Consider the following 72,089-nt stretch of genomic DNA (forward strand, 5'->3'; position numbering starts at 1 on the left):
TCATTTCGAATGGGTAAAAACTCATAAAGATATATGGGTATAAATATTATACTGCTGTATTTTATTTTATTTTTATTAATGTTTATCAATCAGACCTTTATAACACATCGAGTATTCATGACCTGTCATATACACAAAAACCTCACATCAGGAATAAAAATAGACGTCTATAGAAGCTGTCACAGTATTCTTGAAAGTGACAGAATTGTTGGCAGGAACAACTCTCATCACTTTCCAAAGCAGCTAATTAAAGCTTAGCAGCTTTAACATTGATTTAGTCATCAAGACTTTGCTTAGGTATTGCAGTATAATGCACTTCAAAAAAGACATGACTTAAATGTGCAATGTTTCTATTACTAATGACTTTCTAATGGCTGCTGGTTCAGTGAAAACAGCTGCTCACCTTTGCGACCACGGTGACAAAATGTGTTGGTGTGGTCTCGTAGTCCAAAGTCTCGCCAGGCTTCACTCTGAGGATCCCGCTGTGTCCATCTATAGTGAACTTGGCAAATGGGGAACTCTAAAGATTTAAGAAATCAAACCATTACTGGGACAGAAACAACGAGAAGCAGTCAAGCTAAGGCTGACACATCATTTGCTCTCAGCAGTTTCAGCCATGGACAGTTTGATTTGACATTTAACACATGAATTATAACAAACACAGCACTGCCGGTATTTGGGCCTACACCAGATCTGAGCTCCCATTAAGCTCTCAGTGCTTTGCTGAAATGTAATTGAAATTTAATCCACTAAAGTAACGCTATTTCCAGACTGCTCTCTTTGGTATCAGATTAATCTTTCTCTTTGTCGCTGTCCCATCGCTCGGTTCCTCCGATCCACATGGCAGCACAGCTAACATGATGACAGCTTGACCTCCGTTCCTAACCCTGAATGTTGGACCAGCTGCTAGCGTCACCGTATGCGAAAAGACGATGCGTGCTGTTAAACTAAGTAAAAAAACAACAACAAAACAATAACAAACATAAAACTAAAATGTAAAATAAAAACATAAAAACAAAAACGTTATAATGTACTCCAAACAAGGTTTTGGAAACACAGATGTCAGGACAACTTTAACTGTTTGAGAATTTGGAGGTCGAAAGCCACAAAGAGCTCAGTTGTCGTCGATCAACATTAAATTCAGCTGGATTCCTCAGAAGAGGTGCTGAGAGAGGTGTGGCGACGTTGTCTTCTTGGGTTACTTCCTGCGCGAATAAAAGCTGCTGCAGTTTAAATACGAGAGCTTTTTCTAATTGATATGGCAGTGAAGATAATAGATTCAATGCTTTTAAAATAAAAAGGCTTGAAATCCTTTGGGAAACATTTGTTTGATTGTACTTTACAAACAGCAATCACTGTTTTCGCTATAGAAAGTACTCCTGGCTCAGTTCCTCTGTGTGTAGCTGTGTTTCAGGACAGAGTCAAGCCTTCCATTTAGTTTGTGTACTTTTTGTCTTTCCATCCATAAAGGTACTTCTGGGTCAGTTCTCCTAAATGCAGTTATTCCTCTTTTCTAATGAAGCTCCTGACAAGAGCAAGTGTTGCTACTATTTGTTTTTCCTACTCATACAAAACATTTCTGGCTTAGTGATTCCGTATTATTTGTGTCTCTTAGCCTCCCAACACACAACTGGTCAATTCAATCGGCTGCTCTTGCAGAGGCAGGTTTTTCAAGCGGTTCTCTCCGTTAAAACAGAGTGGTGTCTTCCCACTATTGCCATGTGCTTGATCAAGACGAGGGAGTTACATATAGAACCAAAGTAAAAACAGAAATAAAATTGAACAAACAGCATTCTGAAAATTTACCTGTAAATAATATGAAACGCTGCCTCCTGAACCCAAGTCCTTGTCTATAGCATGGACTCTGTAGATGCTGCTTCCCGGAACAGTGTCCTGGTAAAGAGACTCAACTTTATTGTCAGGTTTCAGACACAACAGTACAAACTGTGTATTAATTTAGCACGTTACCTCTGGAACATCAGTGATAAAAGGCAGACTTTGAAATTCTGGCGGCTCATCGTTGGCGTCTGTCACAAACACTCTCACAGTCTCAACAACCTGTCGGCAATAAAAATAACAAATGCTTGTCTGTAAGTCTGAAAATCATTAAAAGAAAAATACTTTTATGTTTTCAAACTTCAGTCGTTACAGATAGGATTCAGTTATGTATTATTTTCTAATCAGATTGGTTTCAATTGACATAAACAGCCAAAGTTATAGAGGGATAAACTTCAGAAAGCAAGAAAAACATAATTTAACCTTGCAGGGTTAAACTATTAGGCCAAATAGTCACAATCCAAACTACAACTATACTGGAGGGAAATTAAGTTGTTGACAGTCACTCACTTTGCATCAGAATTACACAAAAATATGAAGGAGTGAGCATAAATAAATAAAAGCATTCAGAAAATTGGTTTAAAAATTATGTTCTCCAATTAGATTTAAGAGGAAACAACACGTTACATAAATAAAACTCTCTGTTTTCTATTTTAAGTCGCCAATATTGTGCATAATATAAGAACACATGTACCTCTTCTAATTAATGCACGACATGTAAGTTGTTCAGCAACAATAATAATCGAGCCAACAAAATCTACACAGCAAACTTACTTTGTTGCGTCCATCTGTTATGCTGACAATCACTGAGATTTCACCTTGTTTCTGGAGAAAGAAGAGGATTACTGTTAAGTTCAGGTGAAAGATTCTAGCTTGCTTTAAAATCTAACGTGTTCATCAGCAGGCTCACCTCTCTGTCCAGCTCCTGAATTAGAGTCACATTTCCCGACTTGGGCTCCACCCTGAAATATTCAGTGGAGCCTTTTTCAAATGTGAGGCCGTATCGTACAGGATCCCCCTCTGGATCTGTCCCGTTCAGGATGTATATCTGTGTTCCTGTCAACCACCAAACGCGGGTGCAAATTTAAGGCTACATGCAGGAAAAGAATGACTTGAAGTTCATAGTCAGTTTATGAGTAGTTAAGTCAGATCAGCTACTGGATGAATAATTTTTATTTAGCTGCTTTCTGTTCCAATTAGCCCTGTCCCTGCAGAAGGAATAAATTCCCACAGCTTGATGCTACCACTGCCATGTTTCATGGCAGGGATGCATGTACATCTTGTATGTAGGCCAAAGATTTCAATACAAACGCTTGCCAGATGCATTTTTTTGCATTTTTATTTGCAGGATTGAAAATTGTGGCTTAGCTTCCTCAGCTCCATAATTATGCATTACTTTGTATTGGGGGTATGAATACTTTTGCAAGGCACTGTGTTGTTTTCTTCCTGCGATGCTTCGACATGCGTCACAATCCTAAAGGCATTATAACTGTGATAAGCCGCAGCGCCGGTACATATTCGAGAAATTTCAGGCTTAACAACCAAACAATGTGCAATGAATTGTTTTTCTCTGCCACACGTCATTATAAAATGTGTCACAAATTATTCAGATCTTAACATAAAAAGGTGGAAACATTCAAAAACACAGTGGACGTACCAACAGGTGTATCCTCAGAGATGCTGAACAAGGCCATGTTCCCACTTATGCTGCTAGGACCGTTGTCATAGAAATATGGAGCATAGTCTGATTGCCCTGCATGACAAGACAGATAAAAGAGATGAATAAAATCGTCTGAGAAGGAAAAAAAATAAGCAAAGAAAGGCATTCCATGCACTCCACAAGTAAGATAAATAACACAAATCATATAGATGTTATTCAAGATTATGTTCAAAACATCGATGAGTATTCTATATGAATAACTGCTATGTGTGTACGGACTAAGAACAGCTGCAGTCATTCGCTAAAAACAGCAGAAATCCTAGACAAGAGTGGGAATAATGGAGTCATATCCTGTGTGTGTTATGCTCTCTGTATAAATACACAGCTCTGGAAAAAAAATTAAGACACGACGAAATGATCAGTTTCTCTGATTTTACTTTTTATAGGTGTATATTTGATTAAAATGGACATAGTTCTTTTATTCTATGAACTACTGACAACATGTCTCTGAAATTCCAAGCAAATATTTTGTATTCATTTGCACAAAATGAGAAATGGTCACAACAACCAAAAACATGCAGTGCTTTCAGATTTCAAATAATGCAGAGAAAACACGTTCATGTTCATTTAGAAACAACAATACTAATGTTTTAACTCAGGGAAAGTTCAGAAATCAATACTTGGTGGAATAACCATCAGGTTTTCATTGGGATGCTCTTCATAGTGAGCTCTTCATTTTTCCCAGAGCTGAATATATATCCATATATATAAAGTTTTATTGGAGAGCCTATGTGCCAGAATCATAGTGCAACAGAATCAAAGAGCATTTTACCAGAATCAACATAAGAAATAATTTATCCATGCACAAATTTAAGTTTAATTATTGAAATTCAAATGTATATATCAAAATACGGTGAAGTAAATAACACACAAGCAGCCTGAACAGTTTACTGTAAGATGGACATGCCCTCTTTGTGCTAGAGGATTAAGCAGATAAGAGCAAGACAAGAAGTCTTAACCACACACACACACAATCACACACGCACACACACGCAAGCAAAAGAAAAACAACAGTCTCACCCAAACTGCAGTGAAGTAGCAGGAGGAACATGAACGCATGCGTTTTCTTGTATTTCTTCATCCTGGCGCGGAGCTAAGGCTTGGCTGGCTCATGTGGAAGGCTTGGTGGAGGGAAAGCGAGCGGTGAGTGTCGTGCCCTTCTGGAGATGTCTCAGCAGGCTCAGAGAGGAGAGGCTGGGGCAGATTCTCAGGCACTAATCCAGTGACGCATCCCTTCTCTTTACAGGCATCTTCTGCCTCGCTGCTTGTGCTCCAACCTACCCGGGGAGGCAACAGATGCAGAGCTGGGAGTTGGGGTTTCACACGTTGCGGTGTGAAAATTACACTTCTGCACACACGTGACAATCTGTACATAAGCTGCCTGCATCAGTGATTACTGCTACCTCAGTTTCTAGGGTGCTGTTCAGTTTTGCGACAGGGAGTCGCATCATCAGGTGCACTGGGTTTCACGTGTTGCGAGCCAGAGCCAAGAAACTCAAGTGACCTGTGTGTTTACTGAGGTTAAACATGTCACATTTATGCTTTTTGTCTTGCCACACCATACCACTGTCATGAATGAAGGACTTCAATAACAACAGAAAAACTAACCACAGGGCCGTCTAATAAAAACAGGACTAAAAAACAAACATATATATTCATTCAAGTTAATTTTATTTCATAACTTTATAAGTAATGACATCTCTAAAGTAGTGACTGTACATTTCCACATCTACAGCAAAAGTTAAAAGTAGAAGAAGCTGAAAGTGTGACAAATAAGACTGCGAAAATCCATGTTTCTTTACACAGTTAAGACGGTGTTGCATTTTGCTGTCCGATTTTTTTGTTATTTTTTATCTTGAATGGCACTTGTGTTTTATAGACAATAAGTCAAATGCATTTGTGTAAATGACCCAATTTCCATTTGTTCAATTAACAATGAAAAAAAAGTGGAATTGCTCAGTCATAATCTTAAGACATACTAAGAAAAAAAAAAAAAATTGTTGCATGCTGAAAATGATGCTTTTCATTATGCGTGGTTGATGACAGTTGTTAAACGTCACGCTTTTTATTTTTGAACACTGTTTTTCACCTTGGCCGGAAAGGAGAGAGAGAGAGAGAGAGAGAGAGAGAACTTTTGCACCTTGTCTGAAAGAAGGTGTTGAGCGAGTGAACAGTTGTGTGACGTCTCAGAGAAGTGTGTGAACTGCACTGACTCATGCTGAGGTGCAGAGTGTGTACCTCCTGTATTCACAGCTATAAAAATAGTCTCCAGCTGAATATTAGTCAGTAAGTAGAGAAAGCAGAAGAGGTGGAGAAACACGGTGAGGATAATAGGAAATATATCAGGAAAAAAAAATTACCCATTTTCTTTGAGAGTCCATGCATGCACCATCGCAGGAGATTATTACATGTTACACGGTATTGTTAAACCTTTGTTTCATGCAAGAAACCATTAAACTCTTGATCCAAAAGTATTTAACATTTAGATTTTTCTTGATCAAATACAAGATCATTTAAGGCCTGGTGTTACAAAGAGGAACGCACATTAAAGAGTTCAGTTTCGCGCAAGTCAACAAGAACGTAAGATGTGAAAAAGTAACTTAGTAAGACGAATCATTAAAATTTGTTTGCACAAATGAACAAATATGTGTGTAATAAATCACTTTGTCAGTGCTGTGGGGAATTATCAGTGTACTTTAGCGACTTATCTAAATATGTAAACAAGAAAATGTCTTGGCTTTGCTCAGATTTTTAAACTTGCTTTACTTCAAATAGACGCACGATAATCCTGAAGCCTCTAAGCTTGTAAAAAAAATAAAAAATAACCTTGGAACCACACCAAACATTATTCATCAATTTAAAAATTGACTGGCAGATGGACGTTTCCATCCCAGTTGATGGCACATCACCTCACACCAAAAGCCTGCTCCAATCTCATCCATCACGCCCCTCTTCATCCCTCCCATTAGGGTCGTTTTCCTGCCTGGTATTTGTACCAAATCGTTCACATGATCTGAGCGGGTTTAAAGCAAAGAGCTTGGCAGCTGCTCGCTCCACGTGCCCGCGCCTCTTCCCAACACCTGTATATTTACAGATGTTAGCATCTGCTGCAAGTGCCCTGGTTTGATGGTTTAATTTTAGAGGAGCAGCCAGATGGTGGACAAGAGGATTACTAGGCTAAGCCTGCTTCACACCGACTTGTTTATGGGGGAAACGGGCTACAGGGTGGACCCCTGATGGTCCATCAGTCTGGCACAAACAAGCGAAGAGCGTGGATGACAAAACGGTAAAACCAGCAAGTATTTATCTGTCAGATTACTCAGCAGGAAGTTAAAGAAGGAAGCCGCAGGAGATCAGAGATTTATTGTTTGGAAACCTGAAGTTAGCAGGTTGCTGGATGTCATCAGTGGCTTCAGACTTTAAAAATGTCCTACAACACTTTTAAGAACGTGAACACGTTACTGTAAATGCGTCTCTTTCCAAACAGGGATTTTTAGAATGACTGCAAGAAGAAAGTCAACTGTGTTTTTAAAATATAATGTACAAAACCCTTTTAACTTTCAGAATTTTGCAGGTAAATTGTGTATAAATTGATATGTTCTCATTTATTTGTATTACTTTAATTAGTAGGAAATGGAAAATTGATCAACATTTGATGTGTATTCATGAGTTTGATGATAGCATTTGATAAAATGTAATGTTTATTGGTTGCTCACAATTGGTGACTATGATGTCTTAACGATGAAGCAGTTTACTTTACAGTAAAGCAAACTGTTAAAATGTGACCAATTTCATTGTGTGATCTCGATTAAATAACTCATTGAGATTGAAATGTCGTTTTAGCAGAAAAGAAATGCAAGTGTTTACATGACTGAAATGTTAATTATAATACATTTTTATCATTCTATTACTATTTAACTAGATCAAGTAGAATCTATTAGAATAAGGCAAGAGAACAAGGGTAATGTGCCTTGGATATGCAAAATGTTAACTTATACATTATAAATATGAAATAAAATCACCCCAGAAAGAAAAAAAAAAGAAAAGAATCAGACAGAAACATCTCACAGAAGAGCTATTTCAAACTGTTTTAATTGGTGTTGAAGTAGTTTTGTGTCATTTATAAACATATGAACTAATGTCACCTATTCACCATGAAACTGAAGTGACATAACAGTGAATGCTTAATCAGAAGCGTACGCCGTTGTTCTAATGTGGAAGAGCTTTGGTCGACATGCAATACTTCTGCTTAAGTCTGTCAGCAAAAATAAATAGAAAACAAAGTATAATACAAAAACAGCTCCTCTATGTTAGACTGAGTGGTTTACCAGATCCCTGCACTCACAGAATAAACAATCCTTCAACATTCAATTAAGAGCTCCATCTCAGGGTGTAATCAAAATACATAAATTTGTCTTCTTGATTTGTAGTATCAACATGCAGCTCAGAATCCCATCCCCTTCTTCAACATTTTTCCAGAGCCTTTGTTATCATCTACCAGCCACATAAGATTTGTATTTAAAGGATAACACTTGTATGCTGACTTGAAACTTTGTTTAGTTCTGTGGAGGAAAAAAAAAAAAAAAAAAAAAAAAGTAAAACTCCAGTGGATGTCTACTTCCGTTTGCCGCCACCGCCGTTGGCCAGAATCATCACCAGCCTCATGAAAATGTTGAGCGTGTCCATGTAAATCCCCATACACCTGTGGGGTTAATCCACTCATGAGATGCACATACAACACATTACAAACTGAAATTGCAGAAAAATAAAACAAAACAAAGCAAAAAGATAAAATAATAATAATAATAAATAAAAAAAAAACTGAAATTACTCACGCATTTATGGGGTCATATTTCTGTGCGGCATACAGTGGGTGTGTCTCCGCTCTCTTAATGACCTTCTGTGTGTCGTAGAGGAGGAACATGCTGAAGAGAACGAGGCCTCCGTAGACAGCGACAGAATACAGGCCTGCTCCAATCGCTGAGGTGGGTGGCAGAAACATCGACCCTGAAAATTAAAAATAAAAAAATTAAAAAAAAACCCGTAAGGGTCGCTTTGCTTTGAACAAGCAGGAGAATCAGGTGCAAGGGTAACCCCAGAAATGAGACTTTTATGAAAGAATGTTTTGATTTTGTCACGACTCATGTGATGGAAGCAGGAGCTCTTGTTAGATCAAACCAAAATTTAACATTCTTGAACAATCAAAGCGCTGTGTGGTGGAAAACTAACATTGTACATAATCCTCAAAACACCATCCCTACAGTCACTCATGGTAGGAGTGGCAGTGTGAAGCTGCAGGAACTGTTTTAATATGTATAGCTACATTTCATTTTAAACTGTATTTTTAATTAGATATCACTTTTTTTTTTCTTTGGGCACATCACTGCTAAATGTTAATGTGTTTGTTTTCAGTATTATAACAAGAAGGATCATTAAAGCTACTAGAATTTAAAAAAAAAGGCTAACAAGACTAATCACTGCATCACTTTATGTATTGCATAATTTATAGCCTTCAGCCAACTTGTAGTTACCATTCTACTCATTATCACTGAGTGAGACATTTTAACTGTACTAACCAAGAGAGGAGGCGAAAACCACTCCAAAGCCGACAGCAAGCGGACCTCCCATGTTGAGGAACTTCTCACTTGGAGCGCACATAGCCACAGTGGACAGACCTCCCACGATGCCTGCAGTGTACCAGGCAGCCCTCATCATCAGAGGCCCACCCAGCAGAGTTAGCGGAGCGATGACAGCACCCATCACACCTTTTCAACAAATACAGGAACCAAATAAACATTACAAACAGCAGCAACAAAACAAATTCTCATAAAAAAAAAAAGGTAACTTGGATGTGTCTACATGAGCAGAGTCTGACTAATTAACCAGCTAAGAGTGTTTTGTTATACCCTTTTAACAAAGAATGGTTTTCATTTGTGCAGAACAGGACAAAGTGATAATATTCAGCTTAAATACTGGCTAGCATTATATGCTATAATTCTACTTAGAAACATGGTAAGAATACAAAATATAAGGTAAAATTACTGCAACAAATAATATGTTAAGTTTTTACTTCCTGTTTTTAAAAAAAAATAAAGTAGTACAATGAAACCATAGTACTTTTATTCAAAGTGATTAGAGCTATTAGAACTATTATTTTACCAGCTTATACCTACAACAAACTAAACTTCAAAAGTTTAAAAAAAAAATCACATTTATTGATTTTCCCTTTCCTTTACTGCCCTCCGGTGCTTAAATAAAGTAACTGCATACCAGAAATTACAACGCATGTGAAAAATCTTGTTTTTCACCAACTTTACTGCTTTTTTCCCCCCAACGATGGCAATTTTTATTGAGCATAGGTTGCTATGAAGAATGTTAAAATGAAATAGAAATAAATGCAAAGTTGTTTATCGCGAAAGAAAATGTATTTTGTCACAAAAAAAACAAAAAAAAAAAACAAAACAATATTTGCACCTTGTTTTAAGTCTGCCACAAAAATTGCATACCACCAACATTTTAAAGACAAGGCAGCTAATATTTTAACTCATTCTGAGGGAATTTGAAAATCAGACTACTCCTGTTCAAATAAAACATCAAAAACAGACTTAAATTGTGTGGGAAGCACCAGGATTGGACTGCAGGTATTCCCTTAAATGCCTATAGGCTCCCTGGGATGTGTGGAAAAACAACTGTCCAGATTTAAAAAGGTTAGAGCTACCTTGAGTCCTGTGGCCTCTTGTTTGTATTTATGGGTGGGTGTCTAATAACACCAAAGCAATGAAGTTTGTGAAAGACATTCTGTCATTTCTAAAACTTTTAGTCACAACTTTAAAAAAAACATGTTTTGTCTGCAAGCAAACCTGCATGCAGCATCCAAGCCAGATGCTTGGGCATCGGGCTGTGCTCATAGGAGATAGATCGAACCAGCATCCCCGCTCCAATCATTGCTGCAAAAGTTGCTCCGATTGCCTGGTAAATAAAGAACAGGCATTGCATTCAACAAGAAATAACAACTGATACCCAAATTAATTTAATATCCAAACAAAAAGGCTTCAAAGCGCAGCTACAAAACTCACCATCCAGGACCCCCTCATCATCAGACCCATCAGCGCCGGGTTCCTGCTAACAGCTACAGCCGACAGGGCCGTCAGCCCAATGCTGCCTGCAAAGTACATGTAGGTGGAGTGGATTCTGTCCTTCACATGCTGAGGCCAGATCCTAGACGAAGTGGAAAACGAGCCTTAGAAAGTACTGAACAGAACTGAAAATGTGCGATGCAATAAAGTGCAGCGTCTACTCGTAAGCATCCTCGTCACTCACATTGATTTCTCAATGGCGCCGATTTCATTGGACATGCCAAGACCGTAATAGCAAAGTGCTCCCAGGCCCACCACTGCACCTCCGGCAAGAACCATTCTTCCCATGCTGTCAACTGGCAAACAACACAAAAGACGATTTCATGTATAGTTTGTCAAAGCCACAATATCGTGTTGATTAGTAATACATATGTATATTTGTGTAAAGCAATCACTTTTGATGGCTGTGTCGGTTGCTGGTTCAAAAGCTGCTTCCTTCAGCTGCTCCCTGCTGGTTTTTGCTCGGCGGAATCCAAATCTGGCCTTTGAGGCATAACCCTTTGGATGGAGGAAGAAATTTGACAAAAACTTGTAAATGCCGTTTTCTAACTGAAGTTTCAGGATCAACTTTCAGCTCACATGTAAATCAATACAAGTCAACAGCAAAACATTCCATTTTATCATCTATGAAATCTATTAACCCAATTTTAACCAGTACACATAATCAATGTGTCATAGTCAATAAACTGCACTCAAACATATTGAGTGTCAAAATAAGCCAAAGAATATCCAAAGATTTAATCACTTAGACCTAACTTACTGTACTTGCTGTACCTATAAAGGTAATAAAGCTTATGTGTGAAGTTTATAGGGCTTTCAAATCCTTTAATATTTTGAGAAAGCTCACCATGACGACAGACTGAGAATGTTTACTACGCATTAGGCTGTTGAGTATATTTAAATTGGTCAATTAATGATGAATATTAAACACCAATATTGCAATGATGCTATATTTTCAATACACCGTGCAACCCTACGTAAGATGCACAAAAGATCACAAAGTCAACTGGGAACAGTGTTGTGCCACCTTATGCTTCCTTCAAATCGATAAAACTGAACATAGAGGAACATTAGAGAGATTATGGATGTTTGCTAACCAAGAGTTCAGAACCTATACGGTACCTGCTGCGGCCTGAGGAGGGGTGGGCAGGCCTTTAGGGTGGGCGCTCTCAGGGCTGAGGAGCCCTGTGACAGCACAGGACGGAGCCCGACTAGCGGGAGACTCCTCAGGCATGTTAGCCTCGCCACCAACATGTCTGCAATTTCCTTCTACTTTGTAGTGACCTGAAAACACACACACACACACACACACACACACACACACACACAGACAGACATGTACACAAGTGTCATAAATATTTATTTGTACTTTATATGTATTTGATTAATTTAGCAATGTTAACAAAGCTTATATTCTTATCTAGCTTTTTCATCTATTTTGCAATTTATTACATAGAATTTAAATTTTAAATGACTATTGCTTACTATTTATGTTTTGCATTTTTTTTTTTGGAAACTTATAGTTTCTATATTTAGGATGTTTTTTCCTATAACTGCTTAAATATAATAAAAAAATAATAATTACATTTCTACAACACTTTATGTTACAGATAACCAGATGAAAAGTGCTCTACATATAAGATGCAGTCATAACATGTTTTGTGTCAATCCCCAACAAAGGCCTGCTTGTTGTGTTTAAGAACCATTTGCTTTAAAATAAAACTCACAACAAATTAAAAAAAACACATATTTAAGGCCTTGCAGTAGTTTATTATTATTTATCAAAATGTTTTATGTTACAACCATTTTTTAAAAATAAAGACAAGAAAAGCTGCTTTCCGATGATAAATTGTTAACAAAATGAGAATTTAAAAGCTTGGTACATTTTGCAGGGCCAAAGACAAAAGCTAACGTATCTAATCAGTTGATTTGTGGTATATTTAAGAACTTGAAAACGCAAAACATTAGAACAGTAAGTTACTTAGAAAGAGTCCAAGAAAGGGAAACGTTTTCTCGAACCCTAAATTGATATAACTGTCACAGCAACATACCTATATAAGGGTATTGCCCGTTAAATAAAAAAAAAAACACAAAAAAAACAAGAAATGCAGAACCAGTAATTTAATTCAGTGAGGTAGCTAACGTTACGTAGCAATGTTTAACTGCGTAGAGGATGCCTGAAACATTTCTGAGATTAACCTGATTTGCAATGATGAAACTAAATAAGTCACTTAGCAAACAGAGGAAGATATTTTGCATAGACAAAAATTCTTAAACACAAACTGAAGGCTTCTTACCGAGAGAAACAGAAAAACGTCCGAGGTTCACCTTCCTCGTTAGAAATGCGCGAGTCTCTGACGTAACTATTTTGCAACGAGCTGATAGACCTTCCGGAAGATTCTGGATTCTACGTCATCACCGAGCGACGGAATATCAATTGTAGTTCCGAATTGTTAAGCATTTTAATCGTAGGATTATGATATAAAGAAGCATGTAAACACACTAAAACGCTTTAAAAGCACCTCGTGTCTATATATATATATATAAAATGTAAATGTAAAATAGTTTATATAATCCAAAGAAACGGAAATCAGATTGTTGCATCATGTAGTACCCCGAAATTTTACTAGCTGTAACACTGCTGTAGCATATTTTTACTGAAGTAAAAATAAAAAAGTAATCATCAAAGAAATTACTCAAGAATGAGTAAAAAGTATCAAAAACTGATCAGCTACTGATCAGAACATCTGATTTACTTAAAATTCTGTCAACACATTATGTGCAGATTCGGGTATTTTTTAAGACCAGCATGAAAAAACAATATAAATAATTGACATAGTAGAAAAGGGTAAACTACTTCAAGTGGCGGTATATTGTATTCACTGTATCTTCATAATTTACAAATGTCACAAAAGGCTCAGCAGATAGAAGAACATTAGAACAATTGCTGTGTTGACATATACCCCATAAAGCTCTCATTAGGCAACTAATAAAGCAATATAATGCAGGGTACACATTTCTCCACTAGATGGAGTCATTCTTCTTTAGCTGAGACAAAAAGATAACCGCTAAACCCTGAATTTTTAATTCCAAAACTACATGTTAAACACGTTATAAGCCACAAACCTACACTTTTTTTCCTCTAAATACTGATAAGAATGTGCGTGTAAAGTTTATTTGACGAGTAATCAATTTGTGGGTTCAATGCATGGGATCGTTGGTGGCGCGCCTCCTGCTTGAAGCTCCGCTCCTCTGTAGCCAAAGTTGATTCAGTGCGAATCAGTGAGTTGCAACTGCTGGAGTTCTCATTCACTTACAGAGGATGCTCTCCCCACCATCCTGATCAACATGGTTTTATTGAACTCCCGTGATTTGCTTAGCGGAACTCCACCAAACGCTTCTTCGTTGCGAATGGATCGTTTTCTGTCGCAGAATTAAAGGCGCATTTTGAAAGCAATGGAATCAGTTTCCCTGCCGAGCCGCACTTTGAGAAGAGGCTGAACAAGTGGAATGAAAGCGGGACGCCTTCCGACATCATAGCTCATCATAATGGTTGGTTCTTAACAAGTTTGAGTTTGACTTTACTGACAGCAACCTGCTGAAGAACAGGAACAAGTTCAAAGTTTACAATATATCTCAAACAGTAAAGTTACTCCAAATAAGACACTTGTGACTTTGCTCATGCGACTTTTATTAAGACGACATGGTTTAATTTGTCCTCATGACTTAGGGGGATGATTCAGTCAGATTTATTTATCTTGAGCTTGTTTCTCCTGTAGACTTTAGTTTTCTAAATAGTAATGTTGTTTATGCTTCTATAAATCAGTGCATGCAAGTGCTTTAAGTTTGCTGCGGGGTTTCTACAACTTTTTCTCACTAAAAACCACACGGTTTAATACACTCATGAAACTGTGGGTGGCATTTGTATTCAACTTTGTTTGCCACTGGATGAAATCGAGCGCTACCAATCGTTTTGTAATTCGTAAATGTGGCCAATCTTAATCACTGCAGAAATACAGATGCTTTATGGAGGGAGATCTGTGAACAAACTGCATCATGAAAAGCAGGGCTAGGATGTAAAGCAATAACCCAACTTTTAACACTTGACTCTAGAAATAAAATTAGGCAAAAACGAAAACCTACTGACACACGAACCCTTTATTAAGCTTACGCAAGTTATGCACGACGATCATTATTCGGAGAAGCTGCCAATAGGTCTAGAAGCTACAGAGATCCACAGAGCAGGTGGAAGAAGATGTTGTAATACTATTTGCCATGCTCTCCATAGAGATGACCTGTATTTTTTTTTTTATGGACAGGGAAGCTGCTCTGAGTTTGTGGAAAGATGATTGAGCTATAGAGCAATCCCAAAATAAAATCTGCAAAGACAGGGAAAGCCTTCCAGCAAGACAGCGACCCAAATCGACCAAATCAGCGACAGAAAAGTTTGAATATATCTTAGTCAATTTCAAACAGCTATCCCTAACTGAGAATCTGTGGACATGAAACAAGAACAAGAGTGTTTTCACATTCTCTTTATCCAGTCTGATGTCCAATCTTTTGAAAGCCATATGCAAATATTGTGCTAATCGTTTTAGTTTTGCCAATGGCTTTACCTGTTATCGGTTTTATTTAACAGCTAGGCTTTCCAGTTTTATTTATGTGGGGAAGGATTACATAAAATATGCCCTGTGCATATACAGAGAACTGGTGGTTTATCTTGGTGGCTACTGAGCACAAAAAATTTGTTAATACCAAAAGCTATGGAATATACTCAATATTCATCAAGATACTTAAATGTGGCAAAAAATAATAACCTTTTTCTAATAGCAGTTTTAAGCTGTAACTTTTCTAATTTTCTATATCAGCTAGCTGTACCACATCTCTGAAAAAAATTCATTTGCATGTTCTCTCATCAATAATAATAATAATAATAATAATAATAATAATAATAATAATAATAATAATAATAATAATAAAAATCTGTTATTAAATTAAGCTACTACGACTTTCCGCCACCAGAAAGTGGAGTTGTGAGTGATGACAATTTGTGTTCCAATACTGAAAATGTTATTTGAATAGAAAACAGTGAAACTGACAAAACATGTGCATCCAAACAACAACATAAACCCATGTGAAATCCTGATATTTTAAAGGCTAAAATGTAAAACGATGCATGAAAACACAATACGAAATTATTTCAGGAGATAATACTCTCCCACATCAAATTTGTTTAACATAAATATTTCAAAAGCAATACATAAAGAAGCTAATGTGTATTGGAGAGTAAATCTATTGCTGCCATTCACTGTTCACTATATATTCACCTGGTACAGCAGACTCAGTAGACAGTTTAGTGTTTAGTCAAAACATGTTTATTCTTCATTCACTGAAGCAAACAGAGCAACATACAATATTCAGAAATCTTACTCAAGTAAGAGAAGCGTTATTTCAAAAATATATAGAAAAAACATTAGAAGTATATTTTTTCCCAATAAGCGACTAATTTTTCAATGTTCTTTCAGAATTTAACATGTGAGAAGAAAGTGTAAATAAAAGATCATCCCTATTTATCCTTCAACTCATATGTCCTTCAGTCTTATCTTAAACAAAATAAAACAATAGTGCATGAAACTACATGTCAGTTTTCATGCATTTGGTGGAGAAGAGAAAAATTCAGACTTTTCTGTATTTGACTTCCAAATCACCAATCAGAAACGATCATGAAAAACATGCTAAAGATTTATTTATTTTTTTTGCATTCTTTGTAAATAGGCCCTATTTGTATGCAAAGCCAAATTCCATAGTTGTAGTACAGTCACATGCAAAACAGGCTTGGGTGACTGCTGCTTAATTTGTCTCCACATAAGATTTACATTAAATAAGAGGCAGCTATTAAAGGCATTTTGTAACAAGATGATAAATGGTGCACAAGCGATTTTGTTATGAGCAGATGATCAAACGTGTCATATGCCTCAGTGGCTTGTGAATATTCACGAATGTCAGCTCAAGTGTCCCCCCCCCCTTTTACACAGCAGATGCAATAAGCTGAGATAATTGGTGTACATCTAATTTACTATATAAATGACAAAACATCTGACTACTTATTTACTTGATGAATTGTTGATGTGAAATATCTTTTTTCTTCCTGAAATTATATTATGTGGATAAAAATGCACATTTAGCTCTGCAGAAAGCTGTCAAAAAAGCTTGTAGGGTTTGTCAATAACTGTCTTCTTTGGGTCTTTTTGGTCTGTTACTTAGCTCAGGTGCTGCCATTTAGCACACGAGTGGCCGAGATAAAACTGGAAATTCTCTCAGGTGTAATACAACTTTGCTCCTGAAGAGTGTCGTTTCTCAGTCGAGGCCGATTGCGCACGAGTTACGACATCCGAGATCTAAGCCACTGATGGTGTGACGTGTAAATGACCAAGCAGTTTGTGTTCTGCTGCCTCACCCCAAAAGCAGGGTTCAGAGTCACTCCCATGTAAAGACCCCTTTGTGGTCGTGGCATGCGGCAGAGTGGTGCAAGACGGCGCAGACTTTTCCTTCCGATGAAAGCGCGTCTCATTGCACGGCTCACCTTTTTTCATTACATACTGTTCCACGTCAACAGTGCTTTCTCTCTGCCTCTACTGGAGCTGCAAAACTTCCTGTTCCCACTCGAAGAATTTCACAGGCACCGTCCAACCATTCCCTGTGTTTAGACTGCAGTCATTTGGACCTGCTTCTGTGCTCGCAACTGGCCGGGGCAGAGGTCGCAGCGGGATGTGAGAAATGAAAAGCTGCTTCTGCTAATACAAGAACCTGAAGGCACTCAGAGTTCAACGCAATTCAGAAAAGAGACTGGAAACACTTACGTGAAAATGTAGGAGGTAGTTTCAAGTTGCATTGTTTATTAACAGCAGCAGTTTGCCGGTGCGTCTCAAATTTGCCTCCGTGTTCAGGCTGTTTCGTTAACTGTGTTTGTGTTGCAGTTGATACACGAAAGCGAGGAAGGTAGGCAAGCATCTGCATCACTGTTGCCATTTTTCAGGGCTAAATGCCTTATTATAAATCTTTAGTGGCCCCCGAATAATTCAAATTTGAACAAAATATTGAGACAAATAAACAGCAACATGCCTGGAAGACCTATTGAAAAACAGCCAAATGTCTTTCAAAATTAAAATGGGCAATAGTTATAGATCATTTTCTTTTACTGAAGAATCCTTAAACTGCATGATGTTCACGAGAAATATAGTTGCGTTCAAGTGCATATAGCTTTTTCACCTCTTTTGGGGCATTCTGATTTATTATAATTTTAAGTCATATATTTTTTGAGAATTAATAATTTAAAAAAAATCCATAGAAATATAAAGGTAAAAATGACAAATCATGGTACAGGTAAAGAGATATCATTTTGTGGACGAAATAAAAATAACTCAACAGAACATACACTGCATGTCACACTGAGCACACACACAGTGAAAAATGGTCAAGGCAGTGTTATGCTCTGGGGCGTCTTTTCTTTCACTGAGACTGGGAAGATGGCAGAGCTGCATAAAGGATTGTCCTGAAAGAAAACTTTTTTTGTGTTTTTAAAGGCTGCAAATTGAGACAATTTTTTTTTACATTGGAAAAAACAAAAACTAAAGCAAAACAAAACTGTATGTTCAGATAAGCTGCCTCAGTATGGCTTCATGTCCCTGTTTGTCAGGATTACACTAAACTCTTAAGATTAGTCAGGGATCTAAGACGCACTGCAATTATCTTTGAGGTAAACCAGTATCATTCTTTCAAAAATGAGCAGTATGTTAGCAAATAGCTGCTATTAAATCCGCCCTTTTCTTCATTTAACTACCAAGCACCTCCAGTCTAACGACTTATAAAAGTCTCCAGCGGCCTCCAGGTGTAGAGCTCTACAATTTATGGTGCTGTGACAACCAGGCCTTCGCTTTCAGTTTCAGCACAGCACAGTTTTAGTTCTCAGCATCTGGACCTGTGCAGTCTACACGGCTTAGTTGCTCAAAGTCATTCAATGAGGACCACTGTTCACAATGTATTCTCCCAGTGTTACCAAAAACGAGAAGCTGTAGCTTTGGACTTCAGGCTGCTCTGCTGCCTACGTCTGCGGGTGGTAGACAGTATCACTTAAAGACCCGACAACCCGTGAGTTTTTTTGGCACGCAGCTTCGTAGAAGTGGGATAACAGTTTAATTGGAAAGATTGTGCTTGATTGCAGCCTGTCACTCATATTTTACTCTGCACTCGGTTGTTTGTCTGCTCAGTTTTTTAAAAGAACTTCTAGGCATGACTGACTCGTAAATACAGTGTCTCTATGTGCCCCAGCCCTCAGTCTGGCATGGTGGGTGGGCATGTTTCTAAAATGCACTGGTGCACTTAAAGATAACAAAGACTTCCTCATAACAAAGACTGGCTTATATCTGAGACTAACAATGTTTTTTTTTTTTTTTTACTTTTTACCTTATTATATGAAATGCTTTTGTGTTTTAGTAAATGCCTAAAACTCTCTTCTTTTGCAAAGGAGAGATACATGGCTGTGCACACTTATAAAAATTAGGGAAGCAAGAGTCTTTGGAACGTAAAAAGGCTTTGTGTAACGGTTCTTGTGACTCAGCATCACACTGCATTTTTGTGTCCACGCGATAGCATCAACTTCCCCCTACTAAATAAACATATCTAAAACACAGAGGCGTTTTTCACAACTGCCTGTCTTCAAATGTGCAGCATGTGATGCTGAGAGATTGATGTTGATTTCATTTTACAGGATGGGACATTGGCTACATTTGGGAACACAAATAACTGGAAGGCTCCTTAAGAAGGTGGCTGGTGACCTGAAAGACTGGCAGAACCCATTTGGAAGCAGAGTGTAAAAAAAAAAAAAGCAAAAAAACATCTAGACACAGCCGCGTCCGAGAATGAGAATCAAATACACAATACCCATTGTCTTCTTTGTGGCACTTGTTGTCATTGAGAAGGAAAACAGGATCATCTCGAGGTGAGTCCAATGTTCTCGTTTTGTCTCTTTGCCAATTTGTGCTCGCATCTCGTCCCATCCTACTTCCATTTCATGTCTGCAAACTAAATATTTTGTGTCATTGTGCTTGAAAGCTTTCATAATTACAAAGACAAATGTTAATAGAAATGCTAAAATCTCATGTCTACTTCAATTCCAGGATACAATTGATGATATCATGATATTTCTGGAGAATAAAAGTTTAGCCCCATGACCAACATATGGACCATTTGACTTTCATGAGATATTAGAGATTAGGGCCTCTGATCAAACAAAAATGACTTCGAGAGACCTCCTTGTAGCAGACATTAATTATTAGAGTCAGGTTTATGACTCCAATAGTTAATATCCACTATAAGGAAGAGATAATCAGTAAGAAAGAATGAGAAAGCTTTATGAAATTACCTTAAAAATTGATTAATGGTAAATATGAAATGCCAACAGGTACGCCTCAGCAAAGGTTATAGCAAATTAGATCTTTAAAACTCCACCACTGCAACTGCACTGCAAAACTGTCTTTAAATTTTAAAACTATGCTTTTTCATGTTTTTAGGGTGTCAGATAAGCTCAACCTGAAGCAGACCCCCCAAACTCCTCTACAGCCTGGTGCTTTCTCCCACTTAGTACTGAAGCACAATGTCTCCTTCCCCGCACTCAGCAAAGACTTCAAGGTGATGAAGCGGCGCCTAGAGAACTACAGCGAACACCAGGAGGTACCAAGAAAAGGAAGGAAACATGTTCTCCTGTTGGCCACCACCAGGACTGGATCCTCGTTTGTAGGCGAGTTTTTCAACCAGCAAAGTGACAACATGTTTTACCTATTCGAGCCTCTGTGGCATGTGGAGAAGATGTTGACGTTGGACACTGGAGGTACCAACGCCACTGCGTCGGCCAAGGCGTACCGTGACGTTCTCCAGCAGCTTTTTCTGTGCGACTTCTCCCTGCTGGAAAGCTTCATCGACCCGCTCCCTGTGAACCACATAACCACTAGCCTCTTTCGCCGGGAGTCCAGCAGCTTTCTGTGTGAGGAGTCCGTCTGCAGCCCTGTTGTCAAAGGTGTTTTTGAGCGGTACCGCTGCAAGACGAGACGCTGTGGGCCCCTGAACCTGACCCTGGCATCAGAGTCCTGCCTGAAGAAGGATCACAAGGTCATCAAGTCTGTAAGGGTTCGGCAGCTTGAAAATCTCCGTCCACTTACTGAGGATCCGCGTCTTGACATCAGATTCATCCAGCTGGTTCGGGATCCCCGGGCTGTGCTGGCCTCGCGTATGGTTGCGTTTGCTGCCAAGTATAAGAGCTGGAAGGAGTGGGCCCTGGGTGGGGAAGAGCCCCTCAATGAGGATGAGGTGAAGAAGCTCAAAGGCAACTGCGACAATATCCGGATGTCTGCGGAAGTCGGCCTCAGGCAACCCCCGTGGCTGCGTGGTCGGTACATGTTGGTGCGATATGAGGACATTGCTCGTTTTCCCATGAGGAAGGCAACGGAGATGTTTCGATTCTCTGGAATTCCTCTCACTCCACAAGTGAAAGCCTGGATCCTGAAGAACACCCAGGTTTCTAAGGAAACCAGCGGGGTTTATTCTACCCAGAAGAAATCCTCTGAACAAGTAGAGAAATGGAGGTTCAGTCTGCCATTCAAGATAGCCCAGGTTGTGCAGAGAGCTTGTGGGCCAACACTGAAGCTGTTTGGGTACAAATTTGTGAGCAGTGAAAAGATGCTAACAGACAAATCTATAAGTCTTATTGAAGATAAAGTCTTTAGGGTTTAAAATAAAAAAAAATATCACAATAGTAGAACAAATAGAGGAAAAAGGACAGTTATTATTTTTTTTACTTTATTTTCTTGAAGTGAGGTTCAATGAAGTCATTATCAGTGATAGTTTCCTTACCTGTAGTAGACTAATGTCATATTAGTAAGTTTGCAGGAAGAGGGATGGGGTAGAGTCATTCAAACAGATCACATTTTAGATCATTTTAACAATATAAAAACTGAAAATGTTTAGATATGTGAATGGGTTAACCATCCCATCTGTGGTCATTGTGCTTCAGAGATTTGTGTTTATTCTAAGTCTTTTATATAATGTATAAGGCTGGAATTATTGTCTTGTTACTGCATTTCTTTTTGTCAGCCTTAGTTCCTTTTTTTTAAACCTACTCTGACTCATTTGTGCTGTTTCTCTTTACTTCCTATTTTCATTATCTCTGTTTCTAAGGTTTCATTATTATTTTTTTTTTTTTTTTGTGCCAAATTCTAACTTGGTAAATAACATTATTTTCATTTTTGGTTATGTCCTGCATTTGTCCAGTTTTCAGTTTTTTTTTTGTTTTTTTTTTTTTGCATGTTAGCTTCTTTCAAGTGTCCCTCTGTTGTATTATCTCTCAGATTTCTCTCTCAGCTTTTTCCACAGCATATGTCACCAGTCGTCCCATTATTGTACCAATAATCATTCTGACCTGCAGATGTTCGTCTCCGTTCCCTCCTCTCATTGCAAACGTTGGCAGTTGTTTGTGCTTCTGGTTTCATTTCCGCCTACATTGAGGTTCTGTTCGCACTTTTCCTTGACATTATTCACGGTCAGGAGACTGCTGTTAAAGTTGTAAAGTGTAGATGGTTGATGGTTAATATAAAAGCATCAGATCATAAAAAATGAGTAACCCTGGTTAGCAATTAGCTTTCCAAAGCTCATGTAGTTCATATAATTTTCTGTTTATTGGTGCTGCATATAATTTATGGCAATATGACATCATTACAAGTAAGGGAACTTTGTTCTATATTTATTTTTATACTTAATTTTTATATTTTTTATTTTGTTTTTATCTAATAACTTTGCAGAACCTCACTTCAAAAAATTTTGAAATATTCCTTTAAAACCTGTTTGCATTGATTATATTTATTGTGATCAGTCCTCGTAAAACAGATGATCTGTTTTCATACCTTTTGTACAATTTAACATAGTTTGAGGTCATTATTTATAACCGAACTTTAAAGCTCAATAAAATACAGTTTAGCTCTTTTTGCACTCACAACTACTGCAACCCCATTGTCTGTTTTTTGTTCTGAAAGACCAAAATTTTATAGCTGTGGCTTTGTGAACAACAATGAGCAGTTTAACTAAAACACTTCCAGGAACCTCCACTCATTGTTTTTTGTGAAGTTTTTTTTTTTCTGCAGGAACAACAAGAATTATGATTGCACCAAAGACACACAAACCTGAAATTGTGTTGTATTGCAGTGTCTTGCCATGCAAATAGTTTATCTTTTGACTTTGGGAAGTAATCTCTCATGAAAATGTGTCTATTTGTTTCTCTGTCTATACTGGCTGAATCTGCTCATTTTGCACCTTTGCAGAAGTTACTGTTTTACAAATCTGTATTTTGACTTTGTTGAGGAAACATTTTGTCACCTCCCTAAAATAATGGCTTATGTCTTTTTTTTATTTTTATTTTTTTGCCAAACGTAGTTTTGGCAAAAACAAAAAAATCTCTCCCTTTTTATTGTTAAAAGATGATTTAGGGAAAGACTCACTTTTGACAAAAAAAAAAAAAAAAAAAATAATAAAAATAATTAATTAATTAATTAATTAAATTAGAAATTACTTAAGCCGTAAGTTTAGAAAGGTGACAATATTTTGCCATATGCTGTTCAAAATGTTTGCTAAAGATCACCTGAAGCAGATGTCGCTACTCTACTGTAAGCTAACATTCCAACTGCAGCTGGTTTGCAGGATTGTGCAAGGTTTCTCGACAGGTCTCTGTTGACACAGCTCTTTTGGCAGGTGTTGATAAGAGGCCACAATACCCTGATCTCTATTTATGTGCTGATGCTTGCCTTTTGTCTTTTGCAATAAATCGACTTTTAAATTAAATGCAAATTGTTATTTCTTGTAAATGGGGGGAAAAAAGAAAAAAAAAAAAAAAACCAAAAAAAAAAAAAAAAAAAAAAAAAAAAAAAAAAACTGCAAACAGATCCGGAAACAGTCTCCAGTCCTGACCACAGTAAACTGGATGTGTTTCAAACTGGAGATTGTCTCCCAGACTTGCAGCTCCTGCCAACACGTAGGAGTAGTATTTAGTGAGAAAAGCTGAGATTTCAGCTTGTTGCATCAGTAATTGATGGACGATTGACTGAGAAAAGCACACATTACCACAGAAGCCCTGCTTTATCAATTAAAGTCTTAATCTGTTTTATAGCACTAAATTAATTCATGATTGTTGGTTGTAAAACAGAACTACCAGCTGGATGGTGTGAACCACTAAACAATGTTTTTAAATTCTTTTCAGACTGTGATAAACTAACAAGTGGTGACGATTTGACTGAGATGGATTATTAAACGATATGTTCATAAAGCCTCATCTTTTCAGCAAGCTGCTGTATGTCACTGAATAAGAAAATCATCAGAAAATAAAAACGGATTTCAATTAAAAAGTTTAAAAAACATTCAAATATTTTTAGCATTGATTGTGTATTTTTTATGATTATGGGAGAAACCGTACATTCTGTTTTTCAGATATTTTCATAATTACATGAAACTAACAAAAAGGGGTTTTTAAAGCAAAGTCAGCCAACTGTAAATTAGATCTCCACACTGCACAGTATAGGTACTGAATACTTGATCTGGGCATCTTTTGCATAAATTACTCCATCAGTGTGGAGAAAGCCTGGCATGCTTTCACACTGGACATCAGGAAGGGTTAAAACAAGGACAGAGTTATCCTGAATACAGCCGTCTGTGGTTGTTCTTAAAGCTCCGACTTCAGCTGCAATTTACACCTCATGAAATTCCCTTAAATTCTTCAAAGAACTTCACTTCACAATTTTTTGAGGGTGCAGTTGAAGGTGCACCTTTTTCTACTACTCATTTTTCCTTTCACTCAACCTGAATTGCAGGCTCTTTAGCAATGGCCTCCATTTGGAGGATGTCATTGACTCTCTGGCAAACAGCTCTCAAGTTAGGACTTTTCCCTACGATTGAATTGGTCACAACATTTCTGTATTATTATTGATTTGATGCATTTCTGGGAATCTGAATCTTGGGTTGTCATGTGAAAACTTGTTTGTTTGTCGTCTTTCTCTGGATGGGTTTTTATTGAAATAAAATTTTGTTGCGCTCCTATCTGATAACAATAAAGGCATTTGGATTCTGATATAAGCTACAATCATCAAAAATAGCACAAATAAATGCTTGGAATAAATTGATCTGTGTGTAAGGAATTCATAAATATTAGTTTTACTTTTTGTTATTGAAATGCAGAAATAATTAATTTTTTGATGATCATCATCTGGTCAAAAAAATTACCCAAACACAAATTGTTTGGATAATTTTTTTATCCAAACAAATTATCATAAGGTTTGGCACTACAAATGTCTGTGCTGTGATGGTGGGTGGCAAAGGTAAAATTATAACCAAAATAGCAAAAGTAAAACAAAAAAGCCAGTGAAAGGCCTGTTTATTGCACCAAATTATTACAATAAATGAGCTGTGAGGAAAGATGTGAACTGTGAAAACTCCCCTCCCTCCTGTCTTTTTTTAGTTTTTGTTCCATGTGTTGCTTTAAAATCTGCTGCCAGTCTAGGTGTGGATGTGTTCTCTGTCGTTTTACTTTACAAATTGAGCCAATAATTTTCTGTTTTTAGTCTGTTTGTCTTGGCATTAGCCACAGAGAAACCACTAAACGCTGCCATCATCTGTACGCATTTATGCATGTTTGGACTTGTAATATGTCCCCTTGTGGACGCCCGCCAAAGTCGGAGGATTTCCTCACCATGTGACGCCTCCTCCAGTGGATGCTTCGAGGCTCATTCACTGCAAACGGGAGTCGGTTGAGTACGTTTTTAATCAAAAGATTCAAGAGCAAACTACAAGAATCAAGCTACAATCAAATCAGTACGTTTACCTCAGCTAAAACGATGGATTTAAATCATTCTCCCTTTTAATCCTTTACAAAAGCTTTACAAATGTTTGAGCTTTCAGCACCAAACTAGTTGAATAGCTGCAGCGGCAGCTGCCCTCACTGCCAGTGTGTTTACCACTGTGGCCCGGCTATTTAAATCTCCCAACCCAGTAATTACCCCATCCTTACATATAGTGTGGTCTAAGCCATTTCAGTCCACCTGACCCCACCCGCATACACAACTGCAGCATTTATGCAGTCTTTCTCTAACTCCGATCCAGTTTTTTCTCCTATTACACCAAAAATGATTTATTTGATTTAACGTCTATCCATTCATTCTCTGTTGAGCTTTACAGCTTGACAGCAGTTTCACTCAGAATTACAAATCACTGTCTTGGTCTCAGTGGTTGTGCTATTTTTGAGGAGAAAAAAAAAAAAGTGATCCCGGGTCTTCAGAATCAAGAAAGAAATTGTTGCGAGAAGAGGCTCAGCATTCATAAACTCCTCTGCTGTGACTTAATGTGGGATGTGTTGAGGGTGGAGTCGCTGCTTGGTTGGAGCAAATATAGAATAACCACTTTCCGCTGAATTAAAGCCTTCTCAGCCCCCCTCCTCAGCCATCAAATGAGGGCATTTAGGTAAACCACACCCTCCTGCCTTTTTATACGGCTCTCTGCCACATCAACCGTGAGCAGTTTGAAATATGCAAAGCAGCCCAATCTGTGACAAACAGAGAAAACTGAGGTGATTCCAACGCATCTCAGAGATGCACATAAAACTTGCGCCGCTGCTAAAGATAATGATGGCTGAAGAGAGGAGATGAATCTAAATACACGGCAAATGATCACATACTGAGGAATGCAATTCATAAAGCTCAAGTTGTTGCATGCGATAATGAGTGACTGCGCGAGACGCGGGAAGAGAAATTTACACTCCAGACTCACAGCAATAAACTGAGATAAGCAGAGAAAAACTGAGCAGTTCAGTCACCTAAAAGTGGTGTTTTGTTTTATGTAACTCTTCCACGGGAGTATTTTAGCCAAACATAACCTCTGTTCAGACAGTTGGCCAATTATTTGATTTAGTTATGTGAATGACACAATTCTTTTTTTTGCTGTCATGCTCTCTACAAGACAAATAAACACAACCTGTGTTTTAGGAGGCTATGAACAGCTGATGTACCAGACGTAAAAAGATGAACTTCTCAATTTTCTTCTATGCAGTGCCTGTCACGATTCTTGGGTGTTTGGCTTGTGGCGCTTATGATGGGTTATTTAGGTTTCAGAGTTCATGTTAGGTCTGTTTTCACAGCTTGTTCTTGTGTTCCTGCTGAATAGTTTCTCTAGGATATTCCTTAGGTTATGTTATTGTCTTTCTGTTTTATTTCAGCCAGTTTTATTACATGTTCCCTTCATTCCTTGCTCGTCAAGTTTGTTTATGCCTAGTTTCATAATTTATTCTTGAGCCTGGATTGTTTTTATTTTTTTTCCCCTGACGTTACTCCTGTTATGTTCTTTCAAAGTTAGTGTCTTGGTTTTGTTTTTACTCTTTGTTCGTTTCTCCGCTGTCTGGGAGGTTTTGCTATGTTTCATTTTTTTTTTCAAATTTGCATTCATTTTCTTAGATTCCTCTCTGGCCGGTTTCACGTTTAGATTCCTATTTTGTCTCAGTTCTGCTCCTGTGTCTCTCCAATTAAACCCAACGAATCCACACGTGGAACCCCATCTCAGATATCAGTTGCCTGTTTCTCCAGCTATTTAAGTTCCTGGCTGGATTCTCTGTTTTGTTTTGTTCTGTTTAATCCCATGGTTGTGCCACGCCTAATCAAGTTTTTGCCTTTTTAAAATAAATCATCACCATGTCACACTTCAGCAGTCCTTTGCACACTGGCTCGGCAAGAACTCCCATGACGTCGTATTCACGTCCCTTAAACGTTTGCATGTATTGCATTGCCACAGCCACAAACTTTCGTAGAGTTTATTGGAATCTTATGTGATATACCATCAAAAGAAAAAAAACAAAAATAATACACATAAAAATCTAAAGCGTGCACTTGCCTTTTTGTTCATTCTCTTTGCATCAATAGCTTTCGCTCTAATGACAGCTTTGTAGACGTCTCTACAAGCTTTGCACGTCTAGAGACGGAAACTTTGACCTGTTCTCATTTGCAAAATAGTTCAAGCTCACTTTGATTGGATGGCTGCTCTGAGTTCATGTTTTGTATTGTTGTCATGTTGGAATGTGAACCTCCATTTGTTATTTTTATACAGAATCCAAGATTACTCTGTATTTAACTCAATCTGTCTTCTAATAGCCTCTGACCAGCTTCGAGGTTCATGCATTTCCTCACAATGATGCATCCACCAACATGTGGCAGACACTAACACCTAACCTGTGCGTCTGTGGAGCTCTCAGAGTCGCCATTGGCTGCTTCAAGATAAATGCCTTCCCTGCCTGGGAACAGTTGTGTTTTGACAGGTTTTTAAGTTCTATAATTTTCTTCCCCTATTCAGATGATGGGTTGAAAATGTTTGGATGTTGATTTATAACCTAACGCTGCGTTGAGATTAAAACCTTTCAACAAATTTCCCCCTGACCTGCATGTTGTGTTTTTTCTGTCAACATGACAATATTTGTTCATTCGCTAATGAAAACTTTGAGGCCTTCAAAGAACAGCTCAGTTTAAATTACACACTAGTGGATTTCACTATTAAGGCAGCTTCTGAATGCAGCTGGTTACACTGGATTTAATCCAGGAGGTTGTAGGGGGCAAATGTATGCTACAATTTTCTATTTATGTATATATATTTTTAAAATAGGTTAATAAATGAAGGGATATGAATACCTTTGCAAGGCATTGCATGAGCAAAACCTAAGAGCAGAAACATTTCCACACATTTTTCATCTCTATCTATATGCTTTCTCATCATCCAGAGAGAAGTTTGCTGTTGTTTCCTTATTCTGGGCAACAGAAAACTTTCAAAATCCCAATTAAGCAGCTTTGAAATTAACTTATCGGCAGGTTTTTTTTAACTTCTCATCTGTTAAATAGCAATTTAAAATGTCAAAGTAATATGCCACATGGCATCATCTGAAGCTGCTCTCTTTTTTTGGTGGACTTCATTGTGGTTAACCACAGCTTAGTGCCTTAGGACAAAACGGAAATGGATGCCTATTTTCTTGGCATTTAAACTCAACAAAATGTAGGAAGGTGTGGGCAGAGGCTCGAACTGTCTGACCATTACAGCCACTAAAATGTAAAAATGACACAAAATGACAATAATTACAACCAACTGTGGTAGCAAGAAATAAGCTAAGAGAATGTTCTCTTTCTGATGTGCTGGTCAGAAATATTCTCATTAAACATATTTTGGAAATGCCACATCTTGGGTAAAAATGTGACTCTAAGTAAACTCAGTAAAATCCAGTTTGTAGTTATATTTCAGTACTGTGCATTTGTATTGCAATAAGGCTTTATGTGGCGAGGCTTTGTTTGATGATGAACTCTGGACAGTAAATCCTTTCAAAGGGCTAAATATCACCACATTTTGGAGTTAGAAAGAAAATATATGTTTTTGGAGCATAATTAAAATGTCCTTTGACTTAAAAAGGAGCCGTGCACGCCTCTCCAGAAACATTATTTATGCAACGTATGAATGATGACATTGCATTTAAAACAGCAGAGTGTGACTGTTAATTGGGTTGTTTTCTGAATGGAAAAAAGAAGAATGTGTCGAATGGATGCGTGGTGGTAACACAGAAAAGTACGAGACGGGCACTCTTAGTTTCCACCAGACTTGTTTTGCAGGAAAAGTATGTGAGAGTCATGAAAGTATAAACCAACTTTTTGTCCTAAAATTAGGAAACTGTGAGGAAACTATTAGAATTTTATCTTCCAGAGAAGGACTAAATCCAGGCTGAGTGCTGAAGGCACAACCCATTTCAAGCCACGGTGATGAAAGCCACGTTCAGTGGAATCAGTAGCTGCACAGTTGGGTGACAGGTATGAAAGTCTGCATCCATTTTTTGTTATAAAGGATGTGGTGATGTCCATGGAAAACTTAGAACAGGTGTAAAGTTTTAACCCCGAAAAATGAGTGCAGATTGATATTTTCTTCTCTGTATCTGAGCTAAATGAATGAGGACGTCTGAATGCAACTACCAACCAACTGTAATATTTTGGCTCCCATCTAAAAACAATGTGGGACATTTGCTTTAACCTGTCTGTCACTAGAGGACCCAAATTTGGGTCCTCTCTCGTGACAGCGGTGTCAAACTCCAGTCCTCAAGGGCCTCTGTCCTGCAACTTTTAGTTGTGCCTCTGCTGCACCACACCTGAAAAGAATAATTAGGTCATTAGCAAGGCTCAGGAGAACCGATCTACACAGGGAGGAGGTAATTAAGCCATTTCATTCCACTGTTTTTTACCTGTTTCACATCTAAACACTGCAGGACAGCGGCCCTTGAGGACTGGAGTTTGACACCCCTGTATTGTGAATGACAACCTGTGAATGACAGGTTAAGCGGCTTCTATGGTCTAAATAAAATGCTTTTCTGAGAAAACTGGTGACAGGTGGACCTCTAGAGTTTAATAGGACTACTTTTTTTGCCAGCTATTTAATTTGGGAATTTAATTTCCCTGTTTGTTTTCCACCATTACAAGGTTGTGTAATATCAAAGAACAAAGCATCAAAGGAGAAATTTAAGTACTGAGGTTCATGCACATTAGAGTGACAACACCTGTCAGAATCAAAACAGATGTCAGGGTGTGCAACAGACTGATTTCAAATTCCTGGGTAGGGCATATTTCTGTTAGGAGGTCATGCTACTGCACTCAGACTACATTTTCTCTGATTTCCCATTCCTCCCTGGACAAAGTCTGACATAAAAAGACTTTCTTCTCCCCTTTGAGGTACAGTATGTCCTTCAAGGTGTTCCTCAATGGATATAAACTTTGGGGATTTACTGTCCAAATATGATAAAGTATTTGACTTATTTGCATAACTTTTAAAACTGTTTTCACAAGCTTTCCCCAGAACAGGCTTATCATTTCTTGACCTCAGCATGTATACAAAAAGCTGCCAAGTCGAGAAAGTACATGCTGAGAAAACATATGCTGAAAGATTTGACTCTAAATTTAGACCAACAATCAAGGTAAAAAAAATAAATAAAAAAGAGGTCTTTTCCATTTTGATAAAGCTGGTCAGAAAATGGCCTTGTCGATGGGGGTGGCTTGGGGACATGGGTAGGGGGGGTTGGCAAAGTAAATCGCCGGGGTTAGGTCAGTAGGGTGTGCAAAGACAACAAGATGGCTTTTTGTATTCTTGTAGCTCCTTTTGTTTCCACATCTTTTGGAAAATTTCCCAGGGGATGAACTCGATCCTGCTTTAATATGGAGGCATACATGACAGGGCACTGCATTTAAACTCAGTAAGTACCAACACAACCTGAATATATTCTTCATAGTTTAGATTCAGATACAGATTTAGATATTGAGTAACAAACACAGTAGAGCCTTTCTGCATTTTGAAGCAAAGTTCTCGGGGAAGCCCCTTCACCTCCCCCCCTTCCCCCACAAAACTTCAGTCTTTTCTTTCATGAATACCTCCTTTTGTGTCAGAACCACTGAGCAAGAGTGAAAAGCCCTTCAGAAATAAATTTAGGGCTACTGAATGGGTCTCTCCATTTGTCCCACTCCACTGGCTTTGCTCCAAACACAGTGTAAGAGTCTTTCCTCTGCCAACACTTGTCACAGTAAAACATGCATTGCAGTCTGGGCCTCTGAAGGAGCAGGAGTTTAAGGAGTGGCTAATGAGAAACATCATGCATCAGCACAGAACTTCCTTATTCCCCATAAGATTATCAATTATAGATTAATCTCCAGCCTTAACGGCTTAATGACAGGCGTTTTCCTTGATGACACGTGAGAAATAACCTTGTGACTCTGCAGTGCGACTGCCAGAGACCAGTGACATCAGTAAAGATGGTGAAAAATGTTTGTAGGACAAACCAGAGTGACTAATGAATGTTGATAGCAGTCATTCTGGACAAATCTCCATATTGTATATCGCTATACAGCCAATTCCACCAAAAAAAACAAAAAAGAAAACATCAAAAATATTGTTTTATTGTTAAACTGATTCTTTTACACACATAACATTTCTGTTATATCATTATTGTTTCATGGGTTGCATGCTGGATCAGCTGGTAGCAATGTTTTGTTTACATCTCTGAGCAGTTTGTATTCAAGGGATATAACTGACAAAAAACAAATGTAGATTTTTGATTTTTGCATTGATAAAACTGTCTGCTTAATCAGTCACCGATCGCTTCCTGTTTCAATAGAGTATAAATATGAAGTGACCGAACCTTTGAGCCATCAGCCACTCAACTTGAGCATTCAAGTCTATCTTGCCACCTCGCGTTGTCATATCCTGGGGGGTTTTGGGTAGTTTTAGTTTGCCTGCGTTTGCATTTTTTTTACTTTTCTCACCTGTGATCAGCTTTAGCTTCTGTTCTTTTGATTAATCTTGTCTTCGTAGTTGTTTATTATTTAGGTTAGATCTGATGTTCATTCTTTGTGTTATGTTAGTTGTTCTTTGCTACTGTTCGATGTACATTTCCCCAGCTCCCCTGTTAGTGTTTGCTCCTCGTTGCTCCTTTGTGCCGTCTCCCTCTTCCTCAGCCTGCCTTCTGCTCTTTCCTCACAGCTGCATCCTGTTTGTAATTAATCAGATGTTGCTGTTATCAAGCTCCCAGTATTCAAGCTGCTAGGGAATCTTTGTCACCATGGTTCAGGCGACAAAGATTCACCTGAATCACGGACTCTGTCTCAGATCTCAGTAGCTAACTGTCTATCTTAATCATATAAATGTGTCAATAAATATCTGACTGAAAACAAAGCTATCTGATTGTAGTCAGAGATGGAAGACCTTAACATACATGAGTCTAAACCTCTGCCTTCATAATAAACAAACACACAGTTTTTAAACTCAACACCATTAAAAAAATAATAAAAAATCCATCCTGACAAACTAAAAATAGGTATGTAAAATAAAACACTTCTTTGTTTTCTTTCCTCTTTTTCTTTTGTTGTGTTTATCTCTACCACCACTAAATATACCTTGAGTGAAACTGCCAGGAGAGTCAAGTCCTCATTCTTCACAGTGGTCACTCCTTCTGATTCCAGCAGTTAGACTGAAACAGTTTTATACCTCTTTGGCCGTGCCATTTCTCGGACACAAAGCGGCTCTATTTTCAGCACACAGGGCTGTGGTCTTCTGCAGTTTGTGGACTCAGATAAAGTGTGGTTGAAATTCCCTGTTGAGAAAGAAAATGTTGGGAAAAGAGGCCAATCTTTCAGTTGGGCTAACATTTACCTTCTTTCATTGCAAGATTCTTATCAAAAGATTGAGGTCCAGCCTGAAGAAAGAACTCAACAAAACCCGGCTTCATTGTCAGCATCCTAAGAACCTCCTCTGTCTTTTCTATGAGTAATTCAAGCTGGCTTGTAGTGACACTAATCATTTCTGCAACTGACACAGAGGAAAAGGGTTTAATTCTGGAAACAAGGTGGAGTTGTACAAAACACTGTGCGTAATCGGTGTTTCAGAGTGGCATAACTAATTTCAGTGGCAAAATGTAGAAAAGTTCAAAAGGTATAAATGCTTCCAAGGCATTGTGTAGATCAATAATTCTACTTGGGTCACAAATAAGTAAGCATGGGGTCTTGAGGTTGTCTTTAGAAAATAGCCCATATTCCAAAAATAATAAGTGCATGCATCCCATAAATAGTGTAATAGAAAAAAAAATATGCTGCTTATTTTGCAAGTGTACCACTTTTTAACTGTTATCAGAAAAAAAAAAATAAATGCTTGACTGCTGAATAAAGAGTTGGGATTTCATACTTCTTGCATTCTTATGTTGTGGGGCAGAAGGGAACTGCTGGAGTTGATGTGGTTTTTAACAATTTTGCTTGGCCAGATCACAAAGTCAGTGGTTTTTCTTGTTTGTTTGTTTTTTACAAGCAAAGTGTTGTTCAAAGGTGTCACTTTGGGGTACAAATTGAGCTTTAAACCTCTGAGAGGGTCTCTGTGAGCCATTTCTGTATCTGCATTTTAATACAGCAGACTGACACTCCACAGTGGTAAAATATTGCCACTTAACTTTCAATAGAAACATTGTATGCAAGACAAAAGATAACAGGAAGCAAAATGAGCTCAATCACTTTAGAGCTCCCCCCACCATGTTACGCCAAACTTGAAAACTAGACAGACAGAGTAGATCACAGCAAAATCACTCAACACATCTGAAGATAAATATGCAGAGCAAACAGCAAACAAGATCAGTTTTCTCATATATAAAATATATTAACAGCATAACAATCACAACTTATTTCTCAGGTCTTCAAAAGGGAATGAGAAACAATAGTTTTACTTGGTTTAAGCATATATTCCTTGTCACATCATCAGAACAGGATTAAAGAAAACTATGGAAATATGGAACGAGAAAATTCAATAACTTCTGTGTAATGAAAAAAAAAAGTTTGAATATTGTATCTTTGGCTTAATGAAAACATTGGATTTTTTTTACAGATACTATGGCAACAGTTGTTTCTCTTTGCACGGTTGACGGCAGTGTGGCAAGTATTTGTGGTAGGATGTGGTTGGTGTGCATCATTTCCGAGAGAGAGGAGAGTAAAATCTTGACAGCAGAAGTAATTCTCTTTTAACAGATTAGGGATGTGTGAAAGTTATTCTTTTGAATAGAATTTTAGCAGTTTTAAGAGGAAACAAAACAATTTAAACCATGGTTGGGTGAACCTTTTCATAAGCCTTGAGGAAAGATTCATTGTATTTGGTTTATTTTGTGTGACAGATCAGTGCCGCATTTTGCATAATTGTGAAGAGGAAGAAAAACAATTTTTATGTTTTGTAAAAATAAGAATTTGCTTGACACAACTTTATATGCAGCCTTATTAATTCTAATACCCCTTAATAAAATCCAGACTAACTGCCTTCAAAAGTGCCCTGATTAGTAAAAAACAGTCCACCTCTGAGGGATATAATATTGGTAATGGTTAAGCAGAGACATCATTGAATGCAGAACCTGTCAAGATAGCAAAGGTACCTCAGGAGGAGATGCAGCAATCCACAGCTCAGGTGAAAAAAATCTGTCAACAGGACATCTCATGCACTCCAAAATATGGCCTTCGAGGTTGAAAGAGAACCACACAAAGTAAGATTTGCAGTTTGCCATAAATCATGTAAGGGACACTCAACAGGTGGAAGAAAGGCATCTACTTATAAGATGAAAATTGAACTTGGGAAATACCATGTATGGAGAAAATGCTACATTAACCTGAAAACATCACCTGTACAGAAAAAAAAAACAAACAAAAAAAAAACATGGTAGTGACAGCACCATGCTGTGGGGATGCTTTTCTTCAGCTTGAAACAGTTGCTGAAATGGATGGTTTTGAATACAGGACAATTCTGGAGGAAAACCTCTTAGAGGCAACAAAGGACGTAAAACCAGAGCAAACATTCAGCTTCCAGAATACAGCCAGAGTTACAGTAAAACGATCTGAAATGGAGTAAGACTCAGTCAAATCAAATGCTAAACCTAACTGTTTTCATTAGCTGTTGTATTATATTAAGGTAGAATAGAGAGACAATGTGCTGCATCAGAGAAAGAAGAGTGTCAGTGATTTAGTAGGTTAGCATTTCTTTAAGAATTCGGATTTCAGACAGACTGGGTTGGTTAAGTGAAGACAAATGGAAAGGTTAATTCACCACCCCTGATTGTTGGTTTCAGAGCCTACCAGAATCATTCAAAATACAACAATTATATCTGATAATTTTAGTACATTTTCCCTGAAATGAGCACCACATTTGGGGATTTGGTACAGCTGATATGCGTGTTTGACTGGTTTATTAAAATAAAAATGAATAAAAAAGATTCTGCAGGAAGCAATGTGACATCATGGCAAGTTTGTTATGTAATGTTTTAATTCTACCATCAAAAGTTAAATGTCTGTATGTAAAATGGGAAAAGGAGCAATTGAGCAAATGACTAATAAATCTCGATGCGCTCAGTCTGACTCATGTAGTTAATCTCAGGCTAAAAGTAAGATGATGTCATAAGACAAAACCAATATAGCTGATGTCTATTTTCAACACCAAACTGAGTCTATTTCATATTGACCCATGATTATTTTATTTTCTTTTATCAGGATTTGTACATTTGTAAAGCCACATTTGTGGAGTTCAGTATTAGCAATTTACAGTACAAAGTAACTTGCATAATGTTGAACTAAACATAGGCTTCTCTTATAAAATATGCTTATCTTAAGACCAAATTTCATTCATGTTATTTAAAGCGTGGTTTGGTTTGTAAGTTCTCAAAAATATGTATCTACAGTGGGCGTAAGCAAATACCATGTTTGACTGTAAATTTTTACATTAACAGGAATATACTTCATAATGTGTTTTTTAAATTAACTTCAGCAAATCATAATTTTCCTTCTGTTAAAACCATAATTTGAAATGTTTGTGTGTGGGGTTGCCTACAGTTTCCTATCAATCAGCATTTCAATGTGTAAATATGTGCACATTTATGCGCTACGGATGGTCACTATGAGTAGAAGAACGCTACATAAAGCGAATCCTTTTACCATTTATGTTTAATTGCTTCGTGGCAGAAAAAGGAAAACATTAAAATCTATATGTGTCATTGTAGGCAATGTGGACTTACAGTAAAAAATTGTATTGTATTCATAAACCTACCAACTTTTTTTCTTTTTATGTATTTTTGTACAAATATTTTTTTACCTGTAATTTTAATTTGCTCCCAAATGTCAGCAAAGCACTTGTGAGACTGGCACAAACCGATGCGCTAAAACAAAACAAACACCGCCGACCGGTCTTCCACTTTTCACGTCTGTTCCTCACTGGCGATTCTCACAAATTCCCCATTTTCAAAGCGGCCTTACATAACGTAGCTCTGCCAAGTTGGTGACTTTAAAGACAGTGGACTTGGAGGAACCTGTGAGAGCACAGCCATCTCATAAAGGAGATAATTCATATGTTTGTATTTTGGCTCCTTTCAAACCAAACTGTAAACTCCCACTGCGAGCGTCAGAGCACATCTGTGGCTCACAAAAAAAATGAGTCAAAACTCTGGGTTTACGTGCAAACTTTAAATAAAATCCACCTCCAACCCTCCACTTTAGCTACCCCTGGCTTAACCAAATCAGTGATTTAGGAACAAAAATACAGAAAGCAACTCTATGGCAGAACAAACCCCAAGTATACAACACTGCACTGCGGGACTGGAAAACATGCTAACAGTTTACCAGATAGACCACCAAGGGAAACCAGTAAAAAAAAAAAAAAAAAGCTGCTGCTTTTTGTGGCATTTATACATAAATTGTGACTTTCTTTTGGAACTTTTTAAAGCACTTTGATCTTTTAAGTCCTATTTGACAAATATGAAAATATCCTTTAACTCCCAGCAGAGCAATTTGGCATTTGGCCCCCGCTTAGTTTTCCCCACAAGAAGCAAAGTGATTCATTTTGCCACCACTCCCACTGACATTATCTGTCCATGTACGTTCTTAACTTCTTTCAGGGTCTCCACATGACATCATAATGATCTCCTTTTGGGCAAGTTTTGAGGTTAATTTACAGCCTTGCGCTCTTTGTAGTACATTTGTGTTGACAGACATATGAGAAATTATGAGACTCACCCTTTACTCTGTTTTAATTGTAGTTTTTTTGAAACTGAGTGGCAGGCATGGACCATTTCCTAAACTTTAATTCCCTCCTGCATTTTCAGATGTTGCTAAGTTTACACAAATATCTCAGCTATCCCAACCAACAACTGATTTAAAAAAAAAAAATGTCACACTCAGTACCATCTGTGTGGTTTTATTTTATGATTTTTCTTTTCCTGGTTGTCTATAGCATAGAAGTGTGAGGAATTACTTCCCCAGCAGCACTAATCCCCCGTTAATGGTCAGCAGAAGCAACAGACCCCAAGGGACTGAGAGCCAAGGATTTCAAAGAGAAATCCTTTTCCAGGTAAAAAAAAAAAAAAAAAATGAAAACACGTATGGGAAATTAAATTTGCTCTGTGTTCAGTCATCTGAGATTCTTTAATGCTTAGGAGGAGTAAAAATAAAACAAACAGAAAATGTGAAAGAATTCAATACTGAACGTGGGATGATCATTACTGTCATTTCTTGCAGGACTAAATGACTGAAGCTGCCGGGAAGGTTTGTTTCTCTAAAAGAAACAAGCACAGCTCTCCCTGGTGGCCTACGGCTGAACCAACAGACCATAATTGAAGATTCTTCCAACTTAGATCAGAATTTCTCCTGCCTGCAATTTGGTTATTTTTTTGCTTTGGATGGATGAGAGAAACTGAGGAGCAAATTCATCAAACCGTATGAGTGTGCTGCATGTATGCACACCTCAGTTTGCTCATCCTTCAATTTTTTAAACCTGAAATGAGCTCCGGCTCCGGGGGCAGTTTGCTCACATTTAAATGACACAATATGCATGCACGTAGAAAAAAGTCTATTCATATTTATGCATTTTTGGGTAAATTATAGTTAAAACAAATGGCAGTTTTGTTTGAATTACGCAGCTTATTCTGAAAAAAATATGGCCTGCTAACAGCTGACAGGGATTGATCCTCTTTTCAAGTGAGATCTGTGGGATATTTAAAAATATATATTTTCAAGTCTAAATTGTGTTTTTTTTCCCCAATACATAATGCAGACTATGAAATATTCCAGTTGACGTGAAAGTTAATAAACACAAGCAAAACATTAATTAACAAAAACAACTGATACACAAAATATGAGTCAATATACACATTTCCATCACAGTTTTATTATGAAATATTTATTGGTATTTTAAGCTATTATTTTGCTGTATGACTGTTTAAATGGTAGTCATTTATTTCAGCAATAATCCAATGTTCTACATTTTGCCTCAAGTAGCGTTTTCAGAAAAACATCTTTGGACTTCATGAAAAAAATTGCCCTGTAGATGACGCTCTCAGTTATTTTCGACTTGTGGGTAAAAATGGCACAAGACGAGTATCTGATATGACAACAGCAGATTTTCTGAGGAAAGAACCTAAAATGGGTCAAATTGATCCCTACAAATTGGACTTTGATGCCTCAGCATTTGTTTTGTGAAATCAGCTTGAAGAAATAAAGCTCACAAATAAGAAGCGGTTCTTCTTATTTTATGAATTTCACAAAATATGAAATAATTCTGGACAAATTCAAGGTCATATTTAAAGAAAGAGTGTTACATATAAAGCTCAAACAATACTTTTAAAAAGCAACTCCTCAATTTCATAACATATACATATCTGCATGATTCCAAGCTCTCTTACTGTTATTCATTTATTAATGTGCAAAGGTGAAGGATATGCTCCTGGTTTTCTTCATGCTACAAATAGCAAGATTTCTCTCAGGATTGCCAACATTTTGATTGGTATTCTCCAGATTATTTGTTCTCCTCTTCCAATATTTATGCCCACCGTAATGGGTGACAGGTACTGCAAACATCCATTGGTCAAACCAAAAGAATGTTGAATCTTTAATCGCCCAACCCCTTTAGCTAATTCATAATTCAGGGAACCGGATTGCGGAGCATTCAACTTTTTCCTGACCACGCTCCGCTAAATGAAATGGTGTGGAAAGTGTGAGGTCATTAACCTGTTACTGGTATGTTCCCTCCTAATATTGGGGATAATGCATACCAGCCAAGTGTGACAAAAAAGAGGGAGAGCTCGCTCGCTCCCTGGTAGGTGCCCGCTCTTCGTTTCTGCAGGAAGCTTCACTTAGGACCATTAGGTTTTAAAAAGTTAATATCTATTTTAATTAGGAGGAATATCCCTTTAAATCTGGAGGAAATTTCCACTCTCCTGCTTGGGGGCCTGTAGAGTAAGAGAGCAGGCTTCCTGCTATTCTGCAGATCTGCAAATCCAATTTAAATAATAACAATAATAATATATTTTTATTCTTTTTTTTCTCTCTCTCTCTTTTCATTTCCAAGTGTCCCGGGATATTCCTTCTGTACATCAGGAAACTTTCAAATCAGTTAAATTAATTTCAGAAAAAGATTACAGACTCAAATGGGAAATTAAATGCTTAAAAAATAAAGTTTAAATTAAATGTTTTTTTTTTATTTATTTTTTCAATCATTTTAAAGTCTAATTAAAATGTTGATGAATTCCTATTCATTTTCACTGGAAAAAGATAGGGCTTACTTCCAGGTGTTCTTCTACATCCACAAAATGGAGTAAAGAAAATGGATTTTACCTGTTTGTCTGGTTCTTAAAAGTTTAACAAATCGGGTAAAAACTACTCCTACTACTGCATAACAACAGTGCAGTGTGTGTGTGTGTGTGTGTGTGTGTGTGTGTGTATGTGTGTGTGTGTGTGTGTGTGTGTCTTTCTCCTTCTGTTTTCTCAAATAACCGAGAGGGAAGAACAAAATAAACATGATTATCAGCTGATCATCAACATATTGCCAAGTTTGGGAACAATTTGTGCCATCCTGCTTGCAACAAAATGTCAAAAAAAAAGAAGAAAATACAAGGAAGTCTGAAGAAGTTATCAAAAGATAAATTTTGTTTTCATGAGGAACAAAATTTTGTTTTCATGTATGCTTTTAAAACATTGTTTAAATTAAGTAATGTTGAAAATCGATTTTTTTTTTGTTGCGATCTGGTGATTCAGTATGGCTTTATTATTATGTTGTAAATTGAAACTAACCATTAAAGTATAATAACTACCAACTTTCAACAGATAATGCAACAAAACCATGATTTCTAGTTATTGATGATTTTTTATTTTATTTTACATACATAAATAATTCATTTTTTCTGTACATGTTGCTGATCATGAATGACTTGATATATTTACAAGTCAGAATAGTAACTCTTTTTTTTTGTTGCATCCGTTTGTTTGCAAGCCTTGCATTCATCTAAATAGACGTGATGTTTTCAGGACCCATCCTTTCACTGGATTCAAATGAGGCCAGAACTCCAGACACCTATTGATCCTTCAGCCTCCGCCGGATTTATTCCTCACAGTCTATACAAATCTGCTTTTCCTGCGCATCCTCTTGTACAAGAGGGGTTAATGTATTATACAAAGTGTTCAGATTCAGGGATTAGATCTCCCACCCCCCTCCAATTCCATCAGTCAATTCCCGGTGCTCTCCGGGGCATTCATCATTTTGACAGTTGCAGATAAGGCAATTATTTTCCTCAAGCAACTACAAAATGTAGACAAGTGCTGCTGTGACAGTGTGTCTGTTTGAGAGGGGGGGGAACACAAATATTATTGCAGCAGTCGATGACAGCACATATCGCTTGCTGCAAAGTGAATATCCTCCGTAACACAAAGGGAAACGGATGTTTGAAGTGTCCCAATTTTACATTTCGCCGTTCCTTTTCGTTTGCATGTGTGAATACTAACTGAGGCGCACTTTGAGGAACGCAGTTAAGCTTTAACAGTTAATGCCATGCAGTTGTATTGATCTGAAGAACTGAAACAGAAGAACCCCAACTCTTTTTTTTTTCCCAAGTGTTGGTAGAATGGAGTAATTGAGTTTTGCTTTCCGATTTTTATTTCTGTGCCTGATTTGCTTCATTTCTGAACCTACTTTTTAGAGATATGTTTCTTGAGTCTTTGTTGAAGTCCGGTAAAAATCATTTAATGGACTCTCTCTTCAGCTTCTTCTCTCAGAGCCCCTGGGGGGCAGCAGAGGACCTTAGTTTTTACAGCTGGAGCTGCTTACCGCTGACTTACACCACTGTCACTTTACTGCAAGACTCAAGTCAGGGAGCGTTTCAGGCTGCTGGTAAATCTTTCCCGGTGACACAGTAAAGTTTCTCTAACAAACAAACAGGCACAGACTTCAGAGGAGCTTGAACAGAGTTCAAATGTGCACAGAAAAGCCAGAGCTGACAGAAAAATGTTTGTTTAGATCCAGGTTTGGTGGTAGGCCGTCTTCAGTGGAAGGCAGAAAAAGTTTTGGTATCAGTTATTTGCTCTGAAATCACAAAGGGATTACCTGTGATGTAGAGTTAATAAAGAAGAGGAAAAAAAGATGAATTATTAAAAAGATGCACGTCTGTCCTTCATCGTCTCAAAACTGTGTAGCGAGGGAGAGGATTTTGGAGAAATGTCCATTTAAATATTAGCAGAAGATCAATAAAGAAAAATAGTTGATATGCTCAGGAAACTGGATAGCATCTATGATTAATAGTTCAACCATTTACCAATGTATTGCTTTGCATCATGTCATTTAAAAAGAGTACTAACATGCTCACTAAATACAGTTAAATTGCCAAATGTCTGTGAAACAATCAAGAAAAATAATATATGCATTATTTTTTTTTTCTCTTTTGCTGTAGTTATGTTATCTTGCGAGGTTAGACTTGTTGAAAACAACTGTCGTCGTTTCCAAGTGTGGGTCAACACTAGTATGCAAGAATAGGCTTGTGTAAAGTGAGCCATTTTTTTTTAATATAATAATCTATATAATCTATCCAAATATCCAGCACTCTAACATCCAGGTTTAAGTTTCTGTAAACTCAGTTTGCATTAGGTTGAAAGGTCTAAATCAAAAACAGAGATTTCTGTAGTGTAAAATGCTCATGCTGAAATCTGTTGTGTGCAAAACAAACAAAACTGAAATGTTTTTTTTTTTTTTTACATAAATCCTTTGCGTAAATTCAGGTGCTTTTAAGAGTCGCTTCCTGGCCTGCAACCCGTCCTGATTTAGTCTGCTTGTTCCTGGGACAAGCAGGCTTTGGCCGCTTCCTAAAGGTTTAAACAACTCAGCAAAAAGATTCACTCCTCACTCTCAAATACCTTTTTAAACTTATTCTGAGCGTGTCTGCCAGATTTCGAGACACATTCTTGCTGAACTTCAGTGTGAAGAGAGCAGCGAGACGAGAAGAGGAGGAGGATGACGTAAGGCCGAGCTCAGATCTGTCATCGGATCAAAGAGGGGAACTTGTTCTCCCATCGCTGTCAGCACGTTTTAATGACCAAGGTGTGCCTCCCTAAAAAGAAAACTTTCCCATCCAGAGTGTCTTGATATAGACTCAAGGCCTAATCATTAACTTGCATGTAATTTGTGTGGAGAAAAACACTGAGAGCTGACATTATGCAGACATATTTTGGCCAAAGCTGCTCATCTTTGACACCAAGAATAAAACAAAAACGTAATTTATGGTCAAATTTGGTCTAAAGCAACTCTGCTAGCTAATTTCTCGTTACTGCAGAGCGTTGCAGAAAATGAGAATAAACAAAAGTTAAACTGTGAGGAACGAGCGTCAGAAAAAGGCAACGATTTCTGATCGTCAAACATCTTTAAAAACGTTTGACTGCTTTTAAGCTGTTGCTGCTCCCTGTCATCCAAAGACAGTAAATACATCTTCATTCTGCAAGTAAGTCAAGTGCACAGCACTTGTAAGAATGCACAAGGAGAAATTAAAGCATGACAGGAAAGAAGCTAAACATGTTTCTTCTTCAAACAGTACAAACAGTGATTAGAAGACCTACAAAGGCTTCATGTGACTGAGCTGAGCTACTGCCACAATAAATCACACACGGAAAGAAGGCCAAGGCCTTTATGGGGAGTGCCTCCCATATATTGACTTCACATCATAGCAGTCCTCGTCTTGTAGGCCGCATTATAAATCCTGTTTCTAAAAGATATACGATATGTTTGAAGTGGAAGAGTTGCCTCTACTTTCCTGACTAAATTGTATCAGAATTAAAAAAGAAAAAGAAAAAAAAAAACAAAACAAAAAAAAAACTTGCAACTAACCAAGCAGTTTGTCCGTAATCCTCGCAACACTTGAAAAATAACTTACCTCTTATTTTGTTTGAGTGTCGTTCCTTCCTGTGTGTGTCTGACAGGATGTGAGATGCGTTTAATGAATTAGGCAGCTTGTGCAGACTTCTGTAGGGTTGAAAAAGTGGTTTCAAAGACACAAAGAGAGAGAGAGAGAGAGAGGAAAAAAGAGAGAAAAGGGATCAGTTAACAGATGAGAAGCGGAGAATTCAAGCTGAACCAGGGATCGTCCCCCTTAAAACTGTCCCCCCCAAAAACAAGTTCCCCTCCCAGACAAAGCTCTGATCTTTCAGTTAAAAACAAGTCAGGACTCTCAAAATTTATTTATTTTTTTAAGCTGGAGACAATAATTTAGGTTTATATTCTCTACAAACGAAGGAAACTAATTCAATATAGTTTTTATTTTTTTATTTTTATGAAGATCATCTTAGCTGAGCTTTTAGAAATTAAATAAAAGTTAAATCAACAAAAAACAATTATGACACATATTTCCCATGGAGTAATAAAACAGCATGAGAAAGACGCTTTCTGTAGAGAGATTTACTGTTACAGAAACATAAAGAAAAACATGTATAGACAATGCAAGAAAATATCTATAAAAATCTGCAGATTTTTGAAGCAAACTTTAATTTTGGCTCCAACTTTCATTAATAAATCCTTACAAAGTGGCATATGAGTTGGGGAGTGTTGTTTTAAATTCGAATATACTTAGATCCTTAAAAAGATCAGATCGTTTATACACTTTGAAACAACAGAAGTGTTAAAGGGTCAAGTTCTTTCCAATTTTTCAATGAAATTATTTGCATGGATCACTTTTAACACAGCCAAAAGTAACACATGGTGCAGCACAAAATGTTGTGGGAAAGAAAAAAGAAATAAATTAAAAAAGAATGTGAACTGATTTAGCAAAACACAAAGATGTAACAACCAAAATATGTTTATTATAAATGTAGAACCAAAAAAAGGCTACCGCAGGTGTGAGGAAACACCAGAGGTCAATATAAACAAAAAAAAACAACCTTATTTTTAAAGATATAATCTATAATTGTGTAAAAAAAAATATAGATCCAGCACATTAAGATCAAAATAAAAATGCTATAGAACAAAACAAAAACATTTATAGTTAAATTTGATGGACAGACAAAGAAGTAAAGTAAAAAATATGGATGAAAATAAGACAGGATAAGTAAAATAAAAGTATGAGTCAGGTCGATACTGTGTGCTTTTACTTTTCTTTTAAAAACCCATCAGCCGCCCCCGTCTTCAGAGAAGATGTTCTAAAGGTAAGGCCATAATAATTTAATGAAACCTCACCATGAGCTTTAGGTTTTACTTTAGGTACCAATAAAAGACCCTCCTCAGAAGACCTGATGGGTCCCAAGTGCTTGTAAAGTAAGGATGTCAGGATAACAGGTTGAGTTAAAAGTGTTAATTGTTAAAAAAAAAAAAAAAACAATAAAAAAGCACCTTGAACTGGTTTCTAAAATGCACAGGTGTGCAGAAAGTTTTAAGTCGATCTAATGTGGACTTGCTTTCTGGGCCTCGTCAGCGTTCTTGCAGCTAACTTTTATAGCAACTGTAAAGAAACTGTGTTCTTCTCAGAATGATCAAGCAGAGCGCTGCAGCAATTAATCTGCTGCGTTTTTTTAAAGCCACGGATGACCTTTAGATTTACTGGAGAACATTCACTCTGGAAATATTCTACAGTTGAATTAAGCGATTTTTTTTTTATGTTATGTAAAAAAAAAAAAAAGTTTGATTTTGATTAAATATAACACACAAGTTAAATTAGATCTCATGGCCATTATCCAAACCAGTTGTGGGAGTTTGTCTCTTTGGGAGTAAAGAGCAAAATTTCAGTTTGGTCTTTAACATGAAGCAAACATGTCTGCCATCTGTGAATAATACCTGAAATCCAATAGTGAAACTCAATCAACTGGTATTTGGTCAATGGTCAATGATGAGACACGAAAGAAAGCAATTATGAAAATGAATTTAATGGAATCCAAAGACTTGATGACACCACCCAGTGGCAGCTTATAAACATGTGGTAATGTGGGACCCAGAAATCAACCTATAAATAATAAAACACTGGCCACACTTTCGCTTATATCTGACTTTTGTCTCAATGGGATCATAAAGTGTCCAGCATTGCCTTATTATGTATGTAACACTGATATATTCACAATTTTGTCTCAAAATAATCCAGACTGCTACTTATCTTTGACATTATTTTGGAAAAAAATAAAAAATAAAAAATCCTTCCTCCCAGCAGCTGTTAGACCATCACTATTCCCAACAAAATCAATAAGCGTTTACGTCCCTGCCAGCATTTACAGTTTTTTCTCATTTCAAATAACATTTCTGTTTTTATTTGCACCACTATGTTGTTTGAACAGATTTGTCACTTAATGTATTTTTTTTTCTTAATGGATTTAAGTACACCATCTTTAATAACTGCACAGTGCTTTAGCTGTAATTTTGCATTACTGTGAAATGTTATTCTTAATTCTGTATTTATATATTGTCTGTAACTTTGCTGCTGCAGCGGCATCCCTCCCACCCCCCATCTGCTTTTATTCTACTCTACTATTCCAAACCTCATGCAAGCCATTCATATCATACATGTGTGCTAGTGCTACAGCACTGATGCTAACAGTTCCAAAAAATGCATAAAATGATCCATTGCATCACATGGAACACTGCGAAAATGCTGTGTCAGCTTAACTCGCCTGAGAATGCTGAATGCTTGAAAGTGAAACTGGCAGCTTGTTGCACTTCATGAATAGTGTGACAAACCTTTTCTGACCACTTTAAGGCCAGATGGTCAGTTGATCCTTAAATGTTTAGAGGAAAAACCCTTGATCCTAATTTACAGACACTGTTCTGAAGAAGAGTACATTAAAAATGACATACATATTTCAAAGACATGACAGGACTTTGTGTCAAACAAAATGTATTTCATTTCCTTATGCCAACACCTGCGTAGGGTGAGATAGTGCTGTTTCTGTGCTATGATTGGATCTTAAACCTGACTGATGTAGCTCATCAGTTTCCAATATTCAAGTGTTGATTTATCTTATTAAAAACTAAGTTTTTGGGGACAAAAATAATAAACATTGGATGCATCAACGTTACTTCTCAAAATATTAGAAGACCCATCCGAAAAGTTTTTGTTTCAACATGACTGTTGAAGTAAGAGCTTTCCCATTGATATATTTATTAAAAAGAAAACAATCCTGCAGGTTCCTGGTTATTCTTTAAGTCCTCACAGCTCAACTCTGTGTTTCATTTGTCAGACAGAAACACGCTGGCAATTAATGCCTCTAAATTGTCTTTGCATAAGGGAACATATTTACATTTCCATTGCATGAATGGCGCAGAAACTATTATTGTGTCTAGAGTGACTTATTGCAAGTTTACAGCCAGCGATTTGGAACACAAACACACCCATCCAGACAGAGCCACACACTCACACATCAATACACACAGGCACACATACATATATAAATAAATACACACACACACACACACATGCATCCTTCAGAACCATTGATTCTGTTTTGAATAGTGTATTTTCTCCTCAGTCTAGATAGTCTTGCCACTGCCCGTGCCGTTAGTGCGCCAGGCATTTTCAAACTCTTTACATTCATTACATTCCACTAGGTAAATACCTAATGCTGGAAACATTTGTCAATGTATGCGCCTGGCTGAACAGAATAGATTATTGAGGTGGGGGGGCTGAGCAAAACACACTGCATTTCCAAGCAGCAGCATGCCTGTGACATATTAAAAACTTTACACCAGAGTCTGAGGAGTTTTTTTTTGTTTTCTTTTTTTTTGCCCCTGCAACAAAGTTTGAATTTTTCAGGATAAAGCTTATAAACAAAGAGAGATGTTCACTGGGATAAGTGGGGATGACCCCATTTTCACAGCATCAACATGTCATTCCAACATCTTTATTTCCTTTGACTTTAAATGTGAGCGAATGTAAACAATATCACTTAACATTCTATAATAAATATGTTAAAGTAAAACTCCTTAAGAGAGGTTTCAGGCATTCAATATCATAGTTTGTCACAAGAATATGCCCGATATTCATTTTCTGTATAATGAATATATGTTGTGTGCAATTGCTTGAAGTGAGGTTTTTATTGTGCATTGCTTTTTGTGTCTGTATGATGATAGATGTCATTATCTGTTGATTTAGAACCACTGCAGCATCTGTTTAAGCTCTAAATGAGAGAGACTGAAAAGGGGAGACTTCAGAAGATTGCCTTATTCTCATTATTTTTAGATGTTCACTATCATTTTTGGTAATTGGAAGCTAAACAAATATGCAAATATGGTTATTTAAGGCAGTGTAACTGCTTACTGTTCTAAAACAACATGTTTCCTCTACTGTCTGGTAAAACTCTGGCAGAAATTTTCTCTTTAATTTTGAATTAATTTACTTCTTTCAGCAAGTCTAAAAATTAGCTGTAATGTTATCAAGTTTTGGTTGTCCAAAAAATACAGAAGGTACTGGATAATTATTACCAATACATTACAGTTAGTTTAATTATAAACAGCGAATCTTGGGTCATTATTATTTACTTCCTTCATAATGATAATGAATATGAATTTCATATGTTTTTAATCCTTAATTTTTTCATATAATTTCTCAAATTGCCATTTTCTTGGATACATTTTTCTATTAAAGTACGTTAGTTGCCTTAAACTATATCTACATTTTAAAATACTTGTCAGAAAAAATGGTTTCCAATGAAAGTGAGGTTGGCAAAAAAAAAAAAAAAAGAAGTGAATTAATCCTTGAACAAGAAATAATTATCAAACAATTCAAAGTGTTTATTGGGTGCTTTTAAAAAAAACATTTTTTTTAAATCATATTCAGTATGTTAGGCTGTTGTAGTCTTGTAATCATAACAAAAAAAACATGAGACTTAAATAGCATTTATCACTTTTACCATTTTTAAACTGTTCCATTTTTTTTTTTTAATTACATGCATTTGGCATTCATCTGCGTGAATTTTTCCAAAGATATTTACTTGACACTGACAGTTTTTATGGCAAATACTACCTTTGCTAAAGGGTACCCGGAGAAAACCCACGCATGCACAGGGAGAACATGCAAACTCCATGCAGAAAGACCGGGGCCGGGAATCAAACCCAGAGCCTTCTTGCTGCAAGGCAACAGCTCTACCAACTGCGCCACTGTGCAGCCTGGAGCTAAACATTTGAAGCTTATTCCATGTGAAAACCAAGTTTATCGGGATTTCAAGCAGGAAAATTCCTGCTCAGTTTTGAAACCCTAATACTTATCAGTTGTAATGGAGAAACAAATGGAACACTAATATCAGCCATAAATATGGATAGAAATCTTAAGTATGTCTAAAATACTGAGCATGAGAGAAGACACTGTCAGCTTAAAGTTTCCAGCAGTTGTTCCAAAAGTTATATCATTAGCGCTGTTCGTGAAAGCAATGACATGAGTAAAACCTCGTCTCTTCTTTGGTATTCCAAGTATCTCTCTCCAAAGTGTGTTTGTTGTGGAATATTAAAGAATATTGTATTCTTTAAACCATGCTTTACAAATTTTCTGGACTTTGTCATCTTGTTCTCTGTACTGTCAAATCCATAACAAATTATAATTTTTTTCTCTTGCCCTTTGATGAAATAAACAAAGGCTCAGAAATAATAATAAAAAAAAAAAGGTCATCTTTTCATCCCTCTTGTGTAGCCTTCAGAAGACACCGCTTCAGTCGGAGCGTGGCTCATCTTTGAGAGTTGTAAAACATATTTCCATAGATTTGTTTCAGGTCATTTACATTTTTTTCCCCAACACAACATACTTCTATGCCCTTCAGTCTTTGATCCTCACTAATTAACAGAGAATAGGAATCTTGTGGCGGGACCGTCTTCAGAAAACATACACAATAAAGAAGTTGTGGCTAAGACCAGACAGGGTGATATCGGGTCCCTTATTTGGGAGGCATTTCCATTCATTCCTTCAATATTCCATTCCTGGTTCTGCTTCAGGGGTTTGTCTTTTGTGGAGCGCTGAATGGGAAAGCGAGGGAGCGTCTCCAGCTTCCGTTAATTAGAGCTTTATGCAAGCTTCCGCTTCTTGAAGAGTCAAAGTTTAAGCAGTGGGAGAAAAAGAAAAACAAACCCTCTGTTGTTGCTTCAAACTCTCTTGTCCACTGCGACTTCAAAGACGCTAAAAGGTAGAGCTGATTGTTGGGTTTGCGTGGCAGGTTGAAATCCTGAAAAGGAGAAATTTTCTATTTTCTTTTTACGGAGTAAGGCAGGTTCAGAAGCCCCCATTTTCAACCAAGATTCTTTGGACATTCTGAAATGACTTTCTAGAGACGTCTCCCCCGTAGAGACGGACTGAGCCTAAACGGAATGGAATGTTCAGCCCTGACCGACTTACTGGTCGGAAATTCAAAAATCCGATTTCCTTTCTGGTTAGTGAATGCAACAAAGTACTGACAGTTTGCTGAATAACACCACTCTTTGGTGTGGAGTTTGTTACCGCAGGAGGAAGAGAGAAACTTTCAGCAGACAACAGGAAGGCTGATTACAGAAGATGAAAGGTGCTCGGTTTTATCATTTTGAGTGTTAAGCCTCTAACTGTCATGGAACCAACAGGATTGGGAAATGTTGGCTTTTTGGAAATCTCATAGTTAAGGTAAGGTTCTCCATACTCTAGAAATATACAGACATCACATTTGAAGTTATAGACACTAACCTTGCTAATCACCAACATAAGATGCTAAAGACATAGTTAAATCATTTTTTGCAGTGACTCCTTTCACAGATATGCATTAGCTAAACCATTAGCTAAACCTATGGTTCTTGTTAATCTATAAAAATATATTTTTAAATGCTGTTCTTATATCTTTACATGCTATAGTTTTTAAGGAGAGACTGGAATCAATAAAAGGGAATCGGCAGGTTAAAGCTTTCCAAAATAAAAATCAGTGCATCTGAATAGTCCTATATTTCAAGTGGAGCTCAAGGAGATGGCTCATTCAAGGAAATATTAGATGATTTTGCAGGAACACATGCAGGTTGTACACATGAAATGACCAACTGTTTGTGCAAGCTTAAATGAAGCACGAGAAAAAAAAAGAGAAGAAAAAGAAGTCCTGGGGTTTGTTATGACATGTTGCTATGGGTGTTCTTTTAAACCTTTAGATTTCCCTTTGCCTCATTAGTTAACACACTTTCTTAGTTTTGAACAATACCTTAGCTTGAGGTCTCCCAGCAGAAATCCCCCCGCTCCGTCGATACTTCCAGGGCCTGCAGCAGAGTTTCAGAGAGAAGGCCTGTCCCCCCTCTACCCCGTCCTAACAGCTTTAATACTTGTAATTATCTCTTGCTGGGGGAGGCTGGAAATTGGATTAGGGTGGTGAGTCTCAGCTGAATGAATTACCTCCATCTCCCCACTTGGTGGGCCACACGCTGATAAACTGCGGAAAAACGGATTTGGATTCAGCCTTAGCATTCATGGCTTCCTTGTGGAAAAATGAAATTTTCCAACAGAAGGGGCCAGCGTGCCAGCAGTATCTGTCCACAGCATGTTTCATCTGCTCCTGCTCTTCTGGAAATGCAATTACCTGCGTTATCGGGGCCTAAATGGTGACAGTTTGGCAGGGGAGCTGTTACACCTGCCAAAGGCATCCTTCCACGCTGTTTTTTTGTTGCATTCAGTTTTCTTTCAGTGTGAAATTAGTTCTCCTCATTTCCACCTGTCAGAAGTAAAACAATTTCTGGATTTGCTTACAGGTAGAATACGGCAGCTTGAGATTGAAGATGGAGGTACATATACCTAATTTTATTATCAAATTAGATTTTTGTCCCCAATTTACTCAAGATTTTGCCCTTGTCAGAAGAGACCAAAACTCTTCTGACCACCACAGTGATGTATGGTGGTGGCAGCACCATGCTGTAGAAATGCATTTTATCAGCAGACACAGTGAAGCCACTTGTAGTTAATGGGATGATGGATGGAAAGAACTACATGAAGAACAGTGGCTCTAAAACGCCTGACAGTGAGGTTTAGATGCTTTTACATGGTACTTTAGGTCATCCACAGCGTCTATTTTTCTCTCTTTTCCTCTCCAAGTTGCAAATTTCCCATAAATGTGGAACTTTTTGTTCAGGACATTGTGTTCGTATTCTCTGTAGAAAAAGTTTGATGTTCTGAAAGCTAAAATTAGATGGGAAAAAAAGTGTTTCTTTGATTTTACAGAGACAAAAAAATTCTAATAATATAGTAATTGTCATAGCACTTAATAAGATGTCTTTATCTTCCAACTTTCATGCAGGTTTTATTTTTAATTAAGGAAAAATATGCCAAATGCCATAAAGATTTTCCAAGAGATTTATACGTATTTATACAAATGTTTGGTGAAAAAAAAATGAGAAAAGTGAAATGTTTTTAGGGGAAAATTTTAGGCTGAAAGAAGTGAAAACAAATTAGAGAAAAACAAATCAATCAAGCGGCAACACTGTTTTGTTTCTGTACTGTCAGGATGTCTTTCACATGAATCGCTGAACATAAATCAAAGATTGATACTAAATTATTTACCGACATCAACTCAACAACATGTGTCGTTTCTCTCAGAGGAGAAAAAAGGTGGCGGCCTGCCACTGTGCACCTCTAATACGACACAGTGAGTAATTAAACTTCAGGAATTTATTGTATTTTCTCTGACAACAAAAAAAAAAAAGACAAAAAGACATTTCCCACACTTTTCATGTCTCCGGGTATATTTCCCAGTCAAATCCCTTAAAATGATCAGAAAGCATGAAACACTTCCCTACATTTTCAGTCCAAATGAAGCCAAAATTACCTCAGACTGAGCTGAACCAAACAGATGAAGCTCTGAGAAGTTAAAGACTTTCACTTGAGCTGGAATGAGGCCAACTTTGTTTTCCCGTTGTTCATTAGGCGGAGGTTTAATTTCGGTTTCATATTTAATTTCCCGCTGTGTCATTGTGAGGAAGTCAGATCAAACGGAGGACAAACTGGCCCTACAAAAGCAGCACTCTCAAACAGAAACCCCCCCTTGTCGTTTCCACTTCCCATTCTTTTAACCCCCTACCGAGGACAATCCTGGAAGGTAGATAAAAAGAACAACAAAAGATAATTAAATCTAAAAAAGGAGGAGAAAATCTTTGTTTTCTCACTCAAACAGTTGGGGATAGATTTTAGCACAGTACGAGTTGGGCTAATGTATGCGATAGCCCGATGGGAGTCCTTCAACTTTTACATTCTGTCTCAGACACGCATGTGTAAGCGCAATATTACGCTTCCCTGTAATTGTAATATATTCCTATTTTTACCTCCGTACCTCGTTTGGAAACACAAAGAAAGCAATACAGATTATTTTTTTTAATCAGCAAAAGCCAAATTTACAAAAAAAAAAAACAAAAAAAAAAACTACAATTATCAATTTACACGTGGAGTGAAGTCTGCATTCATGTGCATTGTTGTCCCAACTCAGGTCAGTCCCATCAGTGACAAATTTAAAAGTATAATACAGTAATGCTTCACATAGACCGGGCTATTTAGGTGGGAATTTAATATTCATTGCTTTTGCAGCTTGGTTGGCTTTTAGGTGCTATCACCCTCATCCACCCTCCTCCCAGCCCCACCCACTCCCAGCTCCGCCGCCATTTACACCACTACATCCAGCAAACAGGGGCAAATGGCAGTGGCTGGGACAGACATCTGAACGCACATCTAGCCGTCTCTTTGACCCACCCTCCGTCAGTCATCCCCCCCACCTATTCTCTGAGCAGGGCTGCCTCTCTCTGTCCCCCATCACTCTCCCTGTCCTTGTTTTTGATCTTCAAACGCTGGTAGGGATAATGACTACAAATCAGGGATGAAGGTGAGTGATCACAATGTGGCCCACCCATCCCAGCTGGCCTTTTTACTCCCCTCGTATGATGCATCTTCCTGACTCTTTCTGAGAACTCGCTGAACTGTACCGTAAGGATTTCGTGTGTGGTTCACGGGAGGCAGAATGTGGCAGGACACATCTTGTGTGGAAGACCTCCAAAAATAGGCATGAGCACACTGTTTCGACCTGATTTAATTTTGTGCTTGAACGTTGGCTCACGCAAGTTTTATAACAACTTTACTGATATTTTGGGAATGTGAGTAATGCTGTTTTTTTTTTTTTTGTAACGCACTAACATCATAAAGTTAGTCAGTTTTTTTTTTTTTTAGCACAAAATGGCGCATTCAGCTAGTGAATTTCAATGATGACCTATTCAAAAAAAGTACAGGTTTAAAAAATGTTTAATAGAAACAGCTCTTTGTGCAAAACCCATTCAGATGTTTCCATCTGTCAGGTTTTTTTTAATACATAGATTTCGGTTTGTAAAAAAAAAAAAAATCATAAATACATGACAATAAATGTCTAAATTTCCAACTGCAATAAAAAAAAAAGAGATAAACGTTTCATGAATGGCATTTAATTTAAAAAATTTAGAATTTTTGGAGTTACTACACCATTATTCTGTACATTTTTAAATCAGAAGTTGGTAATTCCACACCTTGAGGATTGGTGTGTTGCATGTGTTAGATGTTTCTGTGAACGAACACAATTTAATATGTATTAATAGTTCAATAGTAGGCCGCCTGTTGAAGCTGGCGACAACACTGAGGAGATAAATCAATTATCTGAATCAGGTGCTGGAACAGGAATATGTCTAAATTGCACATAAACAACAAACTTCCAAATAACAACACCCCATCTTTGTTGGAAAAACTTCTTGTTCTAATGACAACGTTCATGCGACTTTAAGATCTCCTTTCTGTTTGGCCATCAAATCAAAAAGTGTCCTCCTACCAGGAGTCATATCCTTTCACATCATAAGTTTCTAATGGGCAGTTTAGATGATTCATGCCAATCAAACATCTGTTCTCTGTTCCCTTTGTCAAGAGGAGCACCTGTTGACCTCCGAATGACCTCTGCTGGTAAGCATTGTGGTGGGAGAAAGCTATACTATAGTTTCCTGTTTCAGACCGGAGATTGGGGAAAAAAAAAAAAAAAAAAAAACATGAAGAGGTTTTATGACTACTGTTTACCTTAGTGGAGAACTGCCTCTTCTCCCCCTCCCCCTTTTTTGTTCTTAATGTGCTGCCGAAAAAAATGTTTCACTAGGGAGCAGGAGGTGAAATTTTTCTCATCCAAATGGATGGCAATTTCCCACCATTTAGCACCTGAAGGTAATTAGCTTGAAGAGATTGCGGAGTGAGAAACACGTTCATGGAACATTAACTCTCGTACATTCTCCAGTTGCAGAGAATTAATAGGAAAGATTAAAGTTTAAAGAGAGCAAATGCCATTACCACACAAACCACCTCTCTGTGCCACCATCTTGGGCTAACTTTTCCCTCTCTTTATAATAAGTCTGCATTTCACAATGGCACTGGAGTCTGGTGTACAATAGCAGGTAATAAATGGTGGAAATGAGACAGTTCTTTAGGGTTGCTCCATGGTTCTGTATGAGATAATGGGGAGCCTCAATAGCCTGCAGCATTATTTTTCTCCTTAACAGCTTTCTGCTTGCTTCCACTACACTCTGATGCAGTATGCTAATAACCATTTCAAACACCCTTGTGCTCATGAGAATGCTAAGCAAATGCAGACTTCAATCTAATGAAGAATTTAACACCTTCAATTGTATAGGCCCCACTTATCTAGCCTTTAAATATCATTTTACACTGACTTTATTAGGTACACCTTTGCTAGTAACAATTTGGACCCCCCAACTGCCTTCAGAACTGCCGTTCTTCTTTGTAGCATACATTTAACAAAGTTGTGGAGACATTCCTCTGAGATGCTGGTCTATATTAACATTATAGCATCACACAGTTGCTACAGACCTGATCAGTTTCGTTGGGGAGCAGGAAGTGCCATGGATCTCAGATCCATATTTTAAATTTTCTGTTCCCTCTCATCCCAAAACTGCCCTACAGCATTGAGATCTTGTGACTGTAGAAGCCTCGTCATTTTTATGTCCATGGTTCTTAACCAAAAAAAATAAAAAATAGACTGCTCCCTCTTGGTTAGGTGTATCAAATGCAGGAGTTAAAATGTCATGTCTTGTAGATGAGTGAGGGTGGGATGGAATCATAGATGGATCGATGGATTGGGGTATCATCTTCTGTAACGGAGGCACTGTTTATGTCTGTTGTCATGAAGAAAGAGCAGAACCAAAAGGCAATCCTCTTGGCTTACTGGAGAGCTATGGTCCAACCTTCACCTACAGCTGTGGGACATGGATTATGAGAGAAAGAAAGAGATCCAACATGCAAGTGGGTGAAATGAGTTTTCATTGTAGGTGGCAGGGTTCCCTCGTAGAGAAAGAGTGAATCTCAGTCCCTTGGGAGAGGGTTGGCATGGTGTCACTGCTCTTTAGCATTGAGGAGTTTCCTCATGAGATCTTCTGGGTACATCCTGCTAGAAGGAGACTCTAGGGCAGAATCAAAACTTACTGATTTACTTAAACGTTCTCACTAAAACCAGGAAGATAGAGCAAATAACACCAGTTTTAAAGTCCCTACACTGGCTCCCTGTAGCTCAAAGAATAGGCTTTAAAATACTGTTAGTTTATAAATCACTGAACGGTTTAGCACCACAATACCTTAAAGGTCTGTTATTACTGTACCAACCGTCTAGACCCCTCAGATCTTCTGGTTCTGGTTCTGCTCTGCATCCAGAACCAGAACCAAACGAGGAGAAGCAGCATTCAGTTTATATGCACCACAAATTTGGAACAAACTTTCAGAAAACTGTAAAACAGCTGAAACACTGGGTGCCTTTAAATCTCAACTTAAAACCCACCTGTTTAGAGTTGCTTATGGCTAAATTAGGGTTAGAGCCCCAGTTAGACGACATTTAACTGAAGTCCCAAAAGGGGTGCGGGTTTTAATGTTTTTATCTTTTTTAATCTTTTTCAAAATGTCTTTCTCTTTCTCACTGTTTATTCAATGTCACATGCTGCTTTTATTTTAATTATGTAAAGCACTTTGAAATGCCTTGCTGCTGAAATGTGCTATACAAATAAAATTTGATTGATCTGATTGATTGATTGATTGATTGCTAGGTATCATATCTGTGCTGGGGATATTATGGGATCCCCAGAATGATCTAGAGACCGTCACTTGGGATTTTTGTTGTGGGATTTTTCCTAGAATTACCTCTCTGACACACTTATACAAAAGAAGAAGGATGGATAAATGGTACATGGTGGTCATAAAGGTTTGGCTAATAATACTCAGATTGACAAAGTTCTTAAATTGACTTAAATGGCCCAGGAAAATAACACCATCTTCTTACCTGTAATTCAGAACAGGATGGATCCACGCCTTTGTGTTTTTAACCCCGAATTCTTACCCTACGGCAGATATTCATTTTGCTAAGACGTTGTGCAAACAGTTAATTTCCATTTCTGGTAAGCCTGTGGTTACTGAAGCCTCAGTTTCCTGTTCTTGGCCAGCAGGAGTGAGATCTGCTTCATGGTGTAAATGCCTAAATGCATCAATGTGCTACCATCCATACTAACAAGAAATTAAACATGTGTTCCTAATAAAGTGGCCAGTGAGTGTATGTGCAAAATGCAGAAAGAAATGCTCTGCTGTGTTTTAGAAGTACAATCATCTTGTAGCTTCTAAGCTTTCTGTGCTGAGGAACAGAGTATTCTAAAGTAGATCAAACCAATGCGATAAATCATACCTTTGTATTTAAAAACTGAAAGAAATTAAATTGAGACATGCTGGAATTTATTGCCCAGAAAATCCCATTCTACTATCTGATTTGAAAAGTCCAGTCCTCCAAGCTCTAGAAAATCTATTTTCCACATTTTAATACCCTGCATAACAGTCCTCATAATTCATTCGAGTGTGTTAAGCACAGTTTTATTAGATCTGAAACAAATTTTGGTGGGGGATCCTATAGGCCATTAACCATGGAGTAATTTTATCCTTGTTTCCTTAATGATGCCATAATGGCGAGTGAATTTCTTAACTAAAGACCAAAGAACATTTTGAAGGTCAGCTTCATCTGCAGACTCCTTCATGCGCTTCTGTGAGAGATTGGAAAAGTCTTAGAATTTTGAAGAGTCATTAATAACGCTAAAGCTGAAGGCCTATTTGTGTTATAGCTTTCTACCTAGTAATGTAACAGTTTCTCCCTGTTCCTCTGCCCCTTTTCCTTGCTTCTCTCTGCTTTGCAGCGCCTCTCAAGCAGAAAGAATAGAGTGCTGATTGAGAGGGTGCAAATGGCAGCGCGGTGACAAACAGATCCCAGATGTGGGTGCCTCGATAATTTAAATTTTATGCCTTTGTTATCACTTTAATCATTTTCTTTATTCGTTTTGTCTCAGTGATCGGAGAAACAGTTGATAGGCCGAAATGTCCTGGGAACAATTTTTATTTGGTGTGTGGTGCAAAGTCTAATTAGAATTAGAATTTTGCTGAGCCTTGAAATGGTTGGTGCTTTATCCTGATCGCCTTAGATATTGTTCGAAGTCAGTCATTTGTCATAGCAGAGCATGCTGGGAAGGCTGTTGCTAATCAAGCCCCTATCTCCTTCACTCTTTTTCTGCTGCCATTGCACCTCTGTCCAAATAAATGCTGTTAGGTAAGGATGAATGCAGCCTTGGCTCTGACACTGAATGGTGTGGATGCCCCACAAAGCAGCATTTAAGACAAGTTAACCCAAAGTGGAACTTTAAAAGAAACTTAGACTTTTCAATTTTTTAAGGAACACCTCTGGCTGTCATTAACAAGAGACATTTTTTCTTTGCTCTTTGTAAGTTTATGAAGTCTGGAAGTGTCTTATGAGCTTTTCACTGTGTTTGAGTGTTTTTACTTAATCTTCTTTTATTAAAGGCTTTGTGATTAGTTTATGTTCATATGTTTGAAATTCCATTTTCTGTACTTCATTTTAGTTAATTCTTCTGTTCAGTTTCTTTGCCAATTCCTGTTTCTAATTGTCAGGTGCCTCAACCTTTAGTTTTCTGGTTATATGGCTTTGTTAAGATGTCTGAGTGTGAGACAGATATTTCTAAAGCAGAACTAAACATGGAGAAGCATCATTCGGTTTCTATGCTCCACTAATCTGGAAAAGACCTCCAGAAAACTGCAAATTAACTAAAACACAGAGTTCCTTTAAATTAAGGTTACAAACTCACCTGTGCAAAATCTGCAAAACTGGTAGAGACATATTCCAAAGTACCAACAGCTGTAATGTTTTGCAAAAATGGTTCTACAAAATATTAAAATAGACCTGCTGAATCAAATGCACACCACACTTTCAATAGTTTAAATATCTGTTAATTTGCTTGGGTCTTCTACTTAACATTCCAATAAACTGCATTGCAATGTGTGCATGTATGAAAAAGTTCAAGCATTTTAAATCAAATACCAGAACTTTGGAAGTTTCACAAACGACATCTTTGGTACCGACTTGGACTCATCTCTAATGAATTATGAATTAAGTCAGACTCATTGTGAGTTATTTGAGTTTCTTGAACAATCCTTATCTGATAAAGAGGCCCAATATATTAAATACTGATTATCCTCGCAGTATCAGTGGGTGCAATATTGCAATAGCAAAGGAGTGCTTGTATACAATACATTGAATATATTTGTTTTAAGATTCATGCTATCAAAATTTGTCCAGTATGAATGCTAAAAGTCATGAAGAGACTTGAGTTCATTGTGAAACAGTGAAAAGAAAATGTGGATTATTTACTCTACTATCTACTAGTATCACCATTATATATATATGCTTACAATTTAAGAAGCTGCATTTCATATTCTTCTCAAAAAATGATTATTGTCAACTCTGAGAAAATATATGTAAACCAGTTTTATTGGGTACATTCAGAAATAAGTTACATTTAGTCGAATTGAATCTATAGACGAAGTAGATCCAGAGATGAAAGAGCTCCTTCTTTTATGTGAAAGGGAGAGGTGCGGAAAGTGTCAGCGATGGTATTTAAAGAATCTAGGAGTCTGTAGAACTGCCCGAGTCTTTTGTCCACCAGGTGAGCAGGGGTTCATTCAAGAAATTGAAGCTGACAAGCCTTAACATTTAGAAATGTAACAATAAATGGCTTTTATGCAGACATGTCCCAATGCATTGGTGGCACACACCATCAGGAAGAAAGCCGTCGTTCACAGATGTCACACTCAGTGAATCTATCAGGGTAGGGGAGCCCTCACTAAAATAAGACCCCAAGAGGACTTCAGCCATCAATCAGACCTATCACATCACACCACTACCAGTATCTTAAATGTATATTATGCCCTTTATACTTGTGCGAGGTTTTTATGTTTTATTTTCAATTTCTGTTTCAGTTTTCTTTTTCATTTATAAACACTGTACAACCATTCTGTGACCCGTAAGTACATTCAGACATCCAAAATCAGCGTTTTGTAAGTTCTTTAGGAATTGCCAGAAAGCCAGCATCTCCCTGCGACTCCTCTTTTTTCAGATGCTAAGAAATTACCCTCAGTGGGGGGGGAAAAAAAAAAAAACATAGCAAAATGTACCTTTAATAGCTCGAGACATTTTTCTTTTTCAGCAACAAGTTTAATTGGAAAGAAGTAGATTTGTCTTTGAATGGGCAGAAAAAGAAATAAATCGGTGTGACAAGATGATCGATTAGCTGTAACTCTACCTGACACAGAAATTAGGGTTTTTTAATGATGGGCTGCCTCTTCTTGGACATGAAATTCAAATGCTCTCCCAAAGTCTACCTTCAGCCATCACTTGTCTCCCTCGCTTGTACGCTCCAAACGCAGGCACTTTGTCTTTGTCACTGAAGAAAGGACATTGTTATTACCGACATGTCTTTGTATCAGCCAATTTCATTCCTTTACAAGTAACATCTCATTGAGTTTACCTATGCCGCTGGCTTATGTTTTATAACCTGCAGAAAAAGCTGGACGATTAGGATTACATTCTTACTTTATCTATCTTTTATTCTCTATCTAATTATTCTGCACTCATACGAAGGATTGTTTTAAATAAATGAAACTATACTGCTGACTGTATGAAATTATCTACAACCTTTCTATCTACGTATTTAATATATTTTGATACTAAAATAACCAACCATGAAGAGGCACTAATTTACAGTTCATAAAATGTGCATATTTCTCATTTACGACCCGAGCGAGGCATAACGTGGCACTTTTTTCTATCAAATTATAGGACAAAGAGCGTGATAAAGAGTCGGAGGACTTTTGAAGCTTAAAGGTAGCTTATGAGGCTCAGCAAGCATGGGGGGTGGGATGTGGGGTCGGTGCTGGCTGAGAGGGTTAGGTGGTCGCAAGGTGTTCGCCTGTGAGAGTAGTGATGCAGCTCTCAACCGTCTGTCCACATGGCTGGAGGTATTGATCCAGTTATCATTGCTAGATCATCACTATATAGACTCAGGAGCACAGAGCACTGGGATGCCAACTGAGGCTCACTGACTGAGAGACTGCCTGGAGGAGAAAAGCTGCTGCGCTAAGGAACGAAGTGATATTAAAAAAAAAAAATAATAAAAAATTGCAGTGTTCACCACATGGCTGGTTCCAGCATTTTTAAAAGCTCTACAGAGTCTCTGAACGGGAATGCTTTTTCTTACCTAGCAGCCGCGTGAGCTTTAAATATTTGCTCAGGTACAAAGTTATCAATCTGAAATGTTCAAGGGCTCAAGGTTGAAACATAAAAAAAGAAAAAGAAACGGTGTTGCTTTTTTTAAACATTCAGAAAAAAAAAAAGCTGTATCAAAGCAAAAACATCCTGGATGTGACGTGTCACCAACAGTAGTACGACAATAGATTCAGTCAGAGCAAGCTCCTACTGACACCCTGTACTTCAAGACATAAGGAGTTTCTTCTGATTATCTGAATGGTGTAAAGTTGGGACTATCCAAACATTTAATGCTTTGTAGTTAATGTCTTGTGCCATAAGAAACAGCACTGCCTGTCATCCTGGCAGCAACCCTCTGGTCTGATTCTCCCAGTAGAATTGTATCTTCACACAACTGAACAGTGAAAATCGATGAAAGTTATTTCGATGCTTTATTATTTGAAAGTAATCTCAGAACAGGGTCCCTGCTCCTCCGCAGTGAAAAACGTGGCTTTCCAGTCATCTGATTAGCATGACTTCTGGATGCCTCCCTTTGAAAATTTTCCCAGGATGCCCCAAGGAGAGCAAACCGTCTGCGCTGCCCCTGGCCTTGAAATGCCTGGACATTCCCTGGAATGAGCTGGAGAGAGGAAGTTCTGGGTTTCCCTTCTGGATTCACATGGAAGACAATGGATGGATGGAAGCCACAAGTGTTAACACTGATTTTGTTGAATGTAAAGCATTAATTTATTAGCATTTAAGTCCAAGTCGTGCACCTAAAAACAAATCCTATTTGCATTTTTACCGTCTCCAAGCCTTCAGACAACACCAGCAAGATATAAAATGTTCAATGCTCTCTTAGACAGAACATGCAATAAGAATAGCAAATTGCCCGACGCCTTAAAGGTGAGGGCTTTCTGAGAGCAGAGGCTATAAAGCTCACCTCTCCTCACTACTAAACGTCCAATATTTCATTTGCTTGATCACCTTGCCTTAACAAAATCCCCTCATTACAGATTTATTGCAGCGTAGGTCACAGTGCAGTGGAGGTGCAGCATTCTCCAGATGTTTATGAATCCTAAGAGCTTTCTGCTTGCCCAACTTGCACAGTCTTTGTCTTATTTAGAAAGAAGAAAATGTGATATATGACAGGTGATAGTGCCCTCATTTGTTCTGTACATTGCCTCACGCACACACCCCACCACATGTCAGTGCCAGTCTCGGTCTACCAGCAACTGCCCTCCCCACACCCCTCCCCCCCCGACCCGACCATGAGAATCAACCCCCACTCTCCCACAGCTCTCACTTCCACTCCACTACCTCCAACTCTCCAAAATGATTCTGTTGTCCCTGGCGTCCACCGCGAGGAGGTAGGCCCAGAGCTGTGGAGCACAGCCGCCACCACCGCCAGCATTGCCTCTGAAGGATAATGCTGTTTATTGCATTTGTCAGGTGTTTGCAGCAATACTTTGTAAGTCTATTGCCTACTTACTGCCTTGTACTTTAAGCTAGAGCTGATGTGCCTCAATTGTGCATTTCTGGTTGTGCTTTTTTTGGCAAATTGATTCATGGCTAAAGGCTTGTAAATAGGAAACGGCTAAAAAAATTGCCACATTATATTATTCTGTTTTCTTTTTCTCTTATTTCAGCTGACAGTGCCTTGCAAAAGGAGTGTTTACCGTTTGAGTTTTTTTTTTTTTTTTTTTACATCCAATCAACCCAAACTTGAAAATATTTGATAATTTTTCCTAGACTCACATGAAGTAATGCTTATTTTTTTAAAGTTCAAGATAAATGATCGTTCTTCTTTGTTCAGTCACCTTGATTTGCGAGCGGCCGTCTTGGCTAACTTTTTTATTAATTAGGTGTAATCTTTCCTGTAAGACTCCCAGAGTATCCTTGCATTTTGGTTTTCCATGCTGAGGAGTCGTTTACCCACAGCATGCTACTGCCACCACCATATTTCTTTGTGTGGACGGCGTGTCCATTATTTTTCCATCATTCATATCCTTTTGAATGTAAGGAAATAAGTTACATTTTTGTTTCGTCTAACCAAAAACGCACCTTCCACATGCTTGATGTTTTCCCCACACATATTGTGACAAATTGAAATTGTGGCCTCCAGGTTTTCTTTTAACAACTTACCAAAATATCTTAATTTTTAATAAAGACCCATAATTACAAATTATGGTGACTTCTGATTCATTTTCGCTGAGTTTTCTTTCATTCATGCAATATGATTCAGACTTTTATTTGTCAAAAGACTTGGAAAAGCATTTAAAATACATCTGCACTTCACAATTATGCACTTTTCTGTGTTAGTCCATCTAACAAATTCCCATCCAATAGATTTAAATTTGTAGTTGTTATGTGAAAAAAGGTAGACAAGTTTAAGAGGTATTATTTTTCCCCTTATTTTATCAACCTGGTTGTTCTTTACTGGACCAACTATTGTTAAAATACGTGATTCCATTCAGTGTTTTCTTTTATAAAGCCACAGTAGCCTGGTATGTGAGTGCCACTGTAACATTATTGATGAGATCATTATTATGTATAGGATCCCTCAGTGAATAATAACCCATTATCTTTCATTTTTCCTGTTTTTGTCAGTGGATGTTGGAAAGGTTAGGCAATTTATTTTAATGTTAATACTGTCAGGCACTTACAGAGCCATGTCTTTGTTCCCAATGCATTTTCCACATGGGGCCATGATTGGTTTTAAACTAGACTACATCTTTGAACAAGCTATTCCAACAAATCTCAGTGCAATTCCTTTTCTTTTCATTCAGTTAACTTCAGGTCACATTAGCGCAAAAATACAGAAGCCCTAATAGTAAAGCTTATTCAAAATAATCCTGATCTGACCCACAATAAAAACAGAACCACAACAGAGTGCAGCTGAGATCTTCATTTTAAATCCTGCAGTGATACAAAACATAAGGCAGCTTGATAGTGATATAAATATACTTCCACCCATAGACAAAGGAAAGGGAGAGAAAAAAAATGCTCTGAACGCTTCAGTGCATTTAAATTTATACAAACTCTCCTTCTGACAGTGATGAATGTTACACTGTATTCTACAATATGTTTAATGCATAGGCCTGTTAAGTTTTCTATTCCTGTGCTGCGGCGTGGAGTCACCTCCTCTGCAGTTTACGAGATACCAGATAATAAAACCAGAGTCAAAACAAGAGTACATCAGTCAATATCCGCATGGATGTTTTCATCATGTACCTCGTGTATTCGATTCCGACGGTAGATTCGTAAGATACAACGTTAACATGAACTGTAGGAATAAATCTGCAGTTTTAATTTCTCTAGCATTTCGTGATTTATTTTCCTTCAAATGTACTTTTGCACAAAGAAATCCTCTGTTTAAGCACAGCTAACACTTTAAAGGGAAAACTGAGTTTAGGAACTGAATTTACTTTAATTACACACACTTCCCATATTTCAACTACTAGTATCATTGAAAAGCAATAGGAATAGATTGTTACCTCAGTGCCACAGTAAAACCTGTAGAGGATTTGCTTACCTTAACTTCTAGATGATTAAAATACTGCCAACATAAACAAATCACATAAAGAAGATGGAAGCTCAATAGGTTAAAAAAAGAGCACCTTTGCTGTACTTCATTGGGTCTAGATGTTTGTCTCTCTCTCACACACACACACACACACACACACACACACACACACACACACACACACACACACACACACACACTTTTTTGCAGCCTGAATGAACCATGGACATTTCTTGATATGTTGTAGAAACTATATATATATTTATTTAAATACATTCCATTCTACTCTTTTGAGGGTTGTCCATTCTAAGTTTACTGTAAACACCTTACTGATAGTGGAAAAAAAGATAACTTTGTCTTCCTCACTCAGTAGCAACCTTGACACTGAAGAGTGTTTTTGTCAACATGAACTGGTGTCGCTTTGATAAAAAAAAGATCCGTCCATCTGTTCGTCTTTTGCTCATCCAAAATTGATGTAAGCATCAAGTATCCTACATGGTTTTATTACACTTTACTGAATCAATTGATTAACTTCCCATGGTTATTTTATGTATGTACACATCATTCACTCTTTTTGTGCTTTTTTTAAATCCATATGAGATTATTTTTGTTGTGATTTTTTTAAATATCACTATTGTACAACACGTTGCTTAATTTATAAAGTGTAGTAGCACCTTTAAAGCAGTCATGTCTAAATACAGGAACGAGAGAAAGTCATGTGTTCAAACAACACATAATGAAGGGTTACATCTTTAGCAGAATAGATTCCATGTCTAAATATAAAACACTTCTCCTGAAACAAACACTCTCTCCACAGAGACAATGTCTCAGACAACCTGTTACTATAATAGAGCATGACAGAGGTCAATTAATTAGATCCTGGGTGATAAACCGGATAAATAGGAGAGCCATGAGCTGCATCTCTGGAAGTTAACAGGCTAGGTTTATGACCTTGATACTGATCCAATATAACTCCACACTGGTAGTGTAAATACAATTAGATATGGATGTGTAATTAAGTAAAACCTTTACAAGTGTTTTCATTTGGGTGTCTTGAAGTGAGCGGTAATATACTGAAAAGTTTAGCGATTGCAAACTTGAAGGTGACAGCAATAAGTGATGTTTTACAAGATTACACAGATGTAATTAATACTGGCATGAAGTAGGGAGGACATTATGGATGCAAGAATTGTACAGTGACCTCTTAATGATCAGCGGGAAATACGAGTGACAAACAAAAGGTCTCTTTATATCTTTCTGTAGTTTCTTTTAACACAAGGGCACTGCTGTAAATTGCACCCCAGTAAACAGCTTTTAAAATGGTACACTGTGGATACAGAGGTTCTTGGAGGTGCAATGTAATTTAAACACGGCAAACTGAGCGCAAAGGTAGGATGTGCTGCAGCTCCAGGTTTCATACAGGCAACCGTAAGAAGCAATTGTAGAATCTTGTTTAATGAGAGGGCTAAGCTAACAGGAGATCAAGAGTTAAATAAAATATTAAATATATCTGAATATATACTTTTTTTTTTCTTTTTGCAAATCTGCTTTTATCCTATACATGTTTGTGCTGCAGGGACTGCAGCTCTAACTATATCCCAAACATGCAGTCCTTGAAATGAATATATTAGTTTTATTAAATGAACATAAAGTCTGTAACTCAACCAGTCTCACGGGTTATCAGAAAATTAGATCAACTTTAGCCTAATACTAAAATTAGGTAATTCAGTTGACAACGATTCACTAAAATATTGTTTGGTTTTTAAACTGCACTAAGAAGGAAGAGTGGTGGGTCAAAGGGGCGTCCAAGAGCAGAGCTGACCTTCCTGATGAACTTACCTAACCACTTCCTCTCATCTGTAGATAAACTGTTGATTCAACAGGGAGCATCATAGAACATATATGAGGCCACCACAGAGTCAGAACATTAAAATTAATAATAAGCTAGACAATAATTTCATAAGATACCCACCGAAAAAAAAAAATAAATAAAATATCAGTTATCCTGTAAACTGTATATGACAAATTCTTAAAGCACTTCACAATAGATATAGAAAAATATTGCTGTCAAATTCAACCAACACTTTAAGATATGTGAACTATTTGGCAAATAATTGGCAATTCGAACAAAACTCCAAAGAAATGTGAAAATGACTGAAATGCTGCTGTTTTTTTTAATATGAAGTATATTTATAATATGAATATATTTTTGAAACATATATCTGGACAAGGCAGGCAACTTGAGCACCTGCGGAAAATCAACACAGTTTTTATGATGGTTGCATGAGTACTAGTCTAACAGTGATGCCAAAACATCATGTTAAAGCAACAAACCAGAGCAGGGTTATATTCTTCTTTAGTTTTATGAGCCGTACACAGAGGCAGGGTGATGTAAAGGCAGCTGTACCCTTCAGACAAGAGTAAAGACTGTAATATGTAAACAAAGCTGCTCAAAGCTGCACAGATTTACAGTCCTCCCTCACTATCAGTGAGCACAAGTCTCGCTTCTGGCTCAAATGCCTGCACCACCTCAGTGACGAGCTCTGATACATTTTACTCCTCACCAACCTTTATGGCAAGCTGGCAACTTCTGACTCAAAGGGATTTCGCTGCAAATTATGCCGATTTTTTTTTTTTTTTTTTACCACACACAAACACTGATCTCCCCCCACCCTACTTAACAACAAAATTGCTTCTGTTGTCAGAGATGAAGCATATCCGCAGACTCTGGATATGCCATCTGTATCTTCACCCCTCCTTGAGATTAAGTAAGGTGGGGTAACCAAGGCGCGAAAGGTTTTTAACATCTGCGCTGGGCTGCTGTAAGTGATACTGAGGAGTTATAATTAAAGGTTCCGACTGAGGGAACAGTGTTTAATATGGAGCACCCCTCTGCTATCCATCTAAAGTAATGGGGTGCAGTGCAAGCACCCGACTGCCACTCCCCAGGCCCCATCTCACTGTCTCATCTTTACCCCACCTCTGATGGATGGGACAACCGGGGGCCAACTCCAAAACGACTTCGACAAATAGCGTACCAAGGATCTCTCTCTCTCTCACTCCCTCTCTCTGTCTCTTGCTTTTGGCTTTTCTCATTTAGCGGGCGTTGTGCTGCTCGTACAGCGGTGTATCCGGTAACCGGAAGGATGACTGATTCCAGATTGGGCCTAATTGAGAGAGTGTTGATGAGGATGATCTAAAGCAGTCCAAGTGACAAATATCAAAGGAGCTGACTCTCAGCAGATTGACCTTTTCGTACGGCGGTGAAAGAAAAATAAACTTGGTACGGCGAGATAAATCAAGCGCAGATCATTTCATTAACAAGAAGACCGCTTTATAGGTTAGACAGCGCTTGGAGACGAAGTCCGTGATAAACCACGAGCTCCTTACATGAGCGTAATGTTCTCCATACACACCTGCAAACAGTTTCAATAAGGTGATTATTGACATTTTAAGAGATGTAGAGGGGGTAGGATTTTACTTGGGTGCATAAAATATATCTGATTTCCTGAATGATACTTTCCTCTCTTTATGCTGTGAAAATGAGCTTCAACTGCTTTAAAGTGCACCGATCATTTTTCATTTATGTGCCTGGAAATCACTGGTGACAGGTAAATTCTGACAGTAAAGAAAATCTACCCTCAGCCATTAGAGTTAATATTATGTTTCTTTGGCAATCCCTCATCATTTTTTGGGCCTCATTGACTATTTTTCTTTATAAGATATTAAGCATTCAAACCTCATTTACATCCTTATTTTTCAATTTGCTGCCGCAGTAGTTTAATTTATTCCATATAATTTCTTTTTCTGAAGGGGACATTAATCATTGCCTGTTCCTTTTAGTGCCTCTGGGATTTTTTTTCCCCTTCAAATCAATAAAATAAGGGGTCTTCCTTTGCTGAATATGATAAAATATTTTGCCAAGGGATATCAGCGTTCCAGCCAGCCGTGCTTCCTCCTTTTTGTTTTATTCATTCTCAGCTTCCCGGGCTTGTTTCTTTATCTGTTGACCTAATACTTGTACATATACAGTACAGTGGTAGGCTAAATGAAAATAAAAGGGGGGTGAAAGTGCAGCCACTCGTTTTATCATTCCCAGTCAGCGGCCTTCCCCTTGATCATCTTCATAAGACACTACGTAGTTTTTTTCCCCCCTCTCTTTTCATTTTTAATAGCTCATGTGAAATAGTCAAGTGTGAAGAAGGGGGAGGTTGTTATAGAAATTTAACTATCCTTTACAAATTGATTCACACTTCACCAGCGCACAAGGTCCAGTAGGTAAATTACCAGGAGGACACAATCTTAATTCTACGCCATCATGGCATTACTGCTCTGTCCGGAGATGATCCCAGCATGAATGGAAGTAGATACTTAAATAAAGGACTGGATCCTGTGATGACTCGGTAGCTTTCAGAAAAGACGGCAGAATCGATGTCACATCATAATAAATAGTCTTGTTTACTGTTAGACGTGATTTATGACTAATCCGACAACATGTTTAACCTTCAGTAAAAAAGGCACAGGGATCATAAAAAACCTTTTTTAGTGTGTACAGCCAAATGAACACTGGGGCCTTTCTTTAAATGGACGCACCCCCTCACAGTCAAAGTGCTCATTACTATGGAGCGTTAATCTATATTAAATTATTATAAAAATGGTCGTCCAAAAGAGTTCAAGTCAGCGTTTTCCAAACATCCACTCCTAATGACATCATTCTTCTGCTGTCATTAAGGATATTAAAAATTCATTAAGAAGAAAAGTACTGCTGAGTGGTAACAAATCAGTGAGCATTTCCCCTTCAGAGTAAAGAGCACACCAAACTTTGAGGTATATTTTTAAGAGACATCATATGGCTACATTTTAATGCCATCAAAAGGCCCAGTAAATGGACCACAATTCATTTGTTAAGGCATAAACAAAACTTGACATTATTGAACAACAACATAATTTGCTTCCCGAAGGAGAGAGTGCTTTATAGAACAACACTACACTTCTTCATACCTGAAAAATGCAGTGGATCTTAAAAGTGTAGAGATCTGTGTCAGATTTCCAGGCTTATAATCATGAGCCTGGTGTAAAACCTTTTACACCTTTAGATGTTATCCTGTACAATTCAACTGCAAATCAAACAAATCTGTAACACAATAATCAGAATCCAACACCAAAAACCTGACTGCATACTGATGCTAACTTCACTAACAAAAATGGCTCTGCCCATTTCTAAACCATCATCAACCTCATGCATGAAATTTGTTTATTAAGTTGACATGGTTATTATGCAATCTAGCCACTAGAGGGCAGTTCTGAGTAAGCTTCCTGATCCAAAGGACAATTGCGTACATCGTGAAGGTCGAGAAAATCTTGATAATGTACATTCCCGGAAGAAGACATGTTAAATATATTATGACTTGTGGGTGGAGAAATTCAGCCATTTTTGTCATCATCAACTTCTTTGCTTCTTTCAGTGGCCATAGCTATTCTGTGGCCCACCAGTTACCACCAGTATTGCAGTTTGTAACATTTGGATATGCATCTGCAAGCTCCCTGATGATAGACTAAAATATGTAAGAGATGGACCCATAAGACAGACAAAAATCTCCATATGTGACTGTATATTTAATGTGGAGCACTGATGGGCCTTTAGACCAATACGTCAATTAAATATTTAATGTAATCTAGTTTTCTTAGGTGCACATTCTGGCATTAAATATAGCGATTTTGATTATGTGTCAACTAAAAGCTCAGTTGACGCATATGGACATTTGGAAATTTGCATCGTAAATCCATGCTTGGCACAGATCATCAAAACTATCTTATAGTAAGGGGAAGGGATTGAAAATTTCCACTCTACGTAAACAGCATGGCCCATTGAAAACAATACCACAAAACCATGTTAAATTTTAGACCTTTGAAAGTATGGAATCACTTAAGTAAAACTGGCGTCTTTTGGCCACGTCAACAAAACAATAGCTAGTGGTAATGTTATGGTCTGGGTTTGCCTTCTTCAGATGGAAATGAGGCTTCGACCCAAGTCTTTCACATATAGAGCACTAAAGAGAAAGGAGAACTTATTTTTTCACCATCACAGAACTTAGTCTGACAGAAAATCTGCATAGTTACAGAACTCTGTAAACTTCTGAGAGCCAGAATAAGCACCAAGGTTCCAAAATATTTAAACTTTTAATTCATCTCGATCTCAATTGGCATTTCATTAAATTGACGAATTCTTGCTTTTTTTTCCCCCCCTGCAAAACAAGCATTTAAAAAAGGTGTGCAAGGATTACTCACATTCTGTTTGGTAGTGTTTTATAAGCTAATACCTGCCCATAATGTGTTTGTACTTTACATCTAGCAGTACTTAACATTTGCACTCCATTTTGTCGGTCAGGGCCCAGTGAGTATGTACAACAATTTCATTTATGCTATAGGGTTCTCTCAGCATTTTAATGGTCTCAACCGAATACACATCTCGTTGGATACGTACTGTATACACAGTACGCTGAATTTTATCGATGTAAGCCTGTGTTCAGTGCCACCACGGCCCATTGCTCTATCAAGTTTTCTATCAAGACGCTGAGGCTTCTGTGCCTGCAGCAGCCTGTCCGATTCAGCCGAGTAAAACAAGTGAAGTCTTCGACCCCTTTCAGTGTCTCCTGCACACATTACAGCTGAAATGCTTTTAGCTTGTACACTGGCATCTCTTCAAAGTCTCATTAAGTAACAAATCACACTGTTGGATTGCAGTAGAGTTTTTCTTTTTATTGCTAATAAAATAAGATGTTAAACAGACACTAAGAAATACTGTTGCATTTTTTCATGCCAGACTACCAATACCAAACGTAATTTTCTGTCATGTATGACATCTAAATATCTTTACTTGTGTATCGTGCCTATTATTCTTTGCATCCACACTCTTTGGCAACCCAGGTAAGAAAATGCTAGAAAAATACAATCGTTCTTTTTAAGTTTATTTAATTGAGAACAGCACAGTAAATAATGTTGCATCATAAAAGCAAAGCAACTGTTTTTTTTATGGAGAAAATGAACTTTCAACAATGTAACAGGTTTTTTTTTGTTCTATTTATACTTTACTTAAAGTTTTTTGTCCCACTTTGTGATATTATTTACTTAGTAATTCATCACCTTTAAGTTTGACCACTAAATATTTTAGATTCTCCACTAGAAAGGCACAACAGTAATCCAGACTCCTAAAAAAACGTGAGTTTTCAGTTAGTCACTATAACACCGAAGCAGATGCCACAGCATTGTCAGCAGCTAACGTCACCCAGTCATGAATATTCTCAGTGTTCACAAACTGTTTGCATCTTGTTAATCAATCTGTCTATTTCTTACCAGGTCACTGAAATGCATCCAGATAACGAAGCTAAAAAAAAAAGAAGAGG

The 72,089-nt window shown here is 37.6% G+C and overlaps 3 protein-coding genes and 1 long non-coding RNA gene across 4 annotated transcripts in view; 1 reads left to right on the forward strand and 3 right to left on the reverse strand.

Moving 5' to 3' along the window:
• Positions 1-403: 403 nt before the first annotated feature.
• On the reverse strand, positions 404-6,300 carry LOC106961140 (cadherin-related family member 1-like; the record flags this gene model as incomplete). Its single annotated transcript, XM_015054668.1, has 7 exons — positions 4,577-6,300; positions 3,494-3,589; positions 2,747-2,892; positions 2,611-2,661; positions 1,969-2,058; positions 1,807-1,893; positions 404-520 (listed from the first exon to the last, which is right to left on the reverse strand). Coding segments are annotated over exons 1-7 (648 nt in total), but the record flags the coding sequence as incomplete, so codon positions are not given.
• A 1,773-nt stretch (positions 6,301-8,073) lies between these two features.
• On the reverse strand, positions 8,074-13,091 carry ghitm (growth hormone inducible transmembrane protein). Its single transcript, XM_015054671.1, has 9 exons — positions 12,990-13,091; positions 11,815-11,976; positions 11,088-11,190; positions 10,877-10,988; positions 10,633-10,774; positions 10,417-10,525; positions 9,133-9,321; positions 8,392-8,563; positions 8,074-8,258 (listed from the first exon to the last, which is right to left on the reverse strand). The coding sequence occupies exons 2-9, from the start codon at positions 11,944-11,946 to the stop codon at positions 8,171-8,173; spliced, it is 1,047 nt and encodes a 348-aa protein (XP_014910157.1). The 5' UTR covers positions 11,947-11,976; positions 12,990-13,091; the 3' UTR covers positions 8,074-8,170.
• Positions 13,092-13,969: 878 nt separating this feature from the next.
• Positions 13,970-23,239, forward strand: LOC106961143 (carbohydrate sulfotransferase 3). The gene is made up of 3 exons (XM_015054672.1): positions 13,970-14,244; positions 19,460-19,690; positions 20,262-23,239. The coding sequence occupies exons 2-3, from the start codon at positions 19,611-19,613 to the stop codon at positions 21,475-21,477; spliced, it is 1,296 nt and encodes a 431-aa protein (XP_014910158.1). The 5' UTR covers positions 13,970-14,244; positions 19,460-19,610; the 3' UTR covers positions 21,478-23,239.
• Positions 23,240-59,425: 36,186 nt separating this feature from the next.
• The window catches only part of LOC106961138 (uncharacterized), a 61,928-nt gene continuing 49,264 nt past the window's right edge, over positions 59,426-72,089 (reverse strand). Inside the window, exon 4 of the long non-coding RNA XR_001427718.1 lies at positions 59,426-60,360. This is a non-coding gene — a long non-coding RNA (uncharacterized LOC106961138). The remainder of the gene's footprint in view (positions 60,361-72,089) is intronic.

Source organism: Poecilia latipinna, unplaced genomic scaffold, assembly GCF_001443285.1.
Source record: "Poecilia latipinna isolate Pla-1442-1.1 unplaced genomic scaffold, P_latipinna-1.0 Scaffold1269, whole genome shotgun sequence".
NCBI classification, from domain to species: Eukaryota; Metazoa; Chordata; class Actinopteri; order Cyprinodontiformes; family Poeciliidae; genus Poecilia; species Poecilia latipinna.

Coding starts and splice junctions, on each gene's coding strand:
- LOC106961143 (XM_015054672.1), top strand. CDS start 19,611: ATGAGAATCAAATACACAATACCCATTGTCTTCTTTGTGGCACTTGTT. Junction 19,691..20,261: donor GAAAACAGGATCATCTCGAG/GTGAGTCCAATG, acceptor TCATGTTTTTAG/GGTGTCAGATAAGCTCAACC.
- ghitm (XM_015054671.1), bottom strand. CDS start 11,946: ATGTTGGTGGCGAGGCTAACATGCCTGAGGAGTCTCCCGCTAGTCGGG. Junction 10,775..10,876: donor GGCGCCATTGAGAAATCAAT/GTGAGTGACGAG, acceptor CACTTCGTCTAG/GATCTGGCCTCAGCATGTGA. Junction 8,564..9,132: donor GGTTTTCGCCTCCTCTCTTG/GTTAGTACAGTT, acceptor TTTAATTTTCAG/GGTCGATGTTTCTGCCACCC.